We start from the raw sequence: 71529 nt of genomic DNA, 5'->3' as shown, positions 1-71529 counted from the left end.
GCTGTACCGGGGGAATTACCATTTGGTACAGATATAATGGGAGGCTGATCGACGCCCGGGTGCGATCAAGGGATGGCTCCCTATTGGTCAACCACGTTATGTATGCCAATGATTTGGTAATAGCTGCTCATTCAGAAGAGGAGTTGGAGACGCTGCTGCTGAGACTGGAGCGTGCCACTAAGAGGTGGGGCCTTACCATCAGCCCCACCAAAACTAAGCACCTGCCTGGGTATTTTGTACCATCTGGCACTCCACCCCCACAACTCCCAATCGGTGATGGGGCAGTTGTGGAGAGAGTGGAGAGTTTCCCATACCTGGGCAGTGTGCTTATGACCGGCTCCAGTTTATCAGCAGAGGTCTCACTCCGAATCAGTCGAGCGGCAATATCTTTTCATCGGTTGCGTAACGCTGTGTGGAAGCTACCTGGTCTGTCGCTCCGCACGAAGCTTCAGGTCTTCTCGGCCACGGTCATTCCCTCCCTTCTCTACGCTTGCGAAACGTGGACCCCCCTAGTGGAGCATCTTCGCCGGTTGGAAACATTTAGGCTGGCCTGCCTACGATCCATCCTGGGTTTAACCAGGCTGGATTGTGTGAGGAGCTCACAAGTCCTTGAAAGATCTGGGCAAAGTCCTATCAGTGAGCTCCTCCGGCAGGCAAGGCTGCGTTGGCTGGGTCATGTAGCCCGCATGCCCAGCCACCGCATGCCTAAACAGCTTTTGTTCGGCCGGATCGAGGGGGCTAAACGGGCGCGGCACGGGCTAGAGAAGAGATGGAGTGATGTGGTACAGGAGGACGTGGAGCTGAGTGGACTTGCCGATGACTGGTACCAGCGGTGTCAAGATCGGCCTCAGTGGAGGAGGCTCGTGAAGGACGCTACTGGGCAGTTGGAGGCAGTCGCCCTCCAACAACAACGGAGGGCGGAGGAGCGACGCTCACAACAACGAGCGGAGCGCTGGGTGGCTAAAGCACAGCAAGTTGGCACAGTAGGGGGCACAGGTGGTGCATCAGCCACTCGTCTCGGTCATCTCGGTCAGTCGACCCGTGGCACCTGGGTCTGCCCCGTGACCTCCTGCCAGCGGGCGTTCGACACTTCACGTGGCCTCAGGGTGCACATGGCCTGGCACAAGCGTCGTGGTGACGTCACCGCCACTTAGTGGCGAATGGCGGTTGTTGTTGTGCATGTAAGGGGAGCGATATTGTAATGGCTAGAGCCAGAGGTGTGGACTCGAGTCATGTGACTTGGACTCGAGTCAGACTCGAGTCATGAATTTGATGACTTGCGACTCGACTTGGACTTGCATAACAATGACTTTGTCCCACCTCTGAGATGTGGACTCGAGTCATGTGACTTGGACTCGAGTCAGACTCGAGTCATGAATTTGATGACTTGCGACTCGACTTGGACTTGCATAACAATGACTTTGTCCCACCTCTGGCTAGAGCACTGCGCTACGGATCCTACATCCCGAGTTCGATTGCCGCTCCCAGCCAACATCGGTGACGAATATCTGAACTGGTCCCGATTCCCCCCTTGGTCGGTTGGGCCTTTAAATGAAGTACCTTGTGCCTAGGCTTGGGTCTTTCGGTAAAATCACGTAGATAGGTGCAAAGAAAATAACAAAAATAACAACCTATCTATGTGACTTTACCGAAATACCCAATAATATGAATTCCTGCAGTCACGAAAGCTTTAAGTCAAGAATGACCTTGTGCATGTGTGTAACAACATTGGTCAGACAGAGGCAGCCGGGCATGGGACTGACCGCCTACCTCATCGTGTGATGTGCCGGTCTGAATTTGTGCCCTCTAAAAGCGCGTGCCCCAACACTGTGTTAAAACGCCTCTACGGGATATTTTTGTCTCCAGATCTAAATTGACCATGATGATGATGGTGGTGTCGTCTAAAACTTTCCACCCTACGGAGCCGCTGACCCAGATGGCAATGCCTCACTCATTAAAACCTCAACCCACGTCATCAGAATTCATATTGAGCCCTCAATCCACGCCGTCATTACACGGGAATTAAGCAAAACACCGCGTGCTCAGACACCGCCAACAAGTGATGTCTCAACTTCCTCTTGTTACAACGTATGCCCTCACGTAATGTCAACGATTACGGTAACCCACGAACACATTGTGGTGATGCTGGCCCAATGGGTTAAATTATTTGTTATCACGTGGTTCGCCCCCCTGCCCCAATTTCAATTTATGAACGTGTGATCTGGCATGTGAGATGTGGTGGTAGATCAGAGGTCGCAAACGGGTTTTGATTCCTTACCCGTACCCGGCCGCACCAGGGTCGCAAACGGGTACCCGTAACCGTACCCGGCCGTACCCGTACCCTATCCGTACCCGGCCGGGTACGGGTAGGGTACGGGTATCGGGTACCTTATTGCGACTTCTGGGATGAAGCCATGTTGCAGGCGTGGGTGGGTTGATTCTAGGAACTTGAATTGTGAGAAGAGACAAGACGTTGGGAAATGAGTGACAAACAGTTACTCACCCAGTGACACACGGTCTACCCGTACCCGTACCCGGCCGCACCAGGGTCGCAAACGGGTACCTGTACCCGGCCGGGTACGGGTAGCCGGGTATCGGGTAGGGTACGGGTATCGGGTACCCGGTTGCGACCTCTGTGGTAGATCCTAGTCCGGCAAGCTGAACAGCCTAGGCTAGGTACGATGTCAATGAAAACCTATGTTTAAAAAAATACACGCAACACATAGCGGACATCTGTGAAAATAGCTTCATAGCTCATCGGATTCCTCCGATAAAAATACATATTCTGTGTGTGTTACACGTACACATGTACTCTACAGTGCCGTACATATGTCACAGATGAGTGCGTGTGGTATGTGTGGTGTATGCGTGTGCTGGGTCATGTAGCCCGCATGCCCAGTCACCGTATGCCTAACTTTTGTTCGGCCGGATAGAGGGGGCTTAACGGGCGCGACACGGGCTATAGAAGAGATGGAGTGATGTGGTACGGGAGGACGTGGAGCTGAGTGGACTTGCCGATGACTGATACCAGCAGTGTCAAGATCGGCCTCAGTGGAGGAGGCTCGTGAAGGACGCTGCTGGGCAGTTGGAGGCAGTCGCCCTCCAACAACAACAGAGGGCGGAGGAGCGACGCTCACAACAACGAGCGGAGCGCCGGGTGGCTAAAGCACAGCAAGTTGGCACAGTAGGGGGCACAGGTAGTGCATCAGCCAGTCGTCTCGGTCATCTCAGTCAGTCGACCCGTGGCACCTGCTGGGTCTGCCCCGTGACCTCCTGCCAGCGGGCGTTCCACACTTCACGTGGCCTCAAGGTGCACATGGTCTGGCACAAGCGTCGTGGTGACGTCACCGCCACTTCGTGGCGAATGGCGGTTGTTGTTGTATGCGTGTGTCAGTGTAGACAAAAACGGTTTATATGAGCTGTGTACTGTGGTGTGTTGGGGAGGCCCCCCATCAGTACCCAGGAGCCCCCCACCCTCCCCCACGGAAGGGGAGTAATACTATCGCACTAATTGAACACAAAGTGCTTGCCACAAATGAACCACAATACCTTGCTGATCTCGTCAAGGAGGATGAACCATCACGCGAACTCTGGCCATCCTCACAGATGGTCACACTGCATCGCGCGGCGCTTTCAGACGAGCTTCTGCGGCCGTCTGGAATGTTCTTCCTTCCGGTATTAGGACGCCACTGGGAGCTATGCACTTTTAAAAAATCATCTAGATTAAAAACTCGTTTCTTTCGGATTCCTTTTTGTGTTTGGTTTCTTGTCATTCCTCGCAACTCCGATTAGCAACAGTTGGCTATGTACGGCGCCAAAGAAGTTCAACATACATAATGATCCAACCAGCGGTAACCGAACGGCCATTGAAAATATAGATGATCGATTATCCGGGCGCGCAATTATCCGGCTTCCAACATTATCCGGCCTATCCGGCGAAACTGGCATGTAATCCGACGATCACCGGAAATCCGCTCCAAAGACCGTACCAGTCTGACGATCGGCACCATGTGTATGACAACAACAAGTAGCTATGCTTGATTTTAGCGTAAAACATTAAAACCAAGCGTTTTAAAGCTTTAGGACTGCGCAATACATTCGCAACAATATTTCCATGGGTCCCAAGCAGACGAGAGTTTGTGTGACATTAAAAAATAGCATTCTTTATTAAAGTAACAGTGCACACCGAGGGATTTAGAGAACAGCAGATAGGATTTGTCACGCATATTTGCCACAAAGTGTGAGCGAAATTCTACCTGAAATAAAACAATCTTACCTCATATATACTTTTTTTCGTTTTGCATGTTGTAAACAAAAAATAATTTACACGTTTTGGAAAAAAAAATCCTTTGCGGAAATATATTTACGGGTACGTATATGCAGACTGGCATGACAATATACTGGAAGTTAAGTCTTAACTGAAGAGACATCACAACACTTTGTGTTTAATGTATGTAAAATATACACATTTTCATAACGTATTCCAATCGTGCTATTAAAATCATATCACGTGACAAAGGACCGTTTATCGAAAGTGTCAGAGCAGTGTATCACCCTGTGTGTCAAAGAATGGCTGTGAAGATTGTTTAAAAGCACTTCTAAAAAATCCTTCAAGTGGCTTTCTTTACCCTGTACACACAAAGGAATACACTCTCCCACAAACTTCCACAAAATCCCACAAACTCCGACAAACTTCCACAAACTCCCACAAACTCCTACAGCCTCCCACGACCTCCTACAAACTCTGCCATGCGATTATATGTCACGTGACAGTCAGACCAATATTTTTAAAATTCTCAGAGCTGGAATTTATCTACGTTATGTGCAGAACCAAGTAATGCATTGTTTTTGCTCGTTGCCCAGTCATTGGTGACCAGGCAGAAACCATGAAACTCGCCACACTTGAGAACCCAATTTAATCACAACCAAGCGACCTGGCGTCAAACCCAGAACCTCAGTGGTACTGGCCCAGCAATCTGTCCTCTGAGCCACCCAGCCACACCTTGTTTGTAAAACGTCTGATGATGAATAGAAATGATTATGAACTCAAATACCAGTAACATGAAGCAATTTAAAGCATCCACACAGCGATTTGTACATTGATAAACTGCTGAATTACACAATCTTATATATATATAAAAAAAACCATAGGCAGTCATACAAAGTTTCTGGGAGAAAGGGCACAAGTAAGAAAATAACTTTAGGTTTAAAAAAAGAAAACAAGCTATGTGGTTTTCTCCCCACCAATGAATCTCAGAAATGATGTACAGAGAGCACAGAATACATCTCCCCCAGATCCTCCTGTAAACAGCAGAGCCACTACATACGTCATGGAGCCATCTGGAAATGACGTCACAAACCTTCACCCACGTCCACCGGTATCCCCCAAGCGCCTGTCCTACCACAACATCTCGACTGTCAGAGCCAAGTCGAACGTGTGTGCGTGTCCAAAATGAGCACGGGGACATTGCTCCTTGTTTTACATCAGCGGCCCCTGTGCCAGTGAACATTCCACATTACTGTGGCAGGAGATGTGCTTCTCAAAACACACAACTGCCAAGGATTTCTGATGAATTAAGTATTCAATTTATCACTCCCAAAGGGATGATTGGCTGAGTCATCCTTATTTTGAATACATAACCATCCGATTGGTCAATCGGACACCCTCTACGACAGTGCCACGTGGCCTATCGCGGAGATCGGTAGAGTTTTGTTTCAAATAGGTCCTCAATAAAGTTAAGTGCAACAAACAAAAGTGTTTTTTGTGTGTGTGTGTGAGGTCATTGGTGAATTAACTAAACTTGGGCTATCATCACACCCCCTTTCGCAATGGGTGAAGGAGTCACCTATTGCGCGTGACTCCAGGAATTGTCGCGATTCAGCGTCGCGACTCGAGAATGGATCCTCTTTGTTACTTTGTGGTGACAAGTGGCTGCAGCGGTCACGTCAACCTACGACACGACGTATGACAGTTAGGAATAACAATAAAAAATGGCGATTCTTACACGTGCAATATAATGCATGCACTGTGAGCTGAGAGGCAGATGAATTAATGCATGAATCAGAGCCCAAAATTATAGACATCATATTGACTTAAAACATTTAAGTTTGCTTGGGGAGGACACATAACAATGATGGCCAACGAAATTAGACCGGTAATGGAATGACAGCTTTGGGAGAGAACGTCCTGAAATGATGATCATCATGAGGATTGAGCAATTAATTTAGCTCATGCGTATGAGCGACGTGGATTATTGCATCGCGATACCGTACGAGTTTGCGACGTGGGGATGCCTTTATCCAGCAGTGGACAGAACACGACTGATGATTGTGAGCATGAGAACCGATATTCCGATATTATTCAACATACCACCCTTACCTAGTTTTTATATCAGTTGGCTGTTGGGATTATAACCCAGAATTTCTTGAGGATGGACTGACGCAGACTTACACTTCCTCAGCCAGCTCATTGCTAGCATTGGACGTTCAAGGTCACAATCCTAAGTGATGTATCATGCTGAGGATGCGTCGTGTAATACTTTGGCTGCAGTTAAAATACGTTTTCAAATATGTGTTTGTGTCGAGCCGTCATCGTGTTAATATTCATTTTGCAGCGGAAATCAATGCCGACTCTGCTCAACATTCAGACTTTTAACACCTGGTGTTTTTTTATAGGTTCACAAATCCGCACAGCTCGTTGGCGCGGTCAAATTGTTTTTATGAATTCAAAACGTTAATACAACACTGTATATAGTGCATTTGAAAACACTGCACCATATATACATCCATAATACAGTTTTTTAATTAGATCGCGTAAAAATATAAATGTGTCGTTAAACTCGCCACCACCCGACACAGCCAATTAATAAGGTTTGTCACGTAAACAGAACGTGCCAGTTCGTTACTAGTACAGCAACACCGGTGTGTTGGAGAGCCGAGCCACAAGAAGGGCTCACAAGTGACGTCATCACATCTACACCTCTATTCAAGGAACGAAACAGGTGGACTTCACCAATCTGGCTGTCGCCTGATGGTGCCGGTTGTAATTGCTGGCGAAACGTCGTACTCAGATTGTAAATGTTGTGGCTCGGCTCTCCAACACGCCGGTGTTGCTGTACTAGTAACGAATTGTATTATGGATGATATTGGTCGCGAAAGCCTAGGTGTTACACTGACTGTATATACAATTACACTTTGCAACAAAACCTTGGAGTCTTACCGCGTCCAAATTGCGACCTCTTTTCGAATACGCTGTACGGAACGGGGGGGGGCAGTGTTTGTTCGTTTTACAGTCGACCATCGCCAGAGGAATTGAGAAGGGCCCTTGGCCTACAACCAGTTGCGGGGAGCCAACAGCACAGAGGGCTAAGGGAAGAGCCGTTTCCACCGAGTAGAGGAGACCACGTCTTGAATGTTATTCGACGCAGCATTTAAACGGGCACCGTAAACTGCACCTTTCGAACGTCCTCGCGAACGAATCAAACGTTGTTCGGGAGAAGTGCATTTGCACTAAAGCTTCTGTGTAGACTTTAGGCGTGGGTGGTCGGAGCTGCTTGCCCTAGGTTGTAAAGCTGTGAGGGGTGCCGATGATTTATGAGCACAGGATACTTGACGTGTTTGCCCGGCTTAACGGATGCTTCACAAAGAAGCGCGCCGTACAATCTGTAAACGTGCCACATGACAGATACCAAATGAGAGGGTTATTAAGAGAGAATTACTTTCAAGGGACACTAAATTCCTTGTTCCTCCCAAAGGCGCCATTTTACGCGAAGGGCGAGTCTGCGGAATAGTAAATATTTAAAGATGCTGAATGACCAAATCCTGCTGGCATATCAGGGTCGGTGTTTTCAATGGAGGACTCTGATCAAATTGTCACCACGAATGATTTCCGTTCTGAGACCCCCAACTCGAAAATCCATTATGAATGATAATATTGGCTGCGACAACCTTAGGCGTGCAGTTGAATAAGTTGCAGTTATACTGGTAGGAACGAAGTGAACCAGCCTACAATAGATTATATCGTCCGTCCGCCCGTGTAGCAACATCGCCCCCTACTGCAAACACTTGGCAGGACCCTACAAAAACCTTTAGTCTCAGTGGGGCTTTCCTGGCTGAACAAGTGTAATAATACATTATGTTTATATTCTTTGGTTATTCGTTCCTACCAGCCCACCCCGCAGGGTCCTGTTTTGTGAGTCCACTGCGGGACAAAGGCCTCCCCACGCTGCATACCGGTTATGCAGTCTGTTTGGTTGTGCACTACTTCATCACGTGTTGGTGAAAGGGGATGTTCAGATATCACTTGCCACCGATGTGAGCCGTGGTACCACAATCAAATTCTGGTAGCCAGAAACCCACCACTCAATCTTAGTGTGGGGTCATTCTCTCCCCTTTATGCCTGTGGGCAGCGGTGTAGCTAACGAGTGTGCAGGCGGTGTAACTGCACTGTGGCCCACAGACTGGAAGGGCCCAGGCACCGGGCTGACCCACACCGACTCTTTATGACCTCGTGCCCCTACTGGACATCTGTGAAAAAAGAACTTCATAGCTCATCGGATTTCTCCGCTTGCAGTCTAAATAAAGATTCAGATTTTGATCCAACTGCAGGGCTGATAGTCGCTTTCACCCAGTCACCATGAGCCAGTAGCCAGGTTCATAGTGCAGTGCGCAAACCTCCATGCAAACCGCTCGCTGCGGTGGCGAGATGTTAATTACCTCACCTGGTATACCGGAGGTCATGGGTTCGATCCCGACCCTGACGCCTGCTGTATATTTGGAGTTTGCATGTGTCTCTGTCCGTGGTCGCGTGGATTTTTCTCTTCGGGTCCTCCAGTTTTCCCCTCCACATTTAGAATGAACACGCGTTTAGAGTATTTGGCTGCTACAAAATTTCCACGTGATAAGCCACTTCATTGAGATATCATTTGTGGCCAGGTCGCTACTTAAAAGAAGCTGTATATCTCAGTGGGCTTTATCTGGTAAGATTTTTTTTTTTTTATAAGACACTATTATGTATCTGAACACCACGTGCTCTATACGAGACATATGCACTTTTATTGCTTTCCATATCTGGTTATAGTGCAACAGGTTTGAGTAAATTTAAAATATCGTGTAAATGTAGCTCGACTGAAAGCGACATTTAAAATAAAAATAACAACAACAACGGGACAAAAGTCACAACCGCCAAACAACGACGGCGAAAACTGAAATGAAATCACGTTGAACGCTTAAAACCACGACGATCGATGCCCGATTTGCATTGAGAAGCAGAAAGTAGTTAAAAGAGACATGACATTCTACAACAAAAGCGAATTTGAAAACATTACGAGAACACAAGTGCATTTCAAACCGCAGCCTCATCGCGTTTTGTAACCGACGTTGCCCATGAAGCGTACAATGTGTGACACGCAGAGAAATACAAAACTCTCTTCGATGCTAAAATAGTCCGTGAGCCCAAAGCAGATATTTCACTTGTCTGCATCTCACAATCGCAGAGTAGGAACCACAGACATGTGCCGGAAGGCTGCTAGGCAGTGAGCCGGCGCCAAAAACTGCTCTGCAGTTCTCTATATATTAAGATGCTTTCAGCCAATCGGTGAGTGTTTATTATGCATGCGGGAGGAAACCGGAGCACCCGGAGACAACCCACGCATGCGAGGGGGCAACACTCTATCCCCGTACAGAGCCAGGGTTTGGCACCTCCTCGATGCCCACCGGGAAGGGAGCCTCGCGACATGTCGTCGTTTGTGCGGTGATCCACCAACCCTGGCTGCCTCCACAGCGCTGGATGACAGTCCACGGGCGTAGCCACCACCACCAACCGGTTCCTATTTATTTTTTGGCCCCGAGCATTGAATAACGTGACGGCAATTTGAAATGAGCGTTGGTTACCAAACAATTTACGCTTATTATGAGTTAGAAATAATCCCATTCCACTAAAGCTTTGCGACCGTAGCTTGGTACCCATTTCTGCTCCGACCAATGGACCGCACATTAAAAAACAAAACGACGCCTTGGACAATTAACGAGCACAGCAATTTTTTGCGGCAATCAGTAGCCAAAACGAACATTTCTCTAAGCGGTAACATAAAACACTGAAGTACGTCGCAACAACATATTATTACCGTCACAATTATAACATTGTAATATTTTTTTGCATTGTTTGCGGCGTCAGGGAATCGCCCACAAGTAACTGGCGAACGCTTTCCGTCACGTGGTCAGCATCAAGTAATGTCAAGGATGAGAGGCGAGTGGGGAACAAAATGACTGCACTCTGACGGCGAGATACGGGAAATGAACGACGCGTTGAGAATATCATGGAACGTGTACAGAGTTCCTTTGGTCTATCCACTGCTGGATGAGGGCATCTCTATGCCGTTGCGGGTAGCGGGGGGGCGTTGAGGGGGGTTTTGCCGACTGTATTTCACCACGCTGGTCCAGTGCGGGTTGGCGAAGGCTTTGGGTGCGCACAAGTGGAGTACAACAATGGATGTTGCACCGAGGAATGACCACGACGAGGAAAGCAGGTGTTCTCTTCAAGCGGCGGAGTTTGGACATTTTCCGCGAAATGTAAATTCAATCTTTAATTGTGATTTAATTGATTTATTTTCATTTATTATTATTTAATTTAAAAAAAAATTGATCTACGTGACTTTACCGAAAAACCCTAAGAGTGTAAATTCAATCTTGATTTGAAGCTTTCGTGACTGCAGGAACCCATACTCTTTGGTTATTTTTGTAAAGTCACGTGGGTGGAAAATAAAATAAATCACGACGTTTCCATCACAACACAAGCGGTCGTCCTCAGGCGGAAAAACAAATAAATTAATCCATCAGTGGAACTGCTGACAATTAACGAGCAGATCCACTGCTGGATGATATTTTTTCCGCCTGAGGACGACCGCTTGTGTTGCGATCGAAACGTCATGATTCATTTTATTTTATACCCACGTGATTTTACCGAAGGAACCAAAGAGTATGAAATGTAAATTGTTAGCGGGCGCGTAACTCGTGCTGAAGAGACGTTTCGGAACTGCCTTATGGAGGGCATTCACCTCGGGAGAAGGAGATTTGATGATCAGCTCATGTGCCAGATAAGTACGGGCAAAAATGCGACCCCCTTCCCATCTCTGTGTCTCCAAATAAAAAAAAAAGTCTTTTTTACATATTTCATCAGCCACACGGCCTTCTCGGTGTGCTTAACTTCAGCAGCCTCCATTCAACAAAGCAAACTCTGCGTTGGTTTTGACTTTCAGTGTCTCATCAGCAGCAGTCAGCCTTGCTTGAACCATTGCTGGTGAACTCCCGGATGTTTAGAGGTAACTATCCTCTCCGCTCGACATGGGTCCAAGTACAGAAGCGCGACGCAATGTTGCATCGCAAAGCCACGCGAGATAGCGACGCGTTGTGACAGGCAATCATCCAGCAGTGGGTAGGTCACGGCTGACGATAATCAGGCTGAATTGGAAGATGGTATATGGCGCTTCCCGTCTAGCCAATCACAACCTCGCTGATCTCTTTACGAGGGTGACCGACGATGACTTTAATATCCGCGGTGGTTCACTGACAACATTTTCGCAGGCGATGTTACTCTGCTGTCAGCAGTTTACAGCGATGCAATGAACTTTAGTCGGCAACGGATACGCGCAGTATTTATATTATTTATGGCTATAAAATATAAAGGCGCGGCCCTGCAATTTCTGGCTCACACCACCGCCGGAATAATTGCCTGCACCAGATGTCACTGCTGAGAGGGCCGCTCGTAACAGGGTGTTTGGCCTACTCGTCCACGCCGGCCAGACGTCTTCGCAGATGTGAGAGTTGCCACACTTTACCCCACCACCGCCGCACGCAACTTGCAGATGGACTAACCGTGGTGCACCCATCAATAACGCTGGGTGGGACAGAGGCGGGTGGCTTCAGGAAACGTGCCCCCCACTGTTGGCGTTTGCCGGTCCGTGATGTCGTGTGTGACGTGGCCAAACCACCGCGGCTTTATTATTTTTGCTGCTGCCAGTACGAAGGGCACATGCTGGGGAGCTTTCCTTGTTATTTGTGCAGTGCGCCACGAAGGGCGTCCGCAACATCCACCAAAAAACGCCGCGGGTCAAACGCTTGCACGCAGACGATCACAGCCAAACGCGGAGGCCACCCGGCACAGCTGAGCCACAGGCCCAGCCAGCCCAAGCAGGGCTGCCCAGAGGTTCCCGGAGGCCCGAGGCTGGAGGCCCCTGGCGGATCTCGCCTTTCGGAGCCTCCTAATCCATCGGCGACAAAAAAACTCACTCGTCGTCGGTGGCCCTTCTTTCGTGCGAGGGGCAGACTGCCCCTTTTCCGCCCGCGCCTCCCCCCCCTCCAACTCCCCCATCCCCTCCCCGCCGAACCCCAGCCGTCCTGACAGCAGAGCACAAGCGGGAGGTGGTGAGGTCGTGCCTAAAGCGCGAGCAGCGTGGGAGAGCTGAGCGACTCGGAGGACGACTGCTCGCCGCCGCTGCTGCTGCGGCGGTGGGCGGTGGCGCACGTGGCGCCCTCTCCCGACGCGCAGCCCCCGTCCGCCGAGGCCCCCGCGGAGTACGGGCGCGTGGCCGGGAACCCCCCCGGGGCGCCCGCGCCCGCGGCCGGGTAGGTGAACATGCTGGCCGGCGGCCCGGTGCCGACGCCCGCCAGGAGCGACGGCGTGGTGCTCACGAGGGGCGTGTTCAGCGGCTCCTCCGACTCGGCCGCGTCTCCCGTCGAGATTGCGATCATGGGCACCGGCCGCGGGCGGCCGCGTGCGGCCTTTTGTCCCGCGTGAGCTCGTAAGCTGCTGCTGCTGGTGCTGCCGGTGCCGTACCCGCCCGCTTGAGTCCGCAAGCCCGGCGCGGGCCGAACGAGCGCTCTCGGCGGAGCGCGCGAACACTGCGCCACTTCGCCTGCCACTTTACTTTTTCCGTCGAAACTGTCGCCTCCGATGCCGAGCTGGTGGTGGTGGTGGTGGTGGACGTCAGCGACGGAGATTCCGGCAACGCGTTCCCTGCCGCCGTCGTCGTTGTCGTCGCTGCCGTCGCCGCTGCCGCTCCTGAGGTTGATGTGACCGGGCCCCCGTCCGGCGTCGTGGGGTTTCGCCTGGGACGGCGGTCGCTCGGGCGACACCTTGCACGTGTGCTCGTGAGCGTCGAGCACGAACTGCAGTCGCTCCTTCTCCTTCCTCAGCTCCGCGATCTTTATCTGCAGCTCCGACCTCTCGTCCTCCAGTTTGTCCGTCTCCTGCAAATGTAAAGACTTTTTGGGTTTTCAGAACGATATGCGCGGTGTCTCCCGGAGGTGCCGGAATGTCGGCCTGGCGTCTCATCGCACGTCGGCTGCCCTCCCTGCTAAGCCGTTGGTGGAAATGCCGCAATCACGTTCGTGTGTGCGTCCGTGCATGCACGTGGCGTTATTGGCGTGTCATCCCCGGTTTTTTTCAGCAATTAGATCTTTCCCGTGACCCGCCTTGACCGCTCACCCCGACCCCACCGCCTCTCCGTGCCAAATGAAAGCCGTTGCTGCGCGTGCGTGTGCGCGCGCACGGGCGATTGAGAGCGGCCGCGTGGTTATTAGCGAAATCCCGAGTTCGATTCCCGCTCACGGCCAACCTCAGCGGAGAATATCTGCACCCCTTCGTGGGCCTTCCCCCTGCGTCGAATCGGCGCGCGAACGTCGGCGCGAACTGGGCGCGGTGCCGGTCACACCGCGCGCCCTCACGAGCTGTGCCGGGCACTCCGTAGGCGCTCGCGAACAGCGCTTGCACTGAGGGGCCGTCCATAAATGACGTCACGCGATTTTGGACGATTTTTGACCCCCCCCCCCGTCGTCACACGGCGTCACGAAAAGTCAGACCCCCCCCTCAAATATGACTAAGCTCTGCCCCCCCAAAAAAAATATAAAACATGCTTCAAATCGCTTTAAACTATTGTCATTGTAGTGCGTATTTAATGTGGCGCTGCACTCTGATGTTGTAGGAGAAAACATTTATTACAAAGTCTGTTTAATTAAGTAGAACGTGTTGTCTAGATTTATTTAAAGTTGCGCATTTTGATGTGACGTCACATTTCTCAACCCCCCCCCCCCCCCCATCGTCACACATCGTCACAAATGTCTAACCCACCCCCCCCTAGGTGCGTGACGTCATTTATGGACGGCCCCTAACGGCGCGTGCAGGCTACCCGTGGGCTTACCGCCTGTAGCCTGTCGGTGAGTTCGCGCCGCCGGTTCCGGCATCGCGCGGCCGCCACCTTGTTGCGCTCCCTCCTCTGCCGCCGTCTGTCCATCTCCTCCGGGCTCAGCTGCCACGAACACCGACACACACACACAGAGGGGGGCGGGAGGGGGGGTGGTGAGCGAATGAATTAATCTATCGACGCTCACTCGCACCCCTTCGCTCAACGATGGTGACGATTTGTTTTCGATAGAGACGCCCCGCGCCTCACCGGGCATCTCTCCAAGCGCATTCAATCGCATCTCATCTGAAAAAATTTTTGAAAGGGCACTCACTACCTTGCCCACCCCCACCCCCATCGAGTGGCAGCTGTCCCCGTGCGGCACACGCGGTGACTCGGCATCTGGCCTGCAAGAGAGCGACTCGCGAATCACAAAGGCAGCGAGTTCAAATCCCGGTTGGCGGTTGCCTCAGCCCATCATCCCTCCGTGGTCTATAAAATAGGTACCACATTGCGGGGGGAGTCAATAGAGGTCGTCCTAAAGGTGGACACGTATACATTCTGCGAAACATCCAATTACCTATGGGGCGTATCACAGCGCCCGCAGTATTGCGGCCCGAACTATTGTAACGCGCAACTCCATATATTTTTGAGAACCCCTCAAAATCCGAGGTCCCGAGAGCCCCTTCGTTAAATCCGGCCCTGGTTGCAGTTGCGCAGCCTGCATACTCGAAAGCGACGTCGAAGGAGGGGGGGGGGGGAGGAAAGCGACTTCAGGTTTCCCGTGCAAATCGCCAGTGTTACTGTCGTGTCAGCAGCGTATCGCTGAGGTCGGCATAAAGACACTGCCCTCTGACTCACAGACACCTCTATTGTGTTACATGCGGTAAGATGGCACGTGCCCAGACAAAATATCCAACGCATGTACTGCACTGTACACTCCGTGCATTACGCTTGGCGGATTTCCACAGTTTTATAGGACGCGCCGGTAAGGAGGATGCATCCCAAAGTTTGGAGTCATTTGGAGAAAAATAAAATAACCAAACGTGTTTTTTTTTGGTACTCTGGAGAATAACGTGTGGCTTTGGTGAGACATTTTGCAGGAGATATTGAATCATGCACACGGTTTTTAAATTGGGAGAGATGTCTCGTGGAAGATTATCTATGCACCGCCGGTTGTGTTCTATCTGCTAGGTCGGGAAGTGGAAATGTATTGCTATGGAGAAGCATTTTCCGGAGGATGGCACTGAAGAACAACCAGACTCCATAATGAAGCCTTTAATCTTCTTGGTTCTTTCGGTAAAGTCACGTAGAAGGGAAATAATAAAATAATAAAAATAAAACAATCCTCCTCCGCTTGCGTTGTGGCCGAAACGTCGTGAGAATTGTATTTTATTATGTTTTATTTTTATTATTTTATTATTTCTCTTCTACGTGACTTTACCGAAAGAACCAAGAAGATGAATCCTTGCAGTCATGAAAGCTTTACATCGAAAGAAGCCTTTATTATGAATGATACTGGTCGCGAAAGCCTACGTGGTAAACTAACAAGACTCCAACCCGCGTGTTCTTTAGGTGATAAACACACACCGTCAACTTCAGTTTAAAAATCTAGGAAAACATGTAATCCAGAGCACAAGGAAACAGTGATAATTACAGTAATTTACTCACTCAGATGATGGCACATTGAGACGCTAACATGAAAATTGGGTATTTACTTAAGAGTCATTTTTATACATTCTATATATTAGAAGTTTGAAATGTTGGTTACGGCTCGATCCAATCGCACCATGTCAAATTCCTGGAAATGCTGTCACATGTTCTTAAATGTCATCTTTGCAGCTCGTGGTGTAATTTCCTGGGCGCATTGCGAACTGCGTGTTGCGAGCGCGTCATGTACACACGGGAAGTCTGTTTTTTTGGGTTAGAATTGCGTAAATTTACGCGACCAAACCCAGAGAACCTGTATTATGGACGATGTTGGTCGCGACAGCCCACGTGTTAAACAGGAAGTCTGTTTTATTTCGATTTAAAGCTTTCGTGACTGCAGGGATTCATATTCGTGGTTCTTTCGGTAAAGTCACGTAGAAGGGAAATAATAAAATAATAACAATAAAACAATAAAATTCTCATGATGTTTCGATTGCAACACAAGCAATCGTTATCAGGTGTGAAAACCACAGCAATAATATTTGAAAAAAGTTATTGCTGTGGTTTTCACACCTGATGCTGCTGTGGTTTTTCACACCTGATGATGATTGCTTGTGTTGCAATCGAAACGTCGTGAGAATTGTATTGTTTCATTTGCATCATTTTATTAGTTCCCTTCTACGGGAGAAAAATCCACGCGACCATGGGAAGAGAGACACGCAAACTCCAAATATACAGCAGGCATCGCCAGGGTCAGGATCAAACCCACAACCTCCTGCACACCAGGCGAGAGATCTAACATCTCGCCACTGCGGTGCTATATATACAAGTGAGAGTCCCTCTCTCCACAACACTCAGGGGGCAACTTTGCCAGCAGCCCCAGCTAGCTACAGAGAAAATGTTGATTCTAAATGTTCAACGTGTGGAAAGTCACGCCAATATTTGTATATTTTTCATAGAATGAACAGAACTGGAATTTTCGCCACCAATAAGTGGAAAAACCCAAACTCAATTTGTAATAACAGTCATCGGTGACCAGGCTAAGGCAATCAATCTGCTACGCATGTGTTTAATTTGGTTAAGCTATTGGGAGCCGCCAATATTCGAACACAGAATTTCAGTGGCACTTGCTCAACACTGACATCGAAGCCACCCTGCTGCCATAAATATATCTCATTTACACGTAAAAACCAAAATAAAAAAACTCGCCATATTTGTCACATTCGTCATTAGTACTGCTTTATAACAGAAACATACACTATAATGATATTAATGTTGTGCATCGGCCCTCATTTGTCATTAACACTGCCTTCCGTTATCCGGCAGTGTTAATTGTAAATGTCGCAAGTAATTTTTTTTAAATTTGCACTCGTCCACCACCGCTAAACGTAGCCATTGTGATGATTATTTTCTTTTCGTCCCGGTTACCCTTTGCAATTAGCTGTGAAAAGTGCCGCAAACGAGCAAATATTACGGCTGGCAAGACAGTCAATTAGAAAGCGCAATGGGCACACCATGCTCGGCTTCCCCTTTGTCTTCCGAGCGCTATGCTGACGGACAGACACTTCGGGGTAATGATTTCATCCCGAGTTGAACCTCGTGGAGGCCGAGAACAGATGTCGATACCATTCATGGGCCGTGCCACAGACGTCCAGCATAGCCACCGTCGCTTGCCGGCACGAACGCCCGCGGTGGCTACGCAAGTGGCTGCCCGTAATCCAGCACTGCGGAGGCAGCGAGGGTTGCTGGATCACCGCGCGAACTGTTGTGAAACTCCCCCTTTGCCCGTCGACTTTCTGGGAGGTCGCCATACCCCCACGTCTCGCCAGGAGAAGGCGGCATGGTACGGTGTACCGATCGCCATCTCTTTACATCTGCGTAGGGAAGGGGGGGATAGAGCGTTGCCCCCCTCTGGTTTTTCTCGGCAGTGCTCCGGGTTTTTTCTCCCACACGTATAATAAAACATTTTGACTTGAAACGTTCGTGACCGCAGGAATTCATGTTCTTGTTTCTTTCGGTGAAGTCCCGTAGAAAAAATAATTAAAGTAAAAATTTAAATAAGAAATAATAATTTAAATTATTATTCATAATTTCAATAATATAATAAAACACTCACTAATTGGCCGAAAACGTCTTCAAATAAAACCCCAATGCAGGCAGGACCCTACTGAAACAATAAAACGAAAGAGTCCACTGTGGCTTTCTTGGATAAGTAAGTAAATTATCACGATTACAAAAGAGAGCGGTGAGACTTTTATTTTCACGTCAATACAAAATAGAAATCCAGGAACGTGGACCGAGAGGGAAGTGGTCATGCTATCTTGTAAGTTGATCTTCAGGGGAGGAGAGTGGACGGTGGAGGGGGGGGGCAGAGGTTTAGTTACGCTTCAAAGGTGCTCAGTAATCAAAACCTGCACACACACACACGCGCATGTGCTTAGCCGGTCGCCGGTCTAGATAGTCTGAGGCTTGAGAGGAAGTGGTAAATCAACACGGAGGTGAGTCACAGAGACGGCTCGCCGAGAGAGGGCTCGCTCACGGGGCAGTTTGGGGAGCCATTGAGAAGCGTGCAAAGCGGTTCAATCGCACCAGGATCCAGAGGCTGGGTCGGTGGAGGAGGAGGGGAGGGCAGCTGGACTGGGCAGGCTAACAAAGAGGGCGTGGCGGAAATTGAATCAAACTCTGAATTTTAGATTTGAAGCTTTCGTGACTGCAAGGGTTCATATTCTTAGGTGTTTTCGGTAAAGTCACGTAGGTAAAAAATTAAAATTAATAAAAGTAAAATAAAATAAAATAAGACTCTGAATACTCTTTGGTTCTGTCGGTAAAGTCACGTAGGTAGAAAAATAATTAGATCACGACGTTTCGATCGCAACGCAAGCGATCGTCATCAGGTGGGACAACCACAGCGAGAAAAAAACTGCTGAAGACGATTGCTTGTGTTGCGATCGAAACGTCGTGATCTATTCTTTTTCTACCTACGTGACTTTACCGAAAGAAACAAAGAGTGTGGATTCCTGCAGTCACGAAAGCTTCAAATCAATAAAGAATCTGAATCTTTATTTAAGGCCGGAGGAATTTGATGAGCAGTTTTTCTTGCTGTGGTTGTCCCACCTGATGACGATTGCTTGTGCTGCGATCGAAACGTCGTGATCTATTATTTTTCTACCTACGTGACATTACCGAAAGAACCAAAGAGTATGGATTCCTGCAGTCACGAAAGCTTAAAATCAAGACAAAATCTGAATCTTTATTTAAGTCCGGAGTAATCCGATGAGCTATGAAGCTCTTCTGGAGCGGCGAGGTGGCGAGATGTTAACTGCCTCATCTGGTGTTAGCACGGTTGGCTGCTTACGGTGCGAAAGAAGTTCAAAATACACACGTGCATTCATGGAGGAGGTCGTGGCTTGGATCCCTACCCTGACCCCTGTGGATTTTTCTCTGGGTCCTCCAAGCCATCAACGGTTGCCAAATCTAGCCCCCCTCAATAAAACCGCCCCCCCCCCCCCCAGGGAAGCCTTGGCCTACCTCATCAACCCCCACCCCTTCGCCCCCAGCGTGGCTTGCTGCTCTTCCAGAAATTCCTTAAATTGGGCGAGGCTTTTTTGTCCACACCCATTCATTTAGATTTCTTATTATTATTGCTACTACTACAATTTATTGCCTCTTGTTTAACCGCCTGCTGCGTGGTTGTTCTCGGAAAGATGCTTCAGTAACTAAAAACACCTGCGGTTATTAAGGATTCCTATGACAGTACTAATACGAGAATCCAGTACTTTCATAAAAAATCCTGGCGAGTGGCATTGTGGTCAGAACGCGGATGCCCACAGTTATGAGCGTTGCGAGTTCAAATCCTCGCAAGGCGATGACTCAGCCCATCAGGAATCTGTGGTTAATAAATTGAGTACCTCGTGTGCGAAAATGTAATAGAACAGTTGCCCTGTGGAATTGTGGCCCCTGTCACAGTAACAGTGCTCAAGAAAACACACGAATTAATAATGTGCGTCTTGTTCAACCAGATAACTGACCCGTTAAGATAACCAATTTTAATCGACGAAGAGTTACACGCCTAATAAGAATGTTAATGCCGCTTCAAGGGATTCAGTATTATTTTTTATATTTAAAAAAATCTATTTTTTTAAATCCTTTATATTAAGTTCGCTTGCTTGCTTAGGACCGTGCAAATCTTTCGCTCGTTTTTTAACCCACTTCCCGTTATCCAATCGAGCTGACATTTTGCACACAGACTCGTTGTGCGTGACAATACATTTTCGTGAAAACATTTTTTTCCAAAATTTTACACTGTTTAGGGAAGAAAAATTAAATATTTAATTACCAATTGTTTAATGCTGCCAGACAATCATCTGACCCATAGGTGGCAGCCATCTCAAGCCAGAGGACGAGAGGACTCTAGCCGCCACGCATATAAAGGATTTATAGTGAAAAACTTTGTTTTTACGGGTTATACTTATTACACGCCGCATTGGCCACGACGCGGTTTTCGAGGAGTGAACTTTTCAGCAGCGTTGTCTTCATACACAATCGAACTCTGGACCAGTTTCGACACTCATCAGCAGAGCCAGCCTCCCTTAAACTGATACCGGTGAACTGCCAGGTGTTTATCGGCAAGGGCCCTCTCTGTTAGATATGGGTCCAACATGTATTATTTTTTTTTACTGAAATACAGCAATCAAACATAGAACAATTGTTAAGTAATAAAATCGCTCAAAATCGCAGCCTTTGCGACTTGCTAATCGCATTGTTTCAAATTGCGATTTCGATTTGAAATCGATTAATCGTTCAGTCCTAGTTCAGACCACACGTCAGATATTAATTAGGAAAAACGCAGCTGCTCTGGTGTGGAGGAGCTGTAGCCGAGTGGATAGGACACCGATCGTCTTTTTTTAACACGTCAAGGCTGTACGTATGTATGTGGAACTTCTTTTGCGCCGTACATATGGAACGGTGCCAATCGGAGGTGCGGGGGGGGATGGACAACAAACTAAACATAAAGTGTGTGTGTGTTGAACTTTTTTCACACCGTATGTCGCCAAGCATGCTAGTCGGCGGTTGCGGAGGAAGGACAACAAACGAAACACAAAAAAGCAGATCTAAAGAAGTTCAGTACATTCGTAATATAGTATATATACATATTCAGTGGTGGTTACATTGGGAGAGGGGGGGGGGGAGTATCTCCCCCCCCCCTTCTCCCAATATGCCCCCCACGACACCACCGTGTGTGTTACTGACAAGACACACACACACACGCACGCGCACACTCACCCACTCACCATTTCGTCCTTGACTCTTCGCCCCACCATGCGTATGACCCCGGCTCTCGACTGAGCGACGGACGACATCCCAGCGGGCAGCGCGTAGGAGGGGGGCGCGAGGTGGCAGGGCGCGGGCGCGGAGGGGCAGCGGGGCCGGTGGGCAGGACATGATGGGGGCATCGCGTGCAGGCCGTGGTAGCCCCCACGAGGCAGGTAATCGACTCTGGCCTCCTGGTGAGGCCACGGGAGGCGGTCGCGAGGGCAGCCGCCGACGGCGAGCATCTCCGACACGAAGTCCTGCACGGCGAGAGAGAGACAAAGAGGGAGAAACGGAGGGGTCGGCGTTACGCCTCGCCGGAGAAACCGGTTGCGCAAGCGGGTCGCAACTTGGAAACATCGATTCTAGATTTGAAGCTTTCGTGACCGCAAGGATTCATATTCTTTGGTTTTTTCGGTAAAGTCACGTAGGTAAAAAATTACAACTAAAATTAATAAAAGTATAATAAAAATAAAATAAAAAATCACGACGTTTCGGAGGCAACACAAGCTTCCGTCTTCAGGTGGAACCGTCACAGCACGATAGCTGTATCAAGTAAAGAGAAATTCCAAGAAAACAGTCCTTGTATGTATATACTGGTTGAAGGTGGGAGGAGCCATGGCTCAGTCGTGGACCATTGCAAAGGCAGGAGTCAATGCGTTCTCGATGCGTTGGGTGGTCCCGAACAAGCAGTGGAAATTCCACATTCCGATGGCCTGGGCCGTTTCGCACCGTACGTAGCCAACCGTGCTCACCTCGGCGTTACGCCACGCCTGAGCAACCGGTTGCGCAAGCGGGTTGCGTGCAACTGAATTCGCAAACCGGAACCGTTGCGCGGTTTCGATCCGCGACTGATGTGGCTCAGTCGTGGGCCGTTGCGAAAGTATGAGTCAATGCGTTCTCGGTGTGTTTGGGTGGTCCCGAACAGGCGGTGGAAATTCCACATTCCTGCGGCCAGGACCTTCCTCTACAGCACTCAAGACTTGTCAGAAAGAGGTATTAATTTTAGCAGTGCCACCTTCAAGACAGAAGCCGGGAAGTCAGTGTCATGTCAGTGTCGTCCCGACTTCCTGTCCTGATTTGTATGTTCTGAAGATGTTTGGCGCAGTTTGCAGCAAAACGCAGCAGCTCACTGGTACATTCGATGGCAAGAATTATTCTTCAACCTGTTGTTGAGCTGAAACAAGAATAACACTGGTCAACAACAAAATTTATGTTTTTCTGGCCTGGACTTTTGCAGCTGTTTTAGACTAATTTCAGGGTGCTGATTCCAAATCTGATCTCAAATTTGCTCTATCACATCTCATTTTATGCTATCGGCATACCCCATTTTCATTGATTTTATCCGAAATTAAATCTGTCACTTATGATTGCAAGTTGTTGCGAGTCAGTGACTGCTTTAGTGTTAAAATATGGTGCTGTATTTTTAGGATAGCGTGTTTATAATATCATTTTATGTAGATATCCACATTTATTTAATATTTTTCGTCTGCAGTTTTTATTGAAAATGCAATATTTGATATCTCAAAAGCCTGATGTGATAGACAAAAACTGATGCCAGATTTGGAATCAGCACCCCAAAATTACCTTAAAACCGTTGGAATACCTTATGCCAGAAAAAGTATGTTGACCAGTGTTATCGGTGCGTTAAAACACTCGTCTATTGATCATTGCTATATTTCACGCACAATTTGGATCAAAAGTATTTCACGAAGCTGCCCCAAAGTGTTTGGAACCACCCTAGCTTCATCTCTTGGCATCTCCATTCTGCCATCTCTGTCCTCATGTAAACAGACTCTCTTAGAATAATAATTCAAATGTATAATGCGCATTCCATCATAGGACCCCAAGTCTAAAGAGGGAAGGCCACTTTAAAGAGATGGGTTTCAAAGCAGACTTGAATCTATCTACCGACTCTGGCTGATTTCAAGTTGCAAGGCGTTCCATATTTGGGTGTTACACTAAATCATGTAATTTTACAACATAATTGCTCTCGACTTAAAGCTTTCGTGACTGCAGGAATTCGTATTATTTGGGTCTTTCTGTTTATAAACTGTTTATAAACAGTTTACCTTGAGAGGCTAACTCCCACTTAATTTGGAGCTTTCGTGACTGCAGGAATTACTCTTTGGTTCTTTCGGTAAAGTCACGTATAAAGAGAAAATAATTAATTAAATACTAGCATACGACGTTTCAATTGCAACACAAGCAATCATCATCAGGTATAAATGAAATAGAAACACAAATCTAGTATACTTAGAAATGTAATGTAATACAACAGAGAGTCGGATAACATAACAGTCAACACCCTACCTGGTTGATTACGTTCTTCCTGAGAATGCTAAATTTGAGAGAGAGATAAAACACAGAACCAGAGACATATAAACAGACATATAAGCAGAGACAGATATCACAGAGATACATAGAGAGAGACGTACATAGGCACACAGAGTGTCTATATGTCTCTGGTTCTGTGTTTTATCTCTCTCTTAAATTTAGCATTCTCAGGAAGAACGTAATCAACCAGGTAGGGTGTTGACTGTTATGTCTGGGCTAACCCCTCTTTTTTTCTCCTCCTGATGACGACCGCTTGTGTTGCGATCGAAACGTCGTAGCTTTTTGTAAAGTTTTTTGTAACCTATCTACGTGACTTTACCGAAAGACCAAAAGAATATAATTGCTCTCATTAAGTTTGTCTGTTTAAAAAATTAAAATCTGTAACTGCGGAATACTTTGACGTTGCCTGCCTGCCGAGAGACGCCACTGAGAAATTAGCTTCTCGGTTTAGCCGGGCTTTGCTTGCGGGGGGCGGAAACAAAAAGAGTCTGATTCTGATTCTGTACAAGTGTAGGGGTGTTACGGGTGTGCAAACAAACACACAAGGGGTGGTTGCGCCCGCACGCGTAAGGGTGCCTACATCAACGTCCGCAACGGTTAGCCCTGGGGGGCTGTGGTGGCGCTGTGGTCCCCCACAGCCCCACCCCTCGGGGGGGAGCTGCTATATAAGGCGGGGAGCCGGGGGGCTCGGGGTCGAGTATCGGAGCTTAACCAGCGAAGAGCGAAGACCAGCAGAATAGGCCCTGGGACTCCCCTGGCTCGCTGTCCTTCTAAGGACCGACCAGGGCAAGCCAGTGGCGCGGCCCTGAGAGCCCAGAGCCGATGCTCTTGTAAGAGTCGGCCTGGTTGGCTAAGGGTGCCGAGATCCGAGCTTGACCAGGGCTGGATCAGCTAGCCTCCCCTAACTCTCTAGTGGAGGACCACGGGAGCAGACTAGCCGGGCTAGCGCTAAGGGTGTCTCCCTGTTAGACTGGTGAAGGGGCCGCTACCCCTTCAAGAGCTGTGTTATTCCCCCGGTGTGTAAATAAATGTGTCTCCGACTACGTCGTCTACGTCTCCTTGAACTCACTACACAAGTAACAATTAAACTTTGTTTGGCTGCGCCCGGGTGCTGTGACATAACTTTGGCCGCATCACACCGTGGCCTAACCGACAAAGTAAATTAACGTATCAATGCCCACACTGTCAATCACACGGAATTCTCATTAAGTCAAAGAGGGTCTTGCTTCTAAAAAATATTACATCATGTAATCACCGCACTGTCTTGTCAAATGTGCCAAAACGCCATTTGGCAAACACTGAGTAAACATTTGATATTAATTTACTCGTAACTTATACGGTACTGCAAATACTGAGGTTGTTACTTCATAAACGTGTTGTCAGGAAATACAACTTTGTAGAGAATTCAAGCGAGTAACGATACGATCGTGAAAACGTTTAGAAAAACGGGAAAAAAACTTATCGCGTGAGTTTTACGTTGCAATCGGCTCAGCGGTAGAGCAAGAGACTCGCGATCAGAAAGGTCGTGAGTTCAACGCCTGTTTGGGGTCGACTCAACCCATTAAAAACGAAAATCTTTTTTATTCTCGGGTCTTTCGGTAAAGTCACGTAGATAGGTTCTTTGAACCTAAAGTAGATATGTTTTTTTAACCTTTCTACGTGACTTTACCGAAAGACCCATACATATGAATTCCTGCAGTCACGAAAGCTTTAAGTCAAGATTAAAACTTTTACTGGTAGGAACCTCCTAGTTACACCAGCCCACAGGGGATTATTGTGTCCGTCCGTCATGCAGGGAGGGGCTGGGTGGGAGGGAGGGGCTGGGTGGGGAGGGGAGGGTGGGGAGGGGCTGGGTGGGGAGGGTGGGACTGGGTGGAGAGGGTGGGGAGGGGCTGGGTGGGGAGGGTGGGGAGGGGCTGGGTGGGGAGGGTGGGGCTGGGTGGGGGGTGGGAGGGGTGGGGCTGGGTGGGGAGGGGCTGGTCACCCCGTGGTGTCCTTATAAAACTCAACGTTTAACCTACTCACGCCGGCTTGTGCCCGCCCTCACAGTCGGCATATCTGCGGAATATAACACGCCGCCGTTGACCCTGGCAATTGACCGAGCAACCCAACGTTCCTACCAGCTCCCTCTGCATGAATGTGTTTTTTTATCTCATCATGGTAAGGCACACTGAGGTGTCTCGCTCTTTTTCAGAAGCGACCTGGCCACATGAAATGATAGCTCAACAGTGCGACGTTCATTCTAAATGTGGAGGGAAAAACCGCTGGGCCCTGGAGAAAAATCCACGCGGTCACAGGGAGGGAGACACGCAAACTCCAAATATACAACAGGTGTCAGGGTCGGGATCGAACCCAATAACCTCGAACCCACGACCTCCTGTATACTCGGTGAGGTCATTAACATCGCACCACAGTGGCGCCCATCATCCTTCCTGGGTCGACAAAACCAGTACCACATTGTGGGGAAGTCAACAGTGATTGTTCTATGGACAGACTCATCCCCCGCCATCGGACTTAGGCATTTCTACCACTGGCTCAGGGCTGTTAACAGGAGATGAGCATCAATCCCTCAATGTTCACACGAAGCAAGACGTCACTTATAGACGCAGGTTAAGGTGAATTCTTCAGAAAAAAACTAGCAATGCCAGTTTGTATCAGCTTTTCCATTCATTCAACGAATCAATACGCTTCGCAGCATCGCTCTGTATCACGGCGAAGCGAGTTGGTCGAAAGTCACGTGACAAGCCTTGCCCGATGCTTGCTTGCGAGGGAATAACATTGGTTAATGTTGGCTGTCAGGCCATGTCAGCGAGGCTTGTCCAGGCAGGTGCCCTGATCAATGTCAGGCGCCCCGTGGGTACAAAGCCCTCAGTTTGTCTGGTGCAGTGAGCTTGGCAGCGCGTCGGTACGACAGGATGCAACTTCCTCACAGCCGATGACCAAACCACAGGGAATGCACCCGATTCTCTTCGGATCTCTGAAAGCTCGCTCCGAGCTTAGTCTCGACTGTGCCTGGATGCTATGAGACATCTCCTTTACCAGTGGCAAAATAGAGTAATGTGTTTTTACCCTTTCAACTGGTACAAAACTGACACCTTTATACAAGGGATCATGTTTGCAATAACCACAACACAAGCAGTCAAAATGCAAACAAAAAAGAAACAACTCTGAAAATTTTCGATTTAAAGCTTTCGTGACTGCAGGGATTCATCTTCTTGATTCTTTCGGTAAAGTCACGTAGAAGGGAAATAATCAAATAATAAAAATAAAACAATTAAATGATTCTCACGACGTTTCGGCCACAAAGCAAGCAGCCGTCCTCAGGTGAAGAACAGGTCTGTCGGAAAGACAGCGTCTGAATGAACACCACCAGGCTTGGCAGCGTATATTTAAGCTGGGTTGGAGGGGGAAGAGCGCCTTGACAAAGGAATTTGCATATCAAGAGGAATTTAACTCTGATAATGATATGCACTGTCCTTCAAGTTGATTGGTCCACACCCGAGACAGCTTTTCTTAGAGCCTAGTCTCACATGGTGTTGGACCAGATGAAGGGTAAAAACCTAATTACTGTGCCTGGATGGGCAGACGCTTACGCGCGCGGACAGGCGGTCACGGGTAACCGCGAGACGGAAGGCAACTCGGGCAAAATTCATCGTCCTGCTGTGTCGTAACTTCTACGCTGTCACATTTGTACCCCACGGAGACCCGCACGGCGTTCTGCGTACGATTGCCACATTTTACACAGACCATACCTATCGGGATACAGAAGCTTAATTTAGACCGGAGGAATCCAATGAGCTCTGAAGCTCTTTTCGTTTTTTTTTTTTAAAGATGTCCAGAATATTCAACTTGCAATCAAGAGCGTTGGTAGTTGATGGTGCAGGTTTATTAAATTTCTTCCCCCCCCCCCCCTTCGCCCTCCCACCTGTCCACACAGCATGGGTTCCCGCACCTCAAATTAGCGCGGTTGGCTACGTACGGCGCGAAAGAAGTTCAACATTTCGATTTAAAGCTTTCGTGACTGCAGGGATTCATCTTCTTGGTTCTTTCGGTAAAGTCACGTAGAATGGAAATAATAAAATAATACAAATAGAACATAATAAAATCATTCTCACGACGTTTCGGCCACAACGCAAGCAGCCGTCCTCAGGTGGAGAACAGGACTTTACCGAAAGAACCAAGAAGAAGTTCAACATTGTACAGTTGATCGGGCGCATCATACGTACGCATGGTGGGGCACGAAGCGAGGGTATGACCACCGCTTCCAGCGTGGAGGAGTAGACCAAAGTACTCTCGAGAGGGGTTCTCTGCAGGAGGGACTTCCGCTAGCAGTAGCGTGAGCAAGAAATTGCAGGGCTGCACCTCTGCCCTTTGAAATCTTAATCTTAGGCCACCTCCATCTCTAATCACGTGTGTACTGATTGATGGAGTTTGGAGAGTATATAGAGGGTGGTTCAAATTTTTTTTTACGTTTCTGAGATTTTGCAACAACAACACAATACATGTGCTGCCCCCATGGCGAACAAGTGGGAGACTCTTTGACTTATTGAAGCTATTAACATTAGATTTGTTATCACGTTAGGGGAGTTATTATCCGTTCTTTTCCCATTTAAGAACGATAGTCCCATATAAGTGTTAACATTTATTGAAGCACCCTGTTAAATTTTGAACGCAGTGGGTTCACGTGAGCCCTCCAGCCACCGGAGGCCACAACTTCGTTCACATTATACTGGTAGGAACCACCTGGTTCCACCAGCCCACAGGGGATTGTTGTGTCCGTCCGTCCGTCCGTCCGTCCGTCGTGAATCCAAAAATGTGAGGGGTGGGGCTGGGTGGAGAAGGGAGGGTGGAGAGGGGAGGGTGGAAAGGGGCTAGGCGGGGAGGGTGGAGAGGGGAGGGTGGGTAGGGGCTGGGTGGGTGGGGCTGGGTGGGAGGGGCTGGGTGGGGAGGGGCTGGTCACCCCGTGGTGCCCTTATAAAACTCAACGTTTAACCTACTCACGCCGGCTCGTGCCCGCCCTCACAGTCGGCCATATTTGCGGAATACACCACGCCGCCGTTGACCCTGGTCATTGACCGAGCAACCCAACGTTCCTACCAGCTCCCTCCGCAGGAATGTGTTATTCAATCGACCCAGCTACATATGTAGTAGCTATTACATAAGTAGCTACTTTTGCTACAAGGATAAACCGGCACTGGGTGGCTGGCCATGGTTCAGGGCACTGCGCTACGAAGCCCCCCGAGTTTGAATTCGGGCCCGCAGCCGACATCGGTGGAGAACGACGTCTGAACCAGCATCAGAATCTTTCATTCGTGCCGGAGGAATCCGATAGAGGTGTGAAGCCTCTCCTCCTTCGTGGATGTCCGGTCCTGATCCACCCCCCGAAGGGGGAGGCCGCCGGGTAGCAGTGGAGTGACTAGAGCCCTGTTGGGACCATCGCATGTGGGGGTTGCAACCCACGTATGATGGCTGTTGAGGTGACGAACATTGACTTTTTGCTATTTACTCTTTCTGATCGCAGAAATACTTTTACTCTTTTTTCAGCGCTTGCGTACTCTTTGGTTCTTTCGGTAAAGTCACGTAGGTATTAAATAAAATATAAAATATTAAATAAATCACGACGTTCCAGGCGCAACACAAGCGTCGTGATTTATTTTATTTTATACCTACGTGACTTTACCGAAAGAACCAAAGAGTATGGATTCCTGCAGTCACGAAAGCTTCAAATCAAGATTGTTGCGTGTTTGTGGATACGCCGCTGTTGCAGCTCACGCCAATGTTGACGGAATCGACCTCCACCACAGGGAGCTCGATAGACTTAAACTTTAACCCACGACACGCCTGTCGACTAACCCAGAGAAACCCATTCTGCGCTGCCGGGAGGGTAGAGGCAGTGGGGGAGGGGGGGTTAAGAAACCTGCGGCATCGTTTAAATTGCCGCGCCACGAGATGGAATCGAACCGGCGACCACTGCATTGCCAAGTGCGGTGCACCGACCACTACACCACAGTGGCATCGCCACATAATGATGGCGATAACAATGATAACAATGACGATAATACTGATAATGAAAATAATAATGATAACAATGAAAATAATAATGAAAATCATGATCATAATACTGATGATAATAATGAAAATGAAAATAAAAATTATAGTAATAATAAGAATTAGAATAATGATAACAATGATACTTGAAATGATACTAATTATGATAATACTAATAAGGATAATACTGATAATGATAATAATGCTCTGTTTCTGCCCTACTGCGTGCTGGCCACCTGGCAGGTGTAGGACGATAACAATTCTCGGCGAATCCACCGCAAGGACACGAACTATTTCATGCCCGAAGTTCAATAGCAGAGTACAACAACAACAACAAAAATCACCGAATAGCTTCTTAACATCCATTCACTTGGGGCCTTCCGATCTCCAATGTTTTGGCAAAGCAGTTATCGTCTCCTTGGTTCTTTCGGTAAAGTCACGTAGAATGGAAATAATAAAATAATAAAAATAAAACATAATAAAGTAATATAATAGGTTTCATTTTTATCATTTTATTATTTCCATTCTACGTGACTTTACCGAAAGAATCAAGAAGATGAAGCCCTGCAGTCACGAGGAGCAGTTATCGTGTTCCAACAAAGGGGCCAGCTCGCTCGTGAGTGTCCGCAAGTCACCGACGCGTAGAAGATGTGGCTGAGAGATGCCGACCGTGTGTCTAGGTGTGCGGGAAAAACGTGATATACGGGGAGGAATTTCACCTATCTGTTAGAGCTTTTAACAGACAACGAGACAAGAAGTCACAGCTTCTCGATACGCTGGCCTTCCTCAAGAGATGCCACCTGAAGACGGAAGCTTGTGTTGCCTCCGAAACGTCGTGATTTATTATTTTATTTCTATTATTTATTCTATTATTATTATTTATTATTATTATTTATTTATATTATTTATTTTTTACCTACGTGACTTTACCGAAAAAAACCTAAGAGTATGAATCCTTGCAGTCACGAAAGCTTCAAATCTAGAACAAGAAGGAGATCACAGTGCTTTGGAGTCTTTTTCTCTTTCTACTACTTAATTCTGGCAAATCGCCTGATGAAGCTGGTTGTGGATTCGCTCTCCAACAACAACCGCTGTGCTGAAGTAGGAACTAATCGGCAAGTTTTGTTCACGTGCCAACCCACACTGATTGCCTATGTCGGGCGGTGGTGTCAGGTTGACGGCACTTTTATACTTTACGCGATCTAACCCAAACCCCCCCCCCCCTCCTCCTTTATTTCGTATAATATTGGTCGCGAAAGCCCTTACTGCGTGTTCAAACTGAACTCGGCAATGCCGATTGCGCTGATGACGAAATGAGCAGCGGTGGACACGCGCAGCAGTGAACACGCAGCAGTGAAAACGCAGCAGTGAACGCACGCAGCAATTAACAACACACGCAGTTGGTAGCTGGGTCGATTGAATACAATGAAATAATATGATTCGTGAAAATAAATATAAGTAATGCATTTAATTTAATTATAATATAATGCACATTAGTGTAATGTAATTAATTATATTATATATTATATTAAAATAATATAATGTAATTATATTATAATTTTTAAATAGTATTATATTAATATAATTAATATAATTATCATGAATATAAGATACTTAATCTTGATTTGAAGCTTTCGTGAATGCAGGAATTCATAAATTACGACGTTTCGGGCGCAACACAAACGTCGTGATTTATTTTTGTTTTATTTTATATCTACGTGACTTTATCGAAAGAACCAAAGAGTAAAATATAATTAATATAATTATAGTGCAGATCTGGCCAAGTGGCACAGCGGTAGAGCGAGCGGATTGCGTATGGAAGGCTTGCGGAGTCCAGATCCTGGTTTTGGGTTGACTCGGACTATCATCATCAACCTATCATCATCAACTTATCATCATCAATTTATCAATCATCATCCTCATCAACCTATCATCATCAACTTATCAATCATCATCCTCATCAACCTATCATCATAAACTTATCATTGATCATCATCAACCTATCATCAACTTATCATTCATCATCATCAACCTATCATCATCAACGTATCATTCATCATCATCATAAACTTATCATTCATCATCATCATCATCAACTTATCATTCATCATCATCAACCTATCATCATCCCTCCGGGGTTGGATAAAAAACGAGCACCACTTTGTGCGGCAGTCAGCCGCGTTTGCCCTGTGGATAGGCTCAACCCCCGTCGTGGGAATGTGGAATTTCCAGCACTTGTCTCAGGGCTGTAAACGGTGCGCGGGCACCGCCTCAACGCTCACTTGAGCAGGACATCACCTTCGACTTGACCGGTCGTTCATTTGAACGAAGCGCTCAAGTGAAATCAGGTTCGTCAGTGCAATGCGGAGCTTGGCAAACGGCAATTAACGAACAGCTATTACGCTATGTAACACGATTCTTGTCCCTGGGTAGTAAGTGTTATTCTATAATTGCGTATGCCTCAAAAGTATAGCAAATGGCTATTATTCCCCACAAACTGTGCTTCCGTGACCAGGACTTCATGTGAACGAAAGAGACAAATGCCACACCACGTGTTCTCATTGAAAATAAGTACATTTCAAAATATCACTGTCCTGGTCATAAAGGCAAAGTTTGTTGGGAATCATACTCCTTAGTTCTTTCGGTAAAGTCACGTAGGTGTAAAATAGAATAAATTAAATCACGACGTTTCGGGCGCAACACAAGCGTCCGTCATCAGGTGGGACAACCACAGCAAGAAACAATTTCTGAAGTGGGCAAAGAAAAAAGTCGTGATTTTATGTATTTTATTTTATACCTACGTGACTTTACCGAAAGAACCAAAGAATATGGATCCCAGCAGTCACGAACACTTCAAATTTAGATTTGTTGGGAATAATAGCCATTTTCTGTACTTTTGAGGCATACGCAATTAGAAAATAACACTCATTATCCAGTAACAAAAAATGTTTTGGTTACACAGTGTTATATTTCACACAGATAGAGACAAAGATCACCCGAGGTAGCATTCAACGGACTGCCGGGGCAAGTGCTGTTGTTAGCGAGTAGCGCCTAGCACAGACACATCGAAACACGTTGACAGAGACACGCATAGACACAGACTCACACACAGATAGAGACAAAGATCACCGAGGTAGCCTTCAACGGACTGCCGGGGCAAGTGCTGTTGGTTAGCGAGTAGCGCCTAGCACAGCCACATCGATACACAGAGACAGAGACACGCACAGACACAGACTCACACACGGATAGAGACAAAGATCACCGAGGTAGCCTTCAACGGACTGCCGGGGCAAGTGCCGTTGTTAGCGAGTAGCGCCGAGCACAGACACATCGATACATAGAGACAGAGACACGCACAGACACAGACTCACACACGGATAGAGACAAAGATCACCGAGGTAGCCTTCAACGGACTGCCGGGGCAAGTGCCGTTGTTAGCGAGTAGCGCCGAGCACAGACACATCGATACACAGAGACAGAGACACGCACAGACCCAGACTCACACACGGATAGAGACAAAGATCACCGAGGTAGCCTTCAACGGACTGCCGGGGCAAGTGCTGTTGTTAGCGAGTAGCGCCTAGCACAGACACATCGATACACAGAGACAGAGACACGCATAGACCCAGACTCACACACAGATAGAGACAAAGATCACCGAGGTAGCCTTCAACGGACTGCCGGGGCAAGTGCTGTTGTTAGCGAGTAGCGCCTAGCACAGACACATCGATACACAGAGAGAGAGACACAGACTCGCACACAGATAAAGATCCCCTGGACATCTGTTCATGCTGAGTAGCCAGTGGCGTGGTATTCGGACGATGCAGCTTTACCACCAGCTTGACCCGCCCACACTGGACATTTTGTAAAAATCATCGGATTCCTCCTGCAGCCTACATAAAGGTCCTCATTCTGATTCGACGCAAATGATGACTCAACGCGCATCCGTAATCAAAGCAGACACTGCCGGAAACCAAATCGCCCTTGGAGGCTGTCGCCTTGTCGCCTGATGAAGCCGGTTGTAATTACTGGCGAAACGTCGTGCTCAGATTGTAAATGTTGTGGCTTGGCGCTCCAACACACAACCGGTGTTGCTGTACTAGTGACGAATTGGCCACGTTCTTCTTCTTGGTTCTTTCGGTAAAGTCACGTAGAATGAAAATAATAAAATAATAAAAATAAAACATAATCAAAACATATTAAAAAATATTTTATTATGTTATATTTTTATTATTTTATTATTTGCATTCTACGTAACTTTACCGAAAGAACCAAGAAGATGAATCCCTGCAGTCACGAAAGCTTTAAATCGAAATTTGGCCACGTTCTGTTTACGTGACAACCCTTACTCGTTGGCTGTGTCGGGTGGTGGCGGGTTTAACGACGCATCTATTAGGGAGGACTCCCACCTTGGCGTGACTGCAATTCTCCCCGCATACGATTCCCAGTGAAGTCAAAGCCAAAGGCACGAACGTCGCTGTGAACCCATCGCTCCAGCAGAGCTCATTAGTCGCTCGATGTCTCGAATGCGCGCGTGGGACCGTGGTCGCTAAACGGATGCCTCACCCGCTTACGTATTTATTGTAATCTCTGTCGAGTGTCCCCCACGCTCGATGCTGATGCAGTTCGTGAGTATGAATAACCTCCTACGCTGCCAGGGAGTGTGCTATGTATGTATGTTGGACGTCTTTCGCAACATACGTAGCCAAACCCTGGTAATCGGAAGTACGGAGGGGCGGGGGGGTGAAGGACAACAAACTAAACACGAAAAGCAGTTCTACATGAATGAGTTTTCAATTTGGATTTGAAAGTGTGTAGCTCCCGGTGGCTTTCTAATATCGGAAGGAAGAGCGTTCCAGACGGCCGCAGAAGCGCACGTGAAAGCGATGCGGTGACCGTCTTTGCTCGACGGCCGAGTGAAACGCCGCTTGCGAATAAGCTCGTATAGCAAGCGCATGTGAACGAGAATGTTGTCTCGGCACTGTGTCCGACGTTTCGCACCACGCGCCGGGAGCTACTTCAGGAACTGAAGCGAGCATCTCGCGGTTTCCCGCCGATCACGACAGAGTGAGCCGCCTCCATTCGGTTGCTGGAGAAGACTAAACTTTTAAAAGTAAACTATTTATATTTTTTTATTTTACCAGGTAAGGCCCACTGAGCGACATAGCTATTTTTTCTCGAAGCGACGTAGCCACGAGTGATAGCCCAACGAAGTGGCTCATCATCATCATCACGTGGACATTTATAGCAGCCAAATACTCTAAACGCGTGATGCTGATTCTAAATGTGAAGGGAAAACCCGGAGAAGAATCCACGCGGCCATGGGGGGAGGGAGACACGCAAAATCCGAATACAGCAGGCGTCAGGGTCGCGATCGAACCCACGACCCTCCTGTACACCAGGCGAGGCAATTTAACATCTCATAGCCACCGTGGCGCGCGGAACGAAACGTCGGACAACGACGCGCGGCACGACCCGAGCACGCGTTGGAGATAGCCCCCTACGCAGACGTATGAAGTTTTTTTCTCCCTACGCTTGCATTCAACGTGACCTTACACAGACGCCTTGGGGTAGCCTCCCTTTTTACGCAACGTACAAGGGAGACGCGAGCACGTGGCCAAGACGAAGTCTACGTTGCTATTCCCTGGGAAGGGAGCCAAGTCAATTCGTTATGGCCCCCTAAAAGAGTCGCCGTCTCTGTGTGGGGAGCGGTGGCGCAGTGGTTAGCGCGCTTGCGCTACGAACCCGGCCACCCGAATTGGATTCCCGCTCAAGGCCAACGCCAGTGACGATTATCTGAACCGGTCCTGGGCCTCCCCAAGGTCGACTTGTAAACATCGCCACTGGGGAGACGAAGGCGGTCGGGCGTGGTGCTGGCCACCCACCACCTCGTGTACCGTTCCGACCTTCGTAGGTGCTCGCTAACAACACTTGCCCCAACAGTCTGTTAAGGCTATACGGGGATCGTTTGTCTTTGCGTTGACAGTGGAGAGTGGTGGCGCTGTGGTTAACGCGCTGCGCTACGCACTCGGCGACCCGAATTGGATTCTCGCTCACGGCCAACGCCAGTGACAATTATCTGAACCGGTCCTGGACCGCCCCCGAGGTAGACTCAGCCTCAAATGATCCCGACCCTGACGCCTGCTGTAAATTTGTAGTTTGCATGTCTCTCTCCCAGTGGTCACGCGTATTCTTCTCCGGGTCCTCCGATTTTTTCTCTCTCCACATTTAAAAGCATGCGTTTATCACGATCGTTCTCCTGACCCAGGTCCACTTTTGCAAATAAGATCCTGGTCTGTTTCGTTCTCACTTGATTCAATAAAACAATCGACTTGATACGTGATTATCATCACCAGCAGCAACTAAATCTACAGCTGGATGAAGACCTCCCCAAGCCATTGCGATTCCATACAATTCCACGATGCCACAACCTAATCCTGCTCCCACGCACGAGCTAATTTCATCACTCCATCTCCGCATGGCGATGGACCCCCCCTTGGAGGAACGTTCCTGTCCTCTGGCTGCCAATCTGCCACCCGTTTTCAGCCATTGGCTACGATCCTTTTGTAGCAGCGATGGGTCTTGCCCAAGCAAACTCTTCCCCCGTCTCTAGGTTATCTATTTTCTGCCCCACGTAAGGGGGAAGAAAATAAACCCCTTGTCCAACGTGGCTGTATCGAACGCGCGTTTCGGCTAAGCACGATTCACATTACGAGCAGTACCGGGTGAAGCTGTAGCATATGTTATCATATAAAGGGGCCCTAAATAAATACATAAATATTAAAACACTAATTTTTTTACTTGCATAGTAAAGTAATTGTATTTTTTCATTTGCTATACAGCCAGATAATACGACAAATCGCGAACCTTTAGCACCCAGTCGTTCATAAAAGTTGTGGGTGGTATAGTACTATAGCAATAGAGCAAGTGCAGAATCACTGAACCGGAATTGATCGATTGAAAGCATTTAGCGCGGGGCCCTTGAAAGCGCGGGGCCCGTAGCTACTACACATGTAGCTACTACACATGTAGTAGCTACTACACATGTAGCTACTATACATGTAGTAGCTACTACACATGTAGTAGCTACTACACATGTAGCTAATACACATGCAGCGACTACACATGTAGTAGCTACTACACATGTAGCTACTACACATGTAGCTACTACACATGCAGCTACTACACATGAAGTTACTCCACATGTAGCTACTACACATGCAGCTACTACACATGCAGCTACTACACATGCAGCTACTACACATGAAGCTACTACACGTGCAGCTACTACACATGTAGCTACTACACAATGTAGCTACTAATGTAGCTACTACACATGCAGCTACTACACATGCAGCTACTTTTGCTGCGAGGATAGTCCGGCACTGATTACGAGGTCTGTTGTCTGGAACACGAGGGGTGGCAGCGGTGTTTCGGGCGCACGCGGATCGCACGCTGCTTCAGACGCTCATCTCGGCGTCGAAGAGTGGTGCCGTGCACGGTGCCGAGCACATCGACGGCGGAAAACGATTTACAGTCTTCACCAGGTGTGCTTTTGTGTGCGCGTATGGTTTTGTGTGCGCGTATGGTTTTGTGTGTATGTTTTCTGTGTGCATATGTTTTTGCGCGTGTATGTTTGTGCGTGTGTATGTTTGTATGTTTTTGTGTGTATATTTTGTGTGTGTGTATGTTTGTGTGTTTTTGCGTTTGTATGTTTGTATGTTTTTGTGTGTGTATTTTGTGTATGTTTTTAAGTGTGCATGTTTTTAAGTGTGCATGTTTATGTTTGTGTGTGTATGTTTTTACGTGTGTATGTTTTTGCGTGAGTGTTTTTGTATGTGTATGTTTTTGTGTGCGTATGATTGTGTGTGGGAAGGTGGGGGAGCGGTGGTGTTGCGGTTAGCGCTGTAGGGGCAAGCGCTGTTAGCGAGCACCTATGAAGGCCGGAACGGTACACGAGGTGGTGGGTGGCCAGCACCACGCCCGACCGCCTTTGTCTCCCCAGTGGCGATGTTTACACACCGCACCAGGTACTCATTTGAGGCTAAGTCGACCTAGGGGAGGCCCAGGACCTGTTCAGATAATCGTCACTGGTGTTGGTTGTCAGTGGGAATCGAATCCGGGTCGCCAGGTTCATAGCGCAGCGCGCTAACCGCTACACTATCGCTCCCCACGATGCATACAGCACACACACAGACAGACACACACAGACACACACGTACACACACACACGCACACACACATACACACAAGACATGGAGAGCCACCCAGCATCCAATAGTACAATAACAACAAGGACACAAATCTTATAAAATTAGTTTAACAAGAAGGGGGAGGAGTCGGCGTGGGGGGGGGGTGATAATTTCGGAACCAGGAACGTAAACCGATATATACCTCGTAGGTCTATTATCTGTCGAACGCGGTTCTGCCCAACGCGGCATTTTACATGAACGTAACCTCGCGTTGGGCGAGGTCTGCCAGTATTATTCCCCTTCCCAGCTCTCGGAAGCGTCGTTCCTCTCCATTGGGAACACTTTTCCTTTTAATTGTATTAATCAGCGAGCAGACGGGGGGATTGACCACGGCTTCCGACGATGATTGTCACAATTGTTCTGGGCATAGCATCGGGCGATGGTTGAACAAAGATGACTTTTCTTGCTGATGAGACCGAATCGAGTTTTAAAGTGGGCCGAATGTATTCTCTCATGCTTAGGCACCCTGATCGTGGACAAACTGACTTTGATCCGTGTCGCTCGGTAAGTCGGCGAGAAGCTTCGTCCGCGAAGATTAAGCACACAAGTTATGAAACCCACACAATTGTACGCCTTGCCATCCATTGACCTTTTTCTTTCATACCACGTTAGGGTCCACAGAGAATCACTGTCTTTTTTACGAAGACATCCAGACGATGTGAGTACTGTATACAGGATAAACACAGTCTCTCTCTCTCTCGCTCTCTGCATGCTGCAATTCACTTTGGCAGCTTACATTTAAATTGTTAAGATCATCATATGGGTACCGACGCTGGCACACAAGACAGCTGCACTCGTCAATGATGTCACGGAGTTTTAAATATCCGCTTCGCATAATTTGGTAATTATGGATAAACATTATTGGGCAGTCGTGGAAATTCATCCATTAATTTTATGTTAACTCGTTCAGATTGTGATGCTGTCTTCGAAATGAGTGCATCCATTGACGATAAGTACTCGAAAGTCATATCATGGGAGCTTTTTAACAGAATCAAAGTATGAAAATTAAGGATAGGCTTTACCCTTTCTGGCAATGAAACAGCAGGTGTTGAGATGTTTAAATACGAAATAGAAACCTTCTGAAAGGAATCAAGTCTGCATTAACCACACGTACTTTTGGTGGACATGAAAAAAAACATGCCCTGATAATACTATTTGATGCTTTTTTTATTTAAAGCTTTCGTGACTGCAGGGATTCATCTTCTTGGTTCTTTCGGTAAAGTCACGTAGAAGGGAAATAATAAAATAATAAAAATAAAACATTATAAAATAATTCTCACGACGTTTCGGCCACAACGCAAGCAGCCGTCCTCAGGTGAAGAACAGGTCTGTCGGAAAGACAGCGTCCTCAGGTGAAGAACAGGTCTGTCGGAAAGACAGACCAGCGTCTTTCCGACAGACCTGTTCTTCACCTGAGGACGGCTGCTTGTGTTGTTGCCGAATTATTTTCTTATGTTTTATATTTTTTATTTTATTATTTCACTTCTACGTGACTTTACCGAAAGAACCAAGAAGATGAATATTTGATGCATTGTCTTTGAAGCTGATTGGCCTACACCAGAGACAGCCTTCTTCAGGGCCTCGTCTCACCAGTGTCAGACCAGAGAACGCCACAAGGCGACAATGCCACTATCAGAGCATCTCTAGCTCGGCGTGAGCAGCTACAGCATGGGAACCTTTTGTGCAAGTTTAAAAGTATAATTCCACAGTCAGCCCATCATCCCACCGCGATCTATAAAATGCATAACCACTCTGTGGGGAAGTCAAACAATGGCTGTACTATGGACCAACTCACCCTCACCATAGGAATGTGGATTTTCTACTCCGGTATCATTTGAGCATGTATTTACTTTGCCTTTTGACTCGATAGTCAAATGAAGTGTCACTACGCACAAATGAGCCGGGGGTTGTGGGTGCATCCGTTTGAGGCTCCAAGCCAACAGTGGAAATTCCACATCAGTACACACTTGTACATCTAGGCTGAAAGCTCATTTATTTAGAACTGCTTCTTGTTTCGATTTAAAGCTTTCGTGACTGCAGGGATTCATCTTCTTGGTTCCGTAGACTCTGTCTTCTCGACAGACCTGTTCTCCACCTGAATACGGCTGCTTGCGTTGTGGCCGAAACGTCGTGAGAATTATTTTATTATGTTTTATTTTTTGTTTTTTATTATTTACCTTCTACGTGACTTTACCGAAAGAACCAAGAAGCTGCTTCTTGTTGTTGTTGTGTTTTAATTTATTGTCCTTCCGCCGCACATTCGATTAGCGCGGTTGGCTACGTACGGTGCGAAAGAAGTTCAACTTACGCACATTAAAAAAATATCCCTGACCTCTTTCGAATACCGTAGCCCAGTTGTGTGCCGGACAGATCACGGTCATAATTTGATGACCTTGGAAGAAACCCCCCCCCTAACCTGTATATAGTCTCGTGTCTCTTAGAGTTTCTCCACTTGATACAGCAATTTTGCTGTGACGGTGCCACCTGAAGACGGAAGCTTGTGTTGCCTCCGAAACGTCGTGATTTAATTCATTTTTATTTTATTTTTTACCTACGTGACTTTACCGAAAAAACCAAAGGGTATGGACCCTTGCAGTCACGAAAACTTCAAATCTAGAAGAAAAAAAGCAATCACCTGCAAGTTACTCAACTGGGATGAAACACACAGCAGAATAATCACCTCCCGACTCCCACCTCTGAAACGACTGCGCCTGTGAAACAAGGCACCTTCCTGATAGCCTCACGCTATAAAAATAGCGTGACTATAAATTGTCCTAAATTATTATTCTAATTGTTATCCACCCAGAGTGGACGCCAGTTTTGTCCTTCGTTCGACAAACTTCTCTGCTGATTTTTTTTCTCTCTCCACAGACTATGATGATGACTGTAAAGCGTTCTGACACTTTAATTGCGATTACGCATGAGACACTGTCTTTGAAATGCCGTGCGCGTGTTACAACATGGCTCGCCTCTCAATGAGCCAAGGATGTGGAATAACAAAATAAATAATCACTCATCCCCTTTATTTGCGTCTCCACTGAAAACAAAATATATGTTTTACACCACTCATCAGCCGCATGGACCTCATAGGAGTACATCTCATCAACAGCGTTGGTTCTAGACAATACGAATGTTGGTTTACAGCGCGTGTTGTGAGCCATTCATCTCTTGAGCGCCATATAAGAACGCTCGGGACTGGTTTCAAACATTTCGTGTCGAGTCAGCAGTCAAGTTTGGCCAATGCTGGTGTGAACTGCCTAATGTTTATTAGGCAAGGACCCTTTCGGTAACAAATGGGTCACACATCGATATTGTACAGCTGACAAAATAATCACGAAGCTCCGTTCGGGAGAATGTTAAGAACAAAGTACTGCGTATGATCTGTAGTTTATTTTGAATTACCATGTGAGCCAATAATCTCTTAATGCGGGTTTCATCAACAAAAAAAACAACAATACTACTTCCCCGACACACGCAACAAGTCACGGTAAAATGAGCTCACAATAAACAATTACAGACAAGGGAAACGAGAAATAGCAAAATCATAATCGCAATATAAAGAGTGGCTCCTGCGTCGATGTGAAACGTGTGACCGTTCGATTCTGGGAAGCTTTGATCGGATAGGATAATGACGTATTAAGATTGTTTGTAAATTTACATTGTGATGTTGGAAAAAAGCCAAATCGAAACATTCAAAGAGCGTTGAGCGACGGCTCATTGGCTCCCGAAATGAAATTCCCAACGGCGAATTCAAAATGTGAGTTACGAACACCAAGGTCAACAGCATCATCATCATCATCATGCGAGGTAGGTAAAATCAGCAACACGCAGAGAGGCTGCATCGATGGGTGTTCGCTAACAGCACTTGCCCCAACAGTCTGTCAAGGCTACGCGGGGCATCTTTGTCTTTGTGCGAGAGGATGGAGAGCAGAGAGCGATCGCTCCACGCTGCGTGACTCAACACGGGCCCTCCTCCCGGATGAACCCGGGTAAACTGGCGTTCTCACTCGGTAAGCGCCAGTTGCAATATTTAGCTGTCTTGCAATATTTTGCTGTCTTTTCTTGGATTTTCTGTTTGCACATAGTCACTTTAAGATGTTTTCTTGTTCATGTGTTTTTGCTTGTTGCGGTTGCACCCGATTCAAGAGCCGAATGGCTCACAGGGCTATACCTAATAAATAAACTTAGAACTTTGAAATTAACTTTGAGTTATCCGGGCCATGAACACCGCATAACTGGATTTCAGCAGCAGCAGCAGCAGCCGGTTAACTGGAAGAGAGATCCGTAATCCGTCGACCCGCGGATAACGAGACCACGGTCAAACCGGAGTTGGACTATATTCAAGGCGCATTATCAGACGCCGCGTGAATACATTACAACGCAGATCACGATATCGCACTTTTTTGCTTTCGTTCAATTGTGTGTGTTTGTGAACGACGCCGCTGCTGAACCGGATGTCAGCGGGGGGGTTTTAGTAATCGCGGATTTAAAACGTTCTTACCGAGGCACACTGGAACTAGTGCGGTGATGCATGGGAGGGGGGGTACGCAAAGATAGAATGACACGGGATTTCGCACGGCTGCTGATGTAGATGCAGAGCAGCGACTGCAATTTCACATCCAGGTGGTCTAGCCCAGCCAGATGACCGCGTCAGCTGGAGTAAGTGGAGTTGTGTCGTGGCTGCGATGTCCCCTTCGTATTTGTGGATTGGGGCATTGCGTCGTTGTTTGTTGCGCGCTCTGTTCTGAGCGACACACGGTCGCGCACTCGTGGTGGGCAAACCGTGTCAACCCAGACGGGTTACCACCGTATTCTTGTACGGGGAAACTTACAGTCAATCGGTTTGTTTGAAAAACCGCAATTGGCACCATCAAGTTCACGTGACCCTTGAGTTCATTTCATTCATATTGCTTCAGTCAATCATTGCTGTCTGCAAGAAATGTTTTTAAAACTGGACTGTATTCAGTTTTTATTCCACTAAATACAATAAACCCCCTTTTACCAAATCACCCCTTAATCTGTCTTCACTCAACCCCAGGGCCCGTTTGAGATCTTGGAAGGCGAATGAGGCTTAGGCTGGGAGAATACTCACAGATGTCAACCCACACGCTTTACCCCGTATTCTTGTTGTACAGCAGGGAAATTGAGTTTTCACGTCCATACGGCGTACAGCCGTTTCAATAGGGGCAACAAAATGTGTTGTTGTCTATTTGTTTGTGTTTCTCCCCTTGTGATGGGTCTTTGTAGGATGAACGTTGAGATTCATAGGGGGCACGGAGTGACCAATACGGTGTGAATTGGGTCTGTAATAAGGTAGGGCACTGATAAGGAGTTGACAGATATGGGTGAGGTTTTTAATTTACCATTTGTGCATCACGTACGGGGTTAAAGACATTAGTTCACATTGTTAACGAGAGACAAACTGGGATTGAGCAGGACGCTTCCTGGGCCAGAGGGGACGGTGGCCACTGGTTCAAAAATAATAACCGAGTGGCAGCCAAGCAACGGAACGCAGAGCGTAGGAGGATTCATCTTCTTGGTTCTTTCGGTAAAGTCACGTAGAATGGAAATAATAAAATAATAAAAATAAAACATAATAAAATTATTGTCACGACGTTTCTTCACATGAGGACGGCTGCTTGCGTTGTGGCCGAAACGTCGTGAGAATGATTTTATTATGTTTTATTTTTATTATTTTATTATTTCCCTTCTACGTGACTTTACCGAAAGAACCAAGAAGATGAATCCCTGCAGTCACGAAAGAAGCTTTAAATCGAAATTTTATGATGTTTCATTTTTATTATTTTATTATTTCCCTTCTACGTGACTTTACCGAAAGAACCAAGAAGATGAATCCCTGCAGTCACGAAAGAAGCTTTAAATCGAAATTTTATGATGTTTCATTTTTATTATTTTATTATTTCCCTTCTACGTGACTTTACCGAAAGAACCAAGAAGATGAATCCCTGCAGTCACGAAAGCTTTAAATCTAAAATTATTTTATTGTTTTATTTTTATTATTTTATTATTTCCCTTCCACGTGACTTTACCGAAAGAACCAAGAAGATGAATCCCTGCAGTCACGAAAGCTTTAAATCGAAATTTTATTATGTTTTATTTTTATTATTTTATTATTTCCCTTCTACGTGACTTTACCGAAAGAACCAAGAAGATGAATCCCTGCAGTCACGAAAGAAGCTTTAAATCGAAATTTTATTATGTTTTATTTTTATTATTTCCCTTCTACGTGACTTTACCGAAAGAACCAAGAAGATGAATCCCTGCAGTCACGAAAGAAGCTTTAAATCGAAAGTATGTGGATTGTTACATTCTCGTCGGGCAGAGGGAAATGTTGGCGGATTGGGGAGGCCTTCATCCAGCAGTGGATTGACCATGGGTGATGATGATGATGATGACGATGCTGATATTACAGCAGTGATAACTATCCCTATATCAGCGATTGGTACTAGGTATTGCTCAGGTGATATGCACGACAGCTGTGAAACTCTTACAAAAAGTACCAAAAAACTTATAAAAAAAACGTAATTTGTATCATTGAATTCAAGATCCTTGCAAAAACTACAAATATCAAATTGTTGCACATCTAGGTTCAAAAAGGCAAAAGTTGAAAAAAATTTGTCCTGAATTATCGGTCATTCATAATAATTTACAGCGCTTTTGTCACTTTCACACCTTGGTGAAGGCCTCCACACACCACGTGGGTCAAGGGAGTGTTGTGACCATACCTCACCACTCTGGTCAATGCGGGCTTGGGAAATATGAGGGTAGGGACTAGCGCTCGCCACTGATGTTACTTGTGGCTGGGAATCCAACTCGGGTCTCTGGATTCATGGCGCAGTGTGCTAACCACTCCTGCGAATGCGTAAAAAAATGGTTTCAGGTTTTTTGTTGTTGTTAACTCACAGACTCAACTATGGTCTTCAACATGTTAGCTTCCCGCTCCTTCTACAATGAGAATTATAGCACCAGCCACTCACTCAGGCCACGGTCGTCTCTATATATATTATTTTCCTATGGCTTCTCGGGTCTGTGAAAGTATATAGAACGCATTGAGGCAATCTCTATGCACGCGGTACAAAATAAGGATGTCAAAGTTGTTGAATCGTGCAAATATCGACGAATGAGCGTTCGACACCCGGCATCAGCGTCAAAAGTTCGGCCCTAAAAGCGGGTACAGCCAGTAGATTGTGGTCAACTTGTAAAGATTGTGTTGTACATATATAAGCGTTAACTCTTCAACAGAAACATCGTGAGGTTTCCCCAGGCAGTCCGGTATAATCGTATACCCAAGAATACTCGCTCAGAAATTATCCAACAAAAAATTCCTCTTCTGAATAAGTCTTATGAGTCAGAAAGGGGCTTTTTTTTCTCAACATGTAAATGAAAGACAACCACTGTTAAACGATCACTAACTGAAATTAGTTTCATTTATAAGAAACGCACTCCAGGTAAAAGACAAAGACCCACCCCATATATACATTCTCATGCTGTTGGGGCAAGTGCTGTTAGCGAGCGCCTAAGAAGGCTGGCACGGCGCACGAGAGGGTGATGTGGCCAGCACCACGCCCGTCCGTCTTTGTCTCCCTTGTTCTGATATTTACACGCCAGGGTATACTCATTTGAGGCCGAGTCGACCCAGAGGGAGGCCAAGGACCGGTTCAGCGCTAATCGTCACCGATGTCTGCGATGCGGGTGGCGGTGTCGGGAACGCTCAATGCAACACGCACAGGGCACACAAAGACAAAGATCCCCTATATAGCCTTAGCATACTGTTGGGGCAAGTGCTGTCAGCGAGTAGCACGTACGAAGGCCGGCACAGCACACGAGGGGGTTGGGTGGCCGGCACCACGCCCGACCGCCTTTGTCTCCCCCCTGGTGGCGATGTTTACACACCGCACCGGGCGCTCATTTGAGGCCGAGGTGACCTAGGAGAGGCCCAGGACCGGTTCAGACGATCGTCGTCACCGGTGTTGGCCGCGAGCGGGAATCGAATTCGGAGGGGGGCCCGGTTTGGTAGTGCGGCGTAGCGCGCTGACCGGCTCCCCGCACGGCTCCCCGCACGGCTCCCCGCACGGCTCCCCGCACGGCTCCCCGCACGGCTCCCCGCACGGCTCCCCGCACAAAGACAAAGATCCCCCATATAGCCTTAACAGACTGTAGGGGCAAGTGCTGTTAGCGAGCACCTATAAAGGCCGGCACGGCACACGAGGGGGTGGGTGGCCAACACCGCACCCGGCCTCCTTTGTCTCCCTAGTGGCGATGTTTACACATCACACCAGGTACTCATCTGAGGCTGAGTCGACCTAGGGGAGGCCCAGGACCGGTTCAGATAATCGTCACTGGTGTTTTGCCGTGAGCGGGAATCGAACCCGTGTCGCCAGGTTCATAGCGCAGCGCGCTAACCGCTACACCACCGCTCCCCGCACAACGCACACACACACACACAGACAGACACACGCACGCGCGGAGAGTAAGAGCAGTGGTAAGAACGGTACCTGGACATGTGGAGCTGATCCCTCGAGAGCAGGGAACTGTTCAGCCGACGAGAAGCGAGACTCGGCGGAGGACGTGCTGCATTGGGACTTGGTCTCCACGTCAAAATCCCGAAGCATTTCTCGTGCCGCGAACGATGGCAGCTTGGTGTTCACGAAATCGACCTATTGGTGGGTTTCTCGTTTCGGTATATTTGTGTGTGTGTGTCTCTCTCCTCCGACCCCGGCTAACTTTCGAGTGAAATTCAAAAGGTCCACGGAACGCACTCCCCACCCCCCGCCCTCCACCCGCCACTTTTGATTACTCACCGCTAATTGAGCCGAGACGAGACTGACCCAAAGAAAACCTACAAGAAGAATGCGAAGGACTCGAACTGGCGACCACCACAGTAACGCGGATGAGTCACTTACTGACAGTGCCCGGCACAACTGAACTGATACACAAAGACAAAGATCCCCCGTGTAGCCTGTACCAGACCGCTGGGGCAAGTGCTGTTCGCGAGTAGCACCTATGACGGCCCGCACGGAAGCAACCACGCCCAACCGCCTTTGTCTCCCCAGCGGCGGTGTCTACCACACACCGCACCAGATTACTCATTCGGAGGCCGCGTTAATCTCGGCGAGTCCCAGGACCGGTTGCTGCTGGCCGCGAGTGGCACCACGCACAGCACACACGCGCCACTACCCCCCACCCACCACTCCCCCAGCCAGCCACCCACCCACTCACCCTCTCTACCTTTTTCCCTTTCTGGCAGGTTCAAAATAAATGAATGAACTCCCGGAGCGCGATGGGTGTCTCAATGAATGAGCAGCGAGACTTGTTAGCGAGCTTACAGCACGCCCCGCCTCAACTCCCTCCTCCTATGCTGTCACACACACACACGCACACGCCTTTTCTGCTGTCACACACACACACATCTCTGAGTCACCCTCTCCGGAGTCAGTGGGGCGTTCCTCCTTTATTGGCCAACACGGGGGTGGGTAGGTGCAATGATCTTTTCATCCTCTTTTTGAGTGGGGCGGGCGAGTTCGCCTAGTTCGTCCTACACTTTACGGCGGGGCATAATCACGGGGCTGGTTGTTTCCTTTTTATTTGCTTGTTTGTTGTTGTTGCTATGAAACATTCAAATTCGGAGTTCAAAGTCAGAGGTGTCACGGTGATTTTTCATTGCCCGCTCGAGAAATTCTGCACGTGTCTATGATGGGGGGGCGGGGGGCGAGTCTAATTGCACAGGACCACCGATTGTTGACTTCCCCGCAGAGGAGGTACTCATGTCATTGACCCCAGAGGGATGATGGGCTGAGTCAACCCCCTCCCCTCTGCCGCCAACTAGGATTTGAACGGTTTAACACGTGGGAGGCTTTCGCGAACAATATCATCCATAATAGAGGCTTTTTTTGGGGGTTGGATTTTCGTACCACGAGTCGCTCGTTTTACCGCTGAGCCAGCTGGCTGGTCCACGGTTAGAGGGATACCCTGAATGTTTGTTCGATATAAATTGAATAAGCAGCTGTTTAGAACTTGTGTTTAGTGTGTTGTCTTTCTCCCCCGCACCACCGATTGGCGCGATTGGCTACGTACGGTGCGAAAGAAGTTCGGAGGTTGTGGGTATTGGGTCAACATCCCAATGCACGAAACATGACCTGCAAATTACTCAATTGGGAAACATAGGGGACATCAACTCCCTCCTTCGGGAAAAAATAAACTTGGCAGGACCCTCCTGACAGAGAGTCCTGAGACTCAGCGAGGCTTTCATGGGTGAACGAGCGTCGTAGTAAATGCAAATAAACAACAACCAAAACATAATATGGGTCGCGAAAAGCGTACGTGTTTAAATAACACAAAACATTATTTGCGAAAATATATGAAGGGAGGGATTAAACCACGTGTTGTCCGGTGCTTGTATCAGTCATCAAACATTTCACGGAATAAAAAAAAAGTTACGTACCATTTTAAAACGTTGTCCTCTATTCAACCTCGAGGCTCAAATGTTTAAATATACCAATGAACCTACAGTCTGCGAATCACACTTTACATAATCAACAGACGGCTGTCTGTCTGGCAACTTAAAACTAAATTGAGGTAACCGCTCTCGGTTTAAGGTCCCGCAAAGAGTGTACGAAGGTCGTTAAGTGCTTTTGTGGTGGAGTGTGGGACAGGATATGTTTTGTTATTACAGAGGTAAGAATCTGTGTCACGACATGAAAACAAAATGACATTTCAGTCCTTTGGAGTTTGGCCTTTTGAACCAATGTTTCCCATCAGATTTCATTTCAAATACCCAACACTATGGGCTGGTTTCATCAGCACAGCCAGGCCTGTTACAGCAGATGACGCTGGGTTTGCCTGGTATTATAGGCAAAGGCACTCCACACAAATCCACAAATAGGCCCCACGATGAGCACGAAGCTGCATGCTCATGCGCACATCAGCACGTGTGCTGATGAGACCTTGAAAGTGGACTACAAATTGCCTTGTTCACCCTTTGCCGTTCCAAGACGTCTGCAAGTTGCAGGGTAGGGGTGTCACATTCACCGCTGAATCTCGGAACGCACAAGCGGTTAGCGTTAATTTTATTAAGAGAGGCGTAGCGTCGTTGTGTTTAAAAGACGTTGTTCTCACCGCAGAGAACCGTAGCGACACGACCGCCACAACTACGATAGCTGGCGCCCAACTGAAAGTTAAAGGGGCAGCACATGCAATTACTTTCTCGTCTCTCTGCTGGCGGAAGGTCCTTAACTTGAGACAGCTGTAAAGAGGTCCACATCTAATAAACAAACAAGAAAAGCAGATCGCTTTCAATTAAATTAAATCAAATACCAAGTTTTGGGCAGATTGTCTCCTTCTATAAAATTATTTTTAATATTCATCGCTGGCTCAGTGAAATTAACGGATAAGAGTATTGCCCTATGCTGTTATGATCAAAGGGACAAGTTGATATATATATACTTTTACTGATTTACTGAAGTATTGTTCTTGAGTTGATTGTAATTATTTCAGCGGCAACATGTATACAGATAAATATGCAGGTTTTATATATTTGTTTGGCTTAAAGCTGTAGGAGTGGAGTGGATAACAGCTCATTGCACTATGAACCTGGTGTCACCTGAGCTCGATTCCCGGCCACGGCTAACACGAGTTGCCAAACAAATCTCAAGGGGTCCTGTCTCCCAACAACCCCAGTACTACTTCACCGACTCGCACTGACCAGCCTGGTGAAGTATGGTCAAACAACTCCCATGGCCAACACGGCACTGGGTTGGACTTCATCCACCAGTTGATTTACAATAATAACAATCGTACGAGTAACTCATTAGACAGCTGTACTGGGGCACATTTCTCTAACAGAGATGGTCCATGCCCATGCCATCTGGCAGTTCACCAGCATTGTTTCAAGACAGCCACTACTCTGCATATAAGGCGATGAATGTCAAAGCCGGTGCGGTGTTTTTTAGCCATGCCTTGAACCAACGCCTGCTGACATTACACACTCCTCAGCACGTCGTGTGGATGATGGGTGTGTAAAAAAAACACGCACACATTCGCTTATTTGTTTTACGTGGAGGGGACAGATATGGGAAGGAAATGTAATTACTGTGTGCCTATTTAATTGCTTTGCTTCTTGACACACGTTCCACACGATCCCCGCCTGCCACGTGATCCGACAGTGACAAAACATCGCGCGGTGTTTTCCGTGAGACGCGCCACCTTGTGGCTTGACGTTGAACATCGTCTCGTGAACGCGGCTTCGAAAACTGGGAACAGTTTGACATCAGTAATATAAAAAAAAACTTTTTTTTAAACACGCTTTAATGAAATGCACCGTACTAGTGATGGAAGAACTCCACGACTCCAGGAAGTGGCCCCGAAGCTTGCCATAACGTCAGGGACCGTGGCTAATTTCAGCCAACGTCAGTTTACCGTGGACAATTAGACCCGAGCCGAAACATAACATATTAAAAAATATTGTTTAAACATATTTTTCTTTAATTTTTTATGATAGAATATAGTATTGTCATCGGTACGACATAAGTATACCAAGTTTGCAGTCGATACCACATTGGGAAGTGGGTTAAAATTGAGTTACAAGATTTGAGGATACAACAACAACGACAACAACAACAGCCAGAATGAGTTAATAGAAAGCGTGTAATAATAACAAGGTATTCGTGGTCCAGCGGGATCGATGCGTGATGCGGATGGGCAATTGGACAATGCAGCTGTCACCCAGCGATGTGTTTTACCAGTTTTAGCTTCTTTTTTCACACACTGGTTTCCTGCTATAAGTTTTACCCACCAAACAACATAGCAGGAGGCTGTTTCTTCCTGACCTGCTTTTGTGCTTTTACCATCTACATGGCAGAGGCTCGGTCTCATTTGCAGCATTTTGTTATGTAGGCTAGCCGTAGTCTCAAGCCGCACCTCACCATAATAAAGGCTCAGTCATTTGTTATACAGTCTAGCCGTAGTCTCAAGCCGCACCTTACCATAATAATAAAAAGTGGGCCGTTCCTGGCTCTTCCCCCCTCAACCATTATATATACGGAGTGGTATCTCTTGTAATCTCTCATTTACTTGATACAGCTGTCGTGCTGTGACGGTTCCACCTGAAGACGGAAGCTTGTGTTGCCTCCGAAACGTCGTGATTTTTATTTTTTATTTTATTTTACTTTTATTAATTTTAATTTTTTACCTACGTGACTTTACCGAAAAAAACCTAAGAATATGAATCCTTGCAGTCACGAAAGCTTCAAATCTAGAACCCAGCGATGTGACGAATTCGGCACGGCCTGGGAATCGAGATTCGATGACAGGGCTCACACATCCTCGGTTTCAGTCAACGCAGGTGCTCAAGTGCAGCGAGTTGATGGCCTCAAGTCTGGCCATCAAGCTCGGACGAGGATCAAACTCGCTCGCAATATATAAAAAAAAAACAACGAGAAGCCTACTTTCATCTTGGTTGACAGCCAGGGATTTGCACCCAGGGCGATCAGTGGTGTTGACTCAACGTTTCCATCATAAGCTAGACTGACAGAAAGACAATTTGAGGATTAACGCGTCGTACGAACGCTGTGGGCGGTGCTGCTGCTGCCGTGTAATGGTTAGCGTAGTGGATCGATCCTCCTGGCAGCATTTGAAACAATGGAGCAAAGTTTCTTGATTCCCCCTCTTGCCACAGCCCTCGTTCACCCAGCAGCGTCCAATGGGAACTTCGCAGTTGAGTGGATGGGCAGGTCACGTGTGCGGTGGGGTAAAAACGTGGGGATGTTTTCCACCTCTTGCCACGACGTCTTGCCAAGATGAAATAGTCCGTAGTAGAGTTTTTACTCGGGTTAGATCGCGTAAATATATAAATGCGTCGCGAAAACCCGCCACCACCCGACACGACTAACTAGTAAGGGTTGTCACGTAAATAGAATGTCGTGCCAATTCGTCACTATGATAGCACACCGGTGTGTTGGAGAGCAAATCCACAACATTTACAATGCTCTCCAACACACCGGTGTGCTGTACTAGCGGCGACACAGATTATTGCCTCTGTGAAGTGTGTGGATGATAGCTTCAGCCAGCAAATTATTATTATAAGATATATAGTTACTCTTTAGTTCTTTCGGTAAAGTCACGTAGGTGAAAATAAAATATAAAATAACTAAATCACGACGTTTCGGAGGCAACACAAGCTTCCGTCATCAGGTGGGACAACCCCAGCAAAATTGTTTTACTGTAGTGGGCAGAAAAAAAAATACTAATTTGCTGTGGTTGTTCCACCTGATGACGGAAGCTTGTGTTGCCTCCGAAACGTCGTGATTTAGTTCTTTTTTATTTTTTCTGTCATTTTCACCTACGTGACTTTACCGAAAGAACCAAAGAATATGGATCCTTGCAGTCACGAAAACTTCAAACTATATATACTTGAAAAACATTTATTTCTTAATATGACTTATTAGCCCAACGTTGCATCTCTGTGGACGGTTTGCTGCAAATTAAATACCGGTTCTTTATGATGCCCTCCGTCTGGTTTCATTTGTAGAACGCGTCTTAAGTTGCCTCCTTAGCTGGTTAAAAACAATTTAAATCTCATAAAGGAACAACTGCCGTTATTCAAAGCGCATCACCGAAGGAGATCGCACCGCGGTAACGATGATCAAAAACCGATGTTGTGTTCCCACCATTTCTCATTCGCCACGGTTCAGAGTTTCGAGGCTATTTTGACTCGAAGGAATATTTTATTCATAGGGGCCGTCCATAAATGACGTCACGCACCTAGGGGGGCGGGGGGGTCAGACGTTTGTGACGATGATTGACGAAGGGGGGGGGGGGTTTGAGAAATGTGACGTCACATCAAAATGCACAACATCAGAGTGCAGCGCCACATTAAATACGCACTACAATGACAATAGTTTAAAGCGATTTGAAGCATATTTCATTTTGGGGGGGGGGGCAGAGCTTTGTGGCGTCATATTTGAGGGGGGGGGGGGGTTCTGACTTTTTGTGACGCCGTGTGACGAGGTGGGGGGGGGGTTCAAAAATCCTCCAAAATCGCGTGACCTCATTTATGGACGGCCCCATACGCGGAGACACGGAACGGAGGCCCGTTAATATAGACGTCTTGTGTGCACGTGTGCCGGCCACGAAGACAGCTGCGTGGTGTGCCCTTCTGGAGGAGAATTGTCTCGCTCGACCAGAGGTCACGGTGACTGAGGAAGTACCACCGGGGTTTGCGACACAGCAATCGTGAACGAAAATTCATTACGCAAGTCACAGCTGCTTATGGAAAACGAGACTTGACGATGACTAAAGAGAAGTCGATGAGACAGCGTGTCCTGCCGACTAAGCCACGTGCGTTCAGAAAACACGGCCACAGCAATAAGCAACAACAACATCAACAAAAACGAGAACAGAAATTGAAAATGTTTGATTTAAAGCTTTCGTGACTGCAGGGATTCATCTTCTTGGTTCTTTCGGTAAAGTCACGTAGAATGGAAACAAAAATAATAATAAAATAAAACATAAAAAAATGATTCTCACGACGCTGTCTTCTTTTTATGTTTTATTTTATTATTATTTTTGTTTCCATTCTACGTGACTTTACCGAAAGAACCAAGAAAATTGAAAAGTGTCAAGCAAAGAAGCGGCTCCATTCGCTCGTCACGCGCGGTCAGCGACGACGGACCCCTTGCGCCCCGAACGCGTCGTTGGGTGACCTTCTTAGGACAGCGTTCGCATCCAGCTGCTCTTGGGTTGCCACTCAGCACCGTGTCTCGAGTGATTTGTTTGATCCGCGGATCGTGGGGGTGGCAGTGACCACGGAGGTGGCCCCATTCTTTAGAGCGGTGGTTCTTCTTCTTTCTTGATTTGAAACTCTCGTGACTGCAGGAATGCATCCTCTTTGGTTCTTTAGGTCAAGTCACGTAGGTATGAAATAAAATATATCACGACGTTTCGATCGCAGCACAAGCGGTCGTCTCTCAGGTGGAAAAAATATCATCCAGCAGTGGAACCCTGGGTGCACGCTGTACCCCCTGAGACGTGGGAGATGCCCTTTCGAGACATGGCCAGATTATTTAAAGGAAGGCAAATAATCGAAAGCACAAATTCATCAAGGGCACGTGCGTTACAACTACAGTACTTTGTTTCATGGTACCCTATGTATTTAGTAACATTATAATTTTTTAAAACGATTTAGAACCAAGGGGGTGCACAGCTGCAGTGAAAGTTAAGGCCCACTGCCGTAGAGTGTAGTGACTGCACTATTTTGTTTTATTACTGCACGAGATAAGTCTCACCGTGCTACGTAGGCCCTTTGTCGTAAGCCACATTGATCGTCGTGGTTTCAGCGTTCCACGTTACTTCGTTTCAGCTTTTCACCTTCGCTGCTCGGTGGTTGTGACTTTTGTTTCCAGAAGTGGCTGCAGTAAAGGTTAAGCACCGCTTCGTTCGAGGGTCGCAGTCTTCGCTTCGCAACGTCGACCGACCGCCAACTGAAGTGGGACATTTGCTGCAGGAGTCTGCCCATAAAGACGGGGCGAGGCGGTACACGAAGTTGTCAGCCGTCTGCCTCGAACCGAGCGCCCGAAGCAACGTCGACGCTTTCTGACAAAGGTCGAACCACCATCGGATGCCGCCGGAGAGATGTCTGCTTTGAGATTCAAACGGAGAAGCGAGAAAAGGCGTCGCGCACGGAAGGGAGAAGACGCGTCGGGTTAATTGCATCATCCGAACTGTGAAGAAAAGTGAAGCGGGGAGCTTGGGCAGGGCGGGTCACGGGCACAAGGGACCCAGGATGACCTACGGGTCAAGAGTGGTAACGGAGTGGCAGCCAAAGTTTGGAACGCGTCCCGAGAGCACGTGCACAGGGGAGACGGAGCGATGGAAACACCTCCACGTGAGGTTGTTCGGTGGATGATTACATCGCCGTGTGAATGAGGGATGGTGGCGTCTTGGGGAGGCCGTCATTACAGCAGTGGCTGATGATGACGACGATGCAAATGCTTCGATTAATTCAGCGCCCACACCATGACCTATTCAAACCCACAAACGTTATTTCATCGCCCTTCGTAGGCCACGCTGACGGAAATAGGAAGCGGGGTGGTTTTGTGATTGGTTTGGAGTACTCCGTGCAAGGGCGGAGTTGATTTCTCTTCCCAAAGTTCAATTTCCGGGAATCCAGTTGCGACACCTCTCCCCTTCGACCCACGCGTTGACCGCTTCGAAAGGGAAACGCGTTCGGCAAATGAGCGATTCATATCATCATGAGCGTCATTATCAGCCCCTCGGCCAGTCCACCGCTGGACGAAGGCCACTCCACTCCGTGGACATCTCTCGCAGGCCGGCGATGTTGAATCATTCACCTGGCGCATGCACACGTGCTCATCTAATCACTGCATCTCTCCCCAACTCTCCGATGCGCTGTATCAGTTGGCTGTATCAGTTGGCTGTATCAGTTGGCTGTCACCACGAGGGAGATTCAGGGTTAACACGTACTGGTGGTAGTAGGCTTTTGCGACCAAATATTATCCGTAACAGAGGTTTTTTGGGTTAGATCGCGTAAATATATAAATGTGTCGTTGAACCCGCCACCACCCGACACAGCCAATTAGTAAGGTTTGTCACGTAAACAATCGGAATGTTTTGGAATGTTCTGTTTACGTGACACACCTTAACAAATTGGCTGTGTCGGGTGGTAGCGGGTATAACGACACGTTTTTATTTACGTGATCTAACCCAAATACCTCTATTATGGATGGTATCGTTCTGAAACATAGTTGAATACCCTCTTCTTTACATCAAATCGGGAATCGGCCCTGCTACCGACACTTTGCATGAACTACCTAGGGGCACACCTCAGCAGATGTGCTCCAAAACTGCTGCCCCTATCACTGATCCACTCAGGGGCAGGGTCGCTGCCCTCTAGCCTGGTCCAGTAGCTGGGACTGCTGCCCCTATCACTGATCCACTCAGGGGCAGGGTCACTGCCCTCCAGCCTGGTCCAGCAGCTGGGACTGCTGCCCCGATCACTGATTCACTCAGGGGCAGGGCCACTGCCCTGCAGCCTGGTCCAGTAGCTGGCACTGCTGCCCCTATCACTGATACACTCAGTGTCACTGCCCTCCAGCCTGGCCCAGCAGCTGGGACTGCTGCCCCGATCACTGATCCACTCAGGGGCAGGGTCACTGCCCTCCAGCCTGGCCCAGTAGCTGGCACTGCTGCCCCTATCACTGATCCACTCACAACGTTTACTATTCGAGTACGAGGTGTCGTCGGTAATTGTAACCAGCCTCACGAGGCGACGGCGAGAATTCTGTTAAATCACCGGGACACCAGTTCCCTGGCTCCCACATTCTGCCGAACATTCTGCCACTGAATGTATCCGCAGAGACATCCCAAACTGCAAAGGGAGTTTTACACGTTTTTTTTATTGCCAACGACACCAAACCGAGGGCGAGATGGCAGGATGCGTTGGAAACAAGATAAGGAGGCAGTCAGTGTAAGTCTGGGGATCTCTATGCGAGTCTATTACGGGTCTGTATATCAGTGCATGTGTTGTAGTAGTGAGGCATGTTGTTGTTGTCTTTGAACGTGACCCACGAGCCCGTTTCGTCTCCGCAACGTCGCGCTGACGTTCCCCACGCGGACATTTGAAATTTCTCCCGCACGGTATTCGTGTCGCGGCCAAAGGAAATCTTTCGCGGGGTGAGAAACAGTGCCGGATTATCCTAAGTTGCACAAGTAGCTACATGTGTAGTAGCTACACGTGTAGTAGCTACATGTGTAGTAGCTACATGTGTAGTAGCTACATATGTAGTAGCTACACGTGTAGTAGCTACACGTATAGTAGCTACACGTGTAGTAGCTACATGTGTAGTAGCTGCATGTGTAGTAGCTGCAAGTGTAGTAGCTGCACGTGTAGTAACTACACGTGTAGTAGCTATACATGTAGTAGCTACGGGCGCCGCACTTTCAAGGGCCCCGCGCTAAATGCTTTCAAGCTATCAATTCCGGTCCAGTGATTCTGCACTTGCTCTATTATTATAGTACTATACCGCCTTCAACGTTGATGAACGACTGGGTTTTTAAGGTTAGCGATTTGTCGTGTCATCTGGCTGTAGAGCAGATGGAAAAATAAAATTACTTTACAATGCAAGTAAAATTTTTATGTGTTTTAATATTTAAGTGTTTTTTTTTATTGAGGGCCCCTTCATACCGGATTATTCTAAGTAGCACAAGTAGCTACATAAGTATACCATATGCTACAGGCCCCGCACTGTGTGAGAACCGCTGTCGTAAGCAAGAAAAAAAAAACACCCCACCCCCCAACCCATCCCTTCAAAAATAAGCCTTCAAAATAACAAACCGAGCCAAAAAAACGTACGAATTGAGAAACGCTATCAATAAATCAGTGCAATTCCACAGGAAATCACGCGGCTGCGGCCTTTGTGAATGCTGCTGATAGCGCGTGTTGGCCGGAGTGTGCGCGCCTCTACCATGGAGGGTGGAACAGACGCCCCGAGCTTGGAGCGAGCCATGCTCCGTGCTATTTTTAGCCGCTGGCATTTTGGAGAAGTGGGGAGCTCCGGCCGGCTTGGGCACAGTGACGCAAGTGGAATCACGCTGGGCTGGCATCCACCGCCGCGGATGCACATTACGTGCGTGTGGGTGGGTTGGTGGGTGCCCGCATGGAATTCGTGGTGTTATTGGTGGGGTGTGGTGGCAGAGACACAACGCGCGCGCACTGCGCTACGATTCGCAGTCGGACGCTAATCATTTGAATAATGAGACTCGGGGCTTAATTTGGGTCGGTGACCCGGATAATGTTTCCGCGCTCGGCATGCCACATCCAGTTTACCTCTTGTAGCCACAGCCATAAATGAGAAGAATACTGGACGTATTTACTTTACGAGTCAATGGTAAAACTGGAGTAGAAGGCATGTGATTAGTAGCCACAGCCATAGTGAGTCACCTCCAGTCTCCCAGCGTAGTTGATTGACCACGGGTGACGCTGACGATGATGAATCCATACATACGTTTGACCCATAACTCGGGCCAATAACTAGGACCCACAACTAACAGAGGTTCCTTGCCTATAAACTTGCTGATGTTTACCAGCACTGGTTCAAGAAAAGCGTGCCTGCTGATGAGCCACTGGAGGTCGAAACGGTCCAGATTTTTCTTGCGTCGAACCAAATGTCGCTGAAATTGTGCGCTCCCAGAAGGCGGCGTGGCCGATGGACGGGATTGTTCTTTTTTTCCACGTGTAGACGAACAGCTATGTGACGGAGGCGTGCATTGTCTGCCAATTTACTTGAAGGTGCATTCATCGCTGTAGGAGCATATTTGTGCGAGTGGGCGCTTGTCTGGCTCAGCTTGTGTCCGCACGTGTGTTTGTGTCACCTGCATCACAAGCGCTTGCGTGCGCAATGCCATCGCTGTGCGTTCTAAGAAGCTTTGCCAAAAAAATTAAAACCAGGTGAGAATCCTCAGAGTTATGTGATCTTTGGAAACAAGAACCCCCCATCCCCCCTGCGCACGAGTATATATTTTTTAAAATTCACAATTCTGTTTACAAATAAATTGGGGATGATCATACGTGGGGATGGAACCGTTTGAAAATTGCACGCAAAAATGTGCAGTCGCCGTCGAGTAAAATGTCATCAAGTGTGACCGCCATTTGTTCAAGTTTATTTTATGTTCATCAAAGACAAGAGGAGCCCACAATGTAGTTCTTCAGGAACTGCTGATGGTTCGTACTAAATTCACTCGGCCGAGTGATTTCTGTCCATGTGGTTTTTTTTCAGCGCTGCTTGAAACTTGTGGCTTTGCTACCCGCGTTGTTGTTATGATGATGATGATGATGGGTTTTCTTGCCATTTAGAGATCATTGATGATAACTGTGGCACTGCCCCTGAGTGGATCAGTGATAGGGGCAGCAGTCCCAGCTGCTGGACCAGGCTGGAGGGCAGTGACACTGCCACTGAAAATTCACTATGTAACACGATTTTTGTTCCTGTGTAGTAAGTGTTATTTTCTAATTGCTTATGCCTCAAGAGTATAGAAAATGTCTAATAATCCCCACAAACTTTGCTTTTGTGACCAGGACGTTGATATTTTGAAATGTATCTATTTTCAATTAGAAAATGTGTGCATTTGTGTCATTCCTTCACATAAAGTCCTGGTCACAAAAGCAAAGTTTGTGGGGAATAATAGCCATTTTCTATACTTTTGAGGCATAAGCAATTAGAAAAGAACACTTACTAACCAGACCAGTGGCAAGAGCAAGCGATTGCGGGCCTGAATCTTTGTTTGTTGCGACTGTAATACGGTCGGCCGGGCGTGGTGCTGGCCACCCAGCACCACGTGTGCCGTGCCTACCATCACAGGTGCTACTCGCTAACAGCCCTTGCCCCAACAGTCTGTTACAGGCTACACGGGGGATCTTTATCGTTGTACGCGATGCCGGTCGACATTGTGATGTGATGAGTTAATGAAGAGAAAGGAGGGCCACCACCACCAACCACCACCAACCACCATCACCACCAGCCAACCACGGCACGGTGACCAACATGGCATGCCTGTGAAATGTGTCACACATCCCTTGCACCCACACTCCCCTGCGTCTCCCTCCCCCCTCTGTCCCCCCCAGCGAAGGCAACGATTTTCTCTTCCGGCGAATGACTCAGCCGTGGGCAATGCAACCCCCCACCCCCAGGTTGACTCACGCCGCAAGCCGTGCGAGCCACAGAGAAGTTCGACCGATCGGGGTGGTATTTGGAGTGGCCCCAAAGCCGCTCCAGAACAAAAAAAAATATTTAATCCGACTTCCGTCCACGGTGGAGGCGAAAGGGAAAACGCGCGTTTTGTGCCACCACGCTCTTACCCAACAACAACAACCGCCATTCGCCACGGCTCTTGTGCCAGGCTAGGTGCACGCTTAACCAGTCACACACACAGACCTCCAACACACACACACAGTCCCATCTTCCCAGCGCCAGGGCACCTTTCCTGCCATTGTTAGCAAGAGCGTTGGGAATATCACGGGACATTTTTGTTGTTGCCAGGATCAAAGTATGAAGAATAAGAGTAGGGTTTTACCCTTTCTGATGTTCAAACACCAAATCGATCCATACTCTTGGGTTCTTTCGGTAAAGTCACGTGGGTAGAAACAATAATAGATCACGACGTTTCGATCGCAACACAAGCAACCGTTTTCATGTGAGAGAATCAGACTGCTGTGGACAAGGCATTGAGTTGACCACGAGAGGCGGGGGGAGGGGTGCCGCATCGGGCAAGAGGGTGGTTTAGAATAAAGCAGAATAAAGCACTTTTGTTATAAGGGGCCGTCCATAAATGACGTCACACACCTCGGGGGGGGGGTCAGACATTTGTGAGGATGTGCGACGAGGGGGGGGGGGGGGTGAGAAATGTGACGTCACATCAAAAGGCGCAAGTTTGAATAAATATAGACAACACGTTCTACTTAATTAAATATACTTTGTAATAAATGTTTTCTCCTACAACATCAGAGTGCAGCGCCACATTAAATACGCACTACAATGACAATAGTTTAAAGCGATCTGAAGCATGTTTTATTTTTGGGGGGGTGGGGGCAGAGCTTTGTGACGTCATATTTGAGAGGGGGGGGGCTGACTTTTTGTGACGCCGTGTGACGAGGAGGGGGGGGGGAGGTCAAAAATCGTCCAAAATCGCGTGACGTCATTTATGGACGGCCCCTAAAGTGCTTTTGCCGGCACGTGCTGAGTGAGGGTTGGCGCACATTCTCACTCGTTCATCCCGCCACGCGGCGTCGCCTTCCTTGCGGGCGTAACCCGGGTTCTACGACCAATCACACGCTTGGGATTTCTCAAATCGTTGAAGCAAGGATTCGCATTGAGAGGCTTCGCGACCGGGGCTGCGTCATCTTCTTGGTTCTTTCGGTAAAGTCACGTAGAAGGGAAATAATAAAATAATAATTTAAATAAAATATTATAAAATAATTCTCACGACGTTTCGGCCACAACGCAAGCAGCCGTCCTCAGGTTAAGACCAGGTCTGTCGGGGAGACAGAGTCTGAATGAAACACCACCACGCTTGGAGCGTATATTTAAGCTGGGTTGGAAGGGGGGAAGGGCGCCTTGACAAAAGAATGTGCATATCAAGAGGAATTTAGCATATTTATGGGAAATGCAGATATGTGATTAGTACTATTTTATTATTTCCCTTCTACGTGACTTTACCGAAAGAACCAAGAAGATGAATCCCTGCAGTCACGAAAGCTTTAAACGGGGCTGCGTCGTTTAGACGACGTTGCCAGATGCCACACACCGTTACTCTTCTGCGAGATTGGATTTGCATCGCGAGCTGTGGTGGCTGCGAAACGCCGTGCAGTCACCAACAGATCACTCTCCTTTTATTTCACGCCACCACCCACTGTTATCGAGCACGTCCAGTGCCGAATTATCGTAGTAGCACAAGTAGCTACATATGTAGTAGCCCTCCCTCCCCACCCAGCCCCTCCCTGCACGACGGACACAATAATCCCCTGTGGGCTGGGGATTTTTGTTGTTGTTGTTGTCACGTGTATATCGTTGTGACTTATATGTATGGCCTCTATCAAGCTTAATTTGGAGCTGTCTCTACTCGTTTTGTCGTTCTTATGTTCTGCTCTCTCTGTGTGTCTCGGCTGTTGTCCCTCTCCCTCTCTGCTTGTGTCTGTTCTTCGTGTTTGCGTCTTGTCTCTCTTTAAACTTTCACACTTAACTTCTAACTTAACAATCTTTGGAAAATCGTAATCAATCAGTCTATGCGTTAATTGTGTGTTGACCGACTCTCTGTGTTGCATTACATTTCGAAATTTTGCTAGGTTATTTAATTCAGTGTGTCTCTCTCCCTGTCTCCTAATTTTTTCCAAGCTTTTGCAGCGTGCCACTCATTGACATGCTAATTTCTCTAACCCCTCCCTCTCTCTCCGCCCTCGCCCCCTCTCTAGATTTAAGGCCTCGACACATAGGCGTGGTTTCTCTGTGTGCCTATGTATGTGTCTCTTTCTATGTATCTCTGTGATATCTGTCTCTACTTATATGTCTGTCTATATGTCTCTGGTTCTGTGTTTTATCTCTTTCTCAAATTTAGCATTCTCAGGAAGAACGTAATCAACCAGGTAGCGTGTTTGACTGTTATGTGATCCGCCTCTATCAAGATCCAGATACATTTGTACACACGTGCGACAGACTTATTAATACTTCCTTGTGGGAGAAAACGAAATAAAAAAATACTTCCTTGATTATTACACAGAACGCGCTTTTGCCGCACGAGATATCATCGTCGTTGTGTGACTTTTAGTTCAGCCGCCGACCTCAAACCACCACGGGTTTGGAATGGGATGGAATGCGCCTAAATATGAATCACGATTTTTTAAAATAAATCTGCATCGTTCCGTTTCTCACAAAACCAACAACTTCGTCACATGTTGCCACCAACGTTGATATGACAAACGACGACGACGACATTGTGGCGGTTGATTTTCTCAAGAAAACTGAACATTTTCAGTGTTACTTTTAGTTTTTTTCGGTAAAGTCACGTAGGTAAAAAACTAAATAAATTAAAATTAAAACAGCTAAGTGTGATTTAATTTAGTTGTTTTCATTTTAATTTATTTTGTGTTTCACCTACGTGACTTTACCGAAAAACCCCAAAAAGTATGGATCCTTGCAGTCACGAAAACTTCAAATCTAGAATTTTCAGTGTTCAATGCCTAATTTGCATATTGTATACACGAGTGTATATTTGTGCATGCTGCAATGATGTACAGCCCGTCCTGCTATCAGGTGGCGTGTTTTTTCACGACGCGAATTTGATATAAAGCGATGAGTGTATTAGGGAATGCGTTTTTGTTTTTTAAAGGCGGATGCGAATTTGATAAAACGCGATCGAGTGAACGGAGATACGTCGGAGCGCGAGTAGGAATAAGCATACTCTTTGGTTCTTTCGGTAAAGTCACGTAGTTAGAAATAAAATAAAACAATTCACGACGTTTCGATCGCAACACAAGCAACCTTCAACAGGTGGAACAACCACAGGAAGAAAATGCCGTATTTTTTTTCAGTTTTTTCATTTTCATTTTATTTATTACATTGGTGTAATGACTCCGACGACAAGGCTATAAGAAGAGGCACTTTTTATTATTTTATTATTTCCCTTCTACGTGACTTTACCGAAAGAACCAAGACGATGAATCCCTGCAGTCACGAAAGCTTTAAATCGAAATCCACTTTAATTAGTTTACACCACAAGGAACCCTGCTATGGGTTACACAATCAGGGACCCTTGGCTTGGTGACTGTCTTCCAGCTTGTCTCCGAACCTCTCCACTCCCCCTTATATCTCCCTCAGCCCCCCTTTCTCGAACCTTCTCGTCCTTGTTTTTATCTCTAGCCAATCCCCGCCCTTTCCCTTTGGGGCCGTCCATAAATGACGTCACGCGTTTTTGGACGATTTTTGACCCCCCCCTCTCCTCGTCACACGGCGTTACAAAAGTCAGACCCCCCCCTCAAATATGACGTCACAAAGATCTGCCCCCCCCCCCAAAAAAAATAAAACATGCTTCAAATCGATTTAAACTATTGTCATTGTAGTGCGTATTTAATGTGGCGCTGCACTCTGATGTTGTAGGAGAAAACATTTATCAAAAAGTCTATTTAATTAAGTAGAACGTGTTGTCTATATTTATTTAATGTTGCGCATTCTGATGTGACGTCACATTTCTCAAACCCCCACCCCCTCGTCACACATCGTCACAAATGTCTGACACCCCCCCTCTAGGTGCGTGACGTCATTTATGGACGGCCCCTTTAACGGATCCTTTTTGTTTTCCCGTTCAACCCCCTGATTCTCCAATCCCCTTTAAAAGTCTGCCCTCCCGACCAATCAGCGTGGAGGCCTGTTTCCTCCAATCGGAGGCCGTTGTTTAATTTTAAATAGCCGTTTGGGGTGCACATGGCTTGGGGTCATTTTCGGTCATTGCACTCGTAGAGGCGAACCCCGACTTACGCGAATCCGCGCTTACGCGGGGGTACACGGATCCATACCCCCCGAGGAACTCTGAGACTTTGCTGAACTTGAAAATAACCACTGCGCAAAGGACGTGTGTGTGCGAACCTCGGTTGCTAGGGCTTTTGGCCAAATGCTCTGATCGCCAGGCTGTGTCAAACACAAACACGAGTACAGTTGGTCAACAATGTCCCCTTGGCCCTACAACCAAACCCTTGAAGTTCCGCAGACATTATCACAGCCGCACAGAGCACAAGAGAAAAGGCATTTGCCCAACACATACCAGTGCAACCGCGCATACACACACACACACGCAGACGCACCCGGACGAACACACGGACACGCAAGGCCACACGCATCTTCAAAACGAAAGTCGTACCTCCACATAAATGGGTCCCATAATCGTTGGCGAATGGCTTCGTGGTCAAATTCCGGAGAGTCTAACTTTTCTCTCTCTCTGTCTCTCTCTCACACACACACGCAGACACACGCACGCAGACACACACAGACACACACACGCAGACACACTCACGCAGACACACTCACGATCAATTCACAGAGAACAAAGGTAGACGAGATTCCACGTTCTTTCAGACTGTGTCCGGGGGGGGGGGAGGGCGGGCGAGATGTCAACTACCTCGCTTGGTATACAAGAGGTCGTGGGTTAGATCCCGACCCTGACGCCAGCTGTATATTTCGAGTTTGCGTGTCTCTCTCTCTCCCCGTGGTCGCGTGGATTTTTCTCCAGGGTCCTCCGTTTTTCCACTCCCACATTTAGAAATATGCGTTTTGAGTAATTTGTCTGCTACAAAGTTTCCACGTGATCAGCCGATTCGTTGAGCTATCCTTTGTGGACAGGTCGCATTTGAAAAAGATCTGTACAGCTCAGTGGGCCTTACCTGGTAAAAATAAAAAAATGTTTAAAACAGTTGCGCGTGGGCTGTCGGCGTGAGCCGATGACCGGCGGTTGTCCATTGCAGAGGGCCCGGTCCCCATCATACAAAAATGTGGAATTCCCACCACTGGATCAGGACGTTGAAATGGACGCGTGATCCATTGTGGCGCACAGCTAATAGCTCTCCGATGTCTTTTCAGGTCGTTCCGCGTGCTGTTTGGTATTGAAATAGAATTCTGAAAGAAAAAAGCCGTCGTGCACACGGAAGCCTTTCCTGTCGTGGCTGGGTCACCATAGTGGGGTTTAGGTCAGGTGCAACTCAGTGCCGGATTAAGCGAGTGTGGGGCCTGTAGCATATGTTATAAAGGGGCCCTAAATAAAAAAAACACGGAAATATTAAAACACAAATTTATTAACTTGCATAGTGAAGTAATTGTATTTTTTCATTAGCTATACAGCCAGATAATACGACAAATCGCTAACCTTAAACACCCAGTCTTTCATAAAAGTTTAAGGCGGTATAGTACTATAGTACTAGAGCAAGTGCAAAATCACTGAACCAGAATCTATAGCTTGAAAGCATTTAGTGCGGGGCCATTGAAAGTGCGGGGCCCGTAGCTACTACTACATATGTAGCTACTTTTTCTATGAGGATTATCCGGCACTTGTGCAACTGCTATAGTTGTATACCGGCCAGGAGTTGGACCCGTGCCGTGAGACTCGGAGTGCAGCCTCACGGCCGCCTATTGTTTCACCATCATTGACATTTACAAACCGCCCAGACGCGCGTGTGAGGCTGACGGAGAGCTAATTGTGACACACCATTTCACACTCGTGTTAGCCATGTCCGGGGAATTGAACTCGAAACCCTCCGGGTTCGTAGCGCGGTGTAAGGACCACCACGCCAACGCTACCCACACACACACACACGTGCCACACACACACGTGCCACACACACGTGCACGCACAGTCACACTTTAAAAATGCCATTCCACTCTCTCTGCCCATGGAATGCTCCTCAGCTCCGTAAGTGACAGCTGACAGCTGCTCGTGTCAATATCGCACCCAACTACGCTGAACGCAGCAATCCTTTGTCAGAGGTCGGAAGCCAACTCGGGTGGGGCATCATTGGCACTCTCGATGGGCGACCATCAGTGATTGCCGCGAGTTTGAAGTGTCGACGGGAGATGCCAATGTTGGGAGTCACCGCGCTCGCTTGAACGGATTTTGTCCGGGTCCTTAAAGTTTCCTCCCACAGGCCAAACATCCAATCTCCGCCGAATTGATTTAGGCAACCTGGAGAAGGCCCTCTTGAAATGAAAATGCTCTTGAGGCTCAGTGAAACAAGGGCATTATCACCATCATCATCATCGCTATTGTAAATCGTACCAGTGAGTATTATAGACCGTTGTTGGGAATTTCTGTTAGCAAGTTGTGCGCTCAAAGTTCCACCCTTGGCTGGCCACCTTTGTCGCCAGGGTACTCAAGTTGACAACACACACACAGACTCACACAGACACACACAGACACAAAGACACACAGACACACACAGACACACACACACAGACACACAGACACACACAGACACACACACACACAGAGACTCACACAGACACACACAGACACACACACACAGACTCACACAGACACACACAGACATAAAGACAAAGATCCCCGTATAGCCTTAACAGACTGTAGGGGCAAGTGCTGTTAGCGAGCACCTATGAAGGCCGGAACGTTACACGAGGGGGTGGGTGGCCAGCACCACGCCCGACCGCCTTTGTCTCCCCAGTGGTGATGTTTACACACCGCACCAGGTACTCATTTCAGGCTGAGTCGACCTAGGGGAGGCCCAGGACCGGTTCAGATAATCGTCACTGGTGTTGGCCGTGAGCGGGAATCGAACCCGGGTCACCAGGTTCATAGCGCAGCGCGCTAACCGCTACACATACACACACAGACACACACACACAGACACACACACACAGACACAAAGACACACAGACACACACAGGAGCATGTGAAAGTTGCAGGCCGAGTAAACTTCGTCGAAGCCCCAGGCGAAGTTCAGTCACCCAGTGCCAACTTAGCACAGGCCACAGGGCTAGCCATGGAACGCACGTTGACAGGAATGTCGCGGCGCGATGTACATTACTTACACCGCCGCTCGCCCGACACACACAACGAGACAAAGATTCCCCGTGTAGACAACGCGGGCTGTTGGGGCAAGTGTTCTTTAGTGAGCGCCTCTGAATTCCGGTGTGGAGCACGTGTACGTGGTGGTGGTGGTGGTGCAAGTAGCAAGCGTTGGCAACTTCGTCTCCCCAGTGCTGATGTTGACACGCGCACACATTACACCTCGTACTCATCACTAAAGGTTGAGTTGGCAGAGGGGAAGCCCAGGAGTGGTTTCGAATTCAGGAATCTCACACCGGTTGCTTTGTTCGTCGTGCGGGCCGCTAAACACGATGCGAACGCTCCCATAAGACTCACACGCACGCCGTGACGCAATGGTAGGATGTTAACTCCCTCACCCTGGGGCGTGCACCCCAGGTGAAGAACCACTGGTTTAGAGGAGGCCCCAAAGCAGTGGTTCTTGGCCTGTTTAAGCTCTAGAGAAGTGGTTCTTAATCTGGTTAAGCTCTAAAGCAGTGGTTCTTAACCTGGTTAAGCTCTGAAGCAGTGGTTCTTAACCTGGTTAAGCTCTGAAGCAGTGGTTCTTAACCTGGTGAAGCTTTAGAGCAGTGGTTCTCAACCTGGTTAAGTTAAGAACCACCGGTCTACGCGTTGCCCGCGTACAGAACCACAGGACCCCAGTGTGGTGTCAATGAGTGTCCCTCTCCTCCCTCTCCACGTCCCCAGCACCACCTCCGCTTCGTGCCCGCTCCTCCTCCTCCACCCCCCACCCCACCCCACCTCACCCCCCACAGCGGACGGCGCTGTAAGTCATCGACGAGGAATTTTTCTCTTGGGTATGATTAATACGGCAATAATAGTGATGATTATTACGGCTCGGACGGGGAAGGATGTGCGTGGCGTCCGTTGGGATTGTGTTGGTGGAGGGCTCTTGAATGGAAACGATGCCTTTGGACCGACGGTGATGAGTCATTGGAATGCTCGACACGCCACTTGTCCCTAGATGTCGAAACACATTTTTAGGTTAAACAGTAATGTGACGAAGAAAAATACCGCCACTATCGATCTATGTATTAGAACAACAATAAATAAAACACCGCCTGTATAGAAAAAATACACAATATTTTAACAAAAATAATGGCTCTCATTATCAGTGCCGCCAAAGCACAATTAACTACAAAACTCAACACATTGGTCAAAAACACTGCCTTTGCTGAAACAAATTAACACAATAGGCAACGTTTCAGGAAATGGTCCTGCTGCATGGCATATAAATACAAGGTGCTGTAAACAAAGGGCAGCTTGGAAGAGCAGACAAAAGGAAGCCCTCTCGAGCTACATGCAGCGGAGGCAACTCCACCGGTAAGTGACGTGGGCAAGATATTGCAGGGCTGCACCTTCACCTTTACAAAGTTCAACACCCGACTTGCTGTGTGTGCAGCCCATCTAGTATACTACAGTCACGTTTGTGTGTGTGCAGCATTCTATATGTGTGTCTCTCTGCAGCAAGGAAAACATGCTTCTGGATTCAACGTGCTTTCGCCGCTCGCACCCCAATACTCCCAGGGCTTGGCGGCAGACACGTGCTAAAACTGCCCGATGATTCAGCAGAACTTTTTTTTTTACACCAAAGCCAGAGCGCGTCTGAGCTAAACCTCAACCTCCAAACGGCGAAACATTCCCCCGCTCGCAACGCTCCTTCGCCCGCTAGATTCCTGGACGTTGACCGCAAAAGCGTTCGCTCGGGCGCCTTGTTACACAAACAGCCACGCCACGATCACTCAAAAACGACCATCGACACGTGCAGGCCGGGAGGGGGGAGGGGGTTCTCTTTGCTACTACTACGGTCGTAAAAAGAATCATCATCATCATTATTTTACGACGTGCTGTTCTCGTGCCATATCGTATATAGCGCCAGTGCGCTGAACAAGGAAGGTGCTGTGGATCGGTCCACAAGACGCTGCCTGCAGTAGTTTCGCATGAGAGATCGATGTTGCTCGAATCCCGATTGACTAATTTAGCGGATATTCTGTGTTTTTTTTTATTTGACAACCTTTGGATCGTGACAACCGTCGTCAAGGTATCATGGAAGGTTCTCTTGGTCACAAGGCAAGGCCCATGCGTGTCATCCCGTTTGACTCATTTTTCAGATATTCTGTTTTCGAATTTGACATATTTGGACCGCGACAAACGGCGTCAGGCACCTCTACAACATCCGCCGTGAAGCAGACGGCGCGTTTGGGCCACGCCAACACCCCCCCCGCCCGCCCGCCCTGCACCCCCACGACACTTCCAGACGCGCATTTGCCAGCGCACACCGACGCCAGCCGATTTGATTCGGACGCGGAATCTCGTCCGCGCGCGTCGCCACCGCCATGGGCAAGAACATTGGGCGCGTGAGGCCACCATCCAACCCAGCCAGTTCGATTTTACGGAGACCAATTTTATAAAAAAAAAATTGTGTTGCATTTAGCCTTATCTCATTGAGACAAACGCGCTGTGACAGTGTCCCGGCGAAAATCCTGGTCGACCCATTTTCCACGAGACGCGCCGTATCTTCGTCACGGTGTAATTAGCAGGTTGCGTTATAAAATAATCCAGCAGGGACGGGGTGACGGGAAAATAAATAACACCTTGGCTTCCCTGTTGAATCACGCAAATGCAGTGCGTGTAAATATATCTCCATCGAATGGTGAATCGTCGCTATTATCAGCCATGGTCCAACTACTACTACTGGATGAAAGCATTCCCAAAGTCGCGGCCATCTCTCGCGGAGTGCAATGCAACCATCCAGCAATTCCTGCCACGCGCGTTGATTTTATCGCTCCATCTCTACGCCTTAGACGTCCTCTCCGGCAATCGACCCTCCCTCTGGCCCGTCACAAAATTGATTCGCAACAAAACAAAATCTTGAGCTGAAATGTCTTCCTTCCGCCCGCACCTCCGACCAGTATGGTTGGCTACGTACGGTGCAAAAGAAGTTCGCCACACATCCAAACAATCGCAATAATTAGTCACGATTCAGGTCGTGATTTCGCTCATAAATGACTTCCCACCTTTGACGATTGTGGCGAATGTAGCGTCCACCTAATGGCTGCAGTGGCTAAATGAAACAATTACATGCAACACTTTCGAATAAAAAACAACCGCGTGTTAGCGGAGGGCTTATTCACGTTGTTCTTGTTGTTTTATGGCATCCTCCGGTTTGGCCCTGCATTGAGAATTTGACCAAATGCAAGATCATCCCGACAAAAAAAAATGAACAGTCTCCAGGCTTTTTTGGAGTAAAGAAAACTAAATCTGATCGACCAACGTCTTCCGAACGAATCGGCCTAAAGACGTATGCTCCACCGCATCTATGATGAGCAGATTTGAGGGGTTTTACCTAGGGACATTGCGGTTTTATTTTCGGATAGGAGGAAATGACCCGCCCACCCCTCCCGCGAGTGGCATCGAATATGTCCCTGTCATAACACACGAAGCCAGGGAGAGGAGTCACCAGCCGTAGTAACAAATATTCATCTCCACGGGATATTTTGCCATTGGTGACCGGGGCTCAGGACCATCGATTCGCTTGCGTGCGTGCACCCGGAGCTAACGGCGAGTGGGCTCGCTGGATTTGAACCCAGGACCTCACAGTGTGTGTGTGTGTCTGTCTGTGCTCTCACTTGTGGGGAGCGGTGGTGTAGCGGTTAGCGCGCTGCGCTATGAACCTGGCGACCCGGGTTTGATTCCAGCTCACGACCAACACCCAGTGACGATTATCTGAACCGGTCCTGGGCCTCCCCTAGGTCGACTCAGCCTCAAATTAGTACCTGGTGCGGTGTGTAAACATGGCCATCGGGGAGACAAAGGCGGTCGGGCGTGGTGCTGTCCACCCACCCCCTCGTGTACCGTTCCGGCCTTCACAGGTGCTCGCTAACAGCACTTGCCCCTACAGTCTGTTACAGGCTATACAGGGGATCTTTGTCTTTGTGCTCTCACTGTTGTTCGGTCGCCCGCCGCCTGAGTCAGTTGTCCACCTCTTTTCTCGGACTTCTAAATAAAAAGCTTCTATTGCTTATGCTTTTTTTCCATTCTTCTTTTGCTAATTGCAATCAGTAACTTGTTTCAAATATATGGTAGTATTAGCGCATATCGTATTGTTTTTTTTCTCTTTTTCTCTAAACTGCCATCAGCTTTACATTACTGGAATCTCTTGCCTGAGAGATGTGGTCTTCAATTGGGTCTCTAGACAATCGACTGATGGGGTCTCCATTCAACGATAGGTTGACAGACTGCTCCATAATGGGGTCTCTAGGCAATAAAAAAAAACCCAACTGACAGACCAGTTTCTTATGAGTTCGAGAGACAATAACAGACTTACAAACACGTCTTGGATAGTGTCTTTAGACAGAGGACGAAGAGATTTGTCTCTGATGGTGAGTTTCAAAACAATTATAGACAGATCTGTTTCCGTCGGTGTCTTTGGGCCATGACAGACTTGACAAAGCTGTCCACGATCGGGTGTGAAGGCAATCATAGACTGACGGCGGACAGGGCCTCTGCTTCGTCAGTATAAAAATATTAGAATATGTTTTACCCTTTCTGGCAATGAAACAGTTGTGTTCAGATGTTAAAACACCAAACAGAAACCTTTTGCAAGGAATCGTGTCTGTGTTAACCGC

The 71529-nt window shown here is 47.8% G+C and overlaps 1 protein-coding gene across 2 annotated transcripts; it reads right to left on the bottom strand.

The window, feature by feature from the left end:
* Nucleotides 1–12417: 12417 nt before the first annotated feature.
* On the bottom strand, nucleotides 12418–46525 carry LOC144948985 (protein c-Fos-like). 2 transcript variants are annotated; one of them, XM_078878766.1, is made up of 4 exons: nucleotides 46291–46525; nucleotides 21119–21397; nucleotides 14196–14303; nucleotides 12418–13260 (listed from the first exon to the last, which is right to left on the bottom strand). In XM_078878766.1, exons 1-4 carry the CDS (start codon nucleotides 46405–46407, stop codon nucleotides 12433–12435), a joined length of 1332 nt encoding a protein of 443 aa, XP_078734892.1. In that variant the 5' UTR covers nucleotides 46408–46525; the 3' UTR covers nucleotides 12418–12432. The 2 variants fall into 2 exon arrangements, with proteins under 2 accessions (XP_078734892.1, XP_078734893.1); XM_078878767.1 differs by having other exon boundaries at nucleotides 12418–13245.
* Nucleotides 46526–71529: the final 25004 nt, after the last annotated feature.

Source organism: Lampetra fluviatilis, chromosome 52, assembly GCF_964198595.1.
Source record: "Lampetra fluviatilis chromosome 52, kcLamFluv1.1, whole genome shotgun sequence".
Lineage (NCBI taxonomy): Eukaryota > Metazoa > Chordata > Hyperoartia > Petromyzontiformes > Petromyzontidae > Lampetra > Lampetra fluviatilis.
This window is presented reverse-complemented; position numbering and strand designations above follow the sequence as displayed.

What these genes read in the sequence shown, in the direction of transcription:
- LOC144948985 (XM_078878766.1), bottom strand. Translation starts at nt 46,407, where the DNA reads ATGCTTCGGGATTTTGACGTGGAGACCAAGTCCCAATGCAGCACGTCC. An exon ending in GATCAGCTCCACATGTCCAG is followed by an intron (nt 21,398 to 46,290) that starts GTACCGTTCTTA and finishes CTCGCCGTGCAG; the next exon opens with GACTTCGTGTCGGAGATGCT. An exon ending in TCACCGACAGGCTACAGGCG is followed by an intron (nt 13,261 to 14,195) that starts GTAAGCCCACGG and finishes AAACCCAAAAAG; the next exon opens with TCTTTACATTTGCAGGAGAC.